Below are 60,948 nucleotides of genomic sequence, written 5' to 3'. Positions count from 1 at the left end.
GAAAAAGGAAATAAAAAGGAAAGAAAGAAAGAACGAACGAACGAACGAACGGAAGAAAGAAAGAAAGAAAGAAAGAAAGAAAGGAAGGAAGAAAGAAAGAAAGAAAGACAAGCAAGAAACAACGAAAAAAAAGAAAGAAATATAGAATGACAAAAAAAAAAGAAACGGAAATAGAAAAGAAAAGAAAGAAGGAAAGACAAGAGAGTCTTGTTGTTCAATCAATTATAACGCTCATAAGGGCCAGGGTTCGAGTTCCAAGCGCGAATGGGAAAAGCGTTCTTTGACAAAATATATTTCAAATGCTATCCATTTCTATATACCTACTTCTAAAATGGTTACCTGAAAATCCCCCAAAATACCCCCAAATGGCAATGGGAACTTCATGGCTATTGAGAGGATTTGTCAAGTTTGGTGAGCAGTATCGTTTGTAAGTTTATTTTCATTTTGGCATTATGCAACAGTCATACCAACGATACCGATCACAAACCCGATCGATAAACTATCATTGGCTACAACGTAATAGGTTTCTGAGAGTCTGGAGTCAGGTTCGCTAGTGTTACTGTAGTTAGTAACTAACCACCTCCTTTATCAATGGTTTACTATCTACATTAGATCACACAGCCACATCACGTGGTCGGATAAAACAATGTGATGTCCAGGGGGGGCGTTTCATCAACATTTTCGTCCGACAAGTTGTCAGATCTGACATCTTTCTCTGATGTTGATTGGCTGAGAGGTACTGTTACTATGGTAACTGTCGGATAAAATGGGACTTGTCGGATAAAACGTCCGACAAGTCCTTTCATGAAACGCCCCCCAGGTCTTTCACACCAACACATCCAGTTCGTAAACATTGTGAAGTCGTTTGCAATCATAAAACAAAGCGCTTTTTGATTGATGATAAATCACACCCCTGGATCGGTGCGGGGTTGACCCGAACGAAAGCAACGTATATACATTTGGAAGAGAATATCTCACACTTCAGTAATCGCCACACAATAACATGGTAATATCAGATCCATTGTTGGTTTTATATGGTTTACTGCGTCTCGGGAAAGGGACTGTGCTCCGTGCGGAAATAATGTGGTCATGGTGCATGGTACTAGGCTCTAGGCTGGGTGCATGTATGGAAGGATGTCTACAGTTATTTATTTTATCAATGTAATCAGAACATGCTCCCTTAATAATCATAAAGATCACTACAGTATTTTCCATCTATTTTAGTTATCATTATCAACGTAAAGAACACATTCAATTTTTGTCTTCTTCATTCCCATAAAATAAAGATATATTCGGAGTAGAAGTTTACTAAATTTAGAGTGCACATCCCCTGACAACAAACTTCGTTTTTACTCCACTTTCAATCAATGGTCCAATCAAATGTGTATTTTGTTTGTCCCCCCCCCCCTTTTTTTGTGCCGACTATCGAACCGCCTTCATGAAGCACATCTTTTACGGTAATCTTTACGTTTAAACAACACAGCATCAACAACGGCATCATAATCTAGAATCGGCATTTTCATAACCATTGTCATCAACTTCATCACAATCATCACAAAGAACATCGTCTCATCATCATTATCACCACCATCATCATCATCACCACCATCATCACCATCATCACCATCATCACCACCATCATCACAAAGAACATCATCTCATCATCGTCAGCATCATCCTCACCATCACCGTCAGCATACTTTTCCATCTCAATATACCAATCCTCTTCAACATCTTTCAACTATCTTAGAAGACGTTTCCTCCCATGCATACTGTCACAATGGTACGCTCAAATTCCAATTTATTGAATACTGATAAACCTTTTTTTATTTATCAGATTTATGAAAATAAATCTGTTTTTACCATGATCCGCATTAAAAGTGTCATACATAATTGCGATAACGATTGAATATCAGACTTCACAAAAAAACACAACTGGGTCTTATAGAGACATTGGCCATATTGCATATGTTGAGGCGGAACTCGAGCAAATTCTCCATTCCCGCTTTTTACATTCTCCTAATCCATTGCCTGCTGAGATTTTGAATCATAATCACCGCATAATTAGGCATAATTGTCTCCTTTTCACTACACTTGGTAATTGGTTCGTTGGATCCTATTAGGGTGGGGTAGATGAGTCCTCACAGAAGGATTCATTGAAGCCATAGTCACATGCAGTTAGAACAAAAAAATATATATCTGATAATGTTGTAAAGGTTGAAAATTGTTTGAAAAAAGATGTTCCTTTTCGTTAACTTCATGTATGTCATGATCCTAAATTGACTATTTATATTATATTATCATCATCTATTATTTCCCATGATCTTCATAAATGCAGCAGTTGCCGTGGTTGCCAAAGGGACTTTACTTGAATTCCCATTTGAAAGAGCCCAAAACTATAAATACTCACTCGTTTGATCAATAATTGATTTTTCATAATTTGAATACTATTCTATGTTCATGTTTTAGTGTAATGTATTTTTATGTAAAGATTGGGTAAATTGAAGACAGAATTGCTTGCCAACATGATTTATTTTGTCTAATACATTCTGAATTAAAAACACAATATAAAAAAAAAAACATCGTGTTATTCACCATACGCACGATACATGCAAAATTCATCAACAACCTCGTTTCAATTACATGAATTATACTTTCCTCAAAAACATCTTTCTAAATTCTAAAAGAAGATTATTTCAACTTTTCCATCCCTTTCTAACAGATCCTAATATATCCCTTGTATTTTTTTTTTACTCTCACTCTCCCTTTCTCCTCTTTGCAAACCGCTTTCAATGGGCGTTCAGATTCATCAAATAATAGTGAGGAAAAACTATAAGCTTTTCCTCCAATGAATGAAAAGCAAACTTCTTGTTCTCAAAGAAGCGCTCCGCAATCCAGGGATTAAAATAGCCTGGTGGAAGTTGGACACGCCACCAGCCATAAGCCTCTAGTTATTCTTTCTTCTCAAAGAATATAACTATCTTGTTCATTTACGGGTCTGAGGGTTCCGTATACAATACAACATCTAATCCCTCATTTTGCAGGGGTCCGAATTACATCTAACGGTATATCGGATTGGGGGCTGGCTCTGATTTCGAAAGATGACTTTACAAAAGGATAGGGCACGAAAAAATAACGGAAAGAGATGATAGTTTTACCGATGGACAATACAGGACAGCTGAAATCTCTGAAGAGAAAAATAAATAGATTTTTTCCAGTCTTGACACCGATTTCAAATGATCCTTAAACTTTCATTCGGAACAGTTGACTGTAGCAAAGGAGAGTGGCTGAAACTTTTGAAAATGATATGATTCATTTAGCAATCGTACATTGAGATAATTCGTTTGAATAGATAAAAGCCGTTTATTTTTTCACATTTTGGGGTAAAGATTCTCGTTATGGATTCTGTCTGAAATTCGTCAGTTTTTTAGGTCTCCTGCCCTTTTTCTTTCAACACTCTCTTCGCTCTCTTCAAAATTCGATAAAAGGGGATTCCTTATCAGCAAAGCACCTCAGGTTTCTTCAAACTTGTGGCTTTTTGAATAAATAAAAATGGAGAAACTGTATTATTCTACCCCGAGCCCGCTGGAGCCGTCACCGTATCGCCCACGAAGCCCGCCCGCTGGACATGGGGAGAGAACGTTGATCCCGTCGCATTCGCTACCAGTTCACACATCTCTGCCGGGATACGAGGGGAACCCAACCCCAGTGCACCTCAGCGCCTACAACACCGGCCCACAACCTATGAAGTAAGTCCCTTCTTCTCTCAAACTCTAGTTTGATAAAAGTCATGACGATTTTCAGCATCCCCTCATTCTGAACTGCGTACAAGTTCTGCAATTTGTGTTCTGAAGTAAGCTGAAATCAATTTTTCCAGAGAATATTGATGAACTTTGAAAACTATTACATAATTACAAAACAAAATAAAGGACATAGGTCCAGGCCTACATAGGTCTACTGAAATATTTGGGCGTCCTTTGATATTTCCTTATAATTGTGACAGAATTCTATTGTACCATTTCAACTGTAATTAAAAAGTTTAAATATTTATCAAAATGAAGATACAGATTTATTTCAAACTGAACATGAAGTATACTTTTTGATGCATACAACTATTTGAATTTTGATTTTAATTGTAACTGTAAGCCTTTGATATCTTGGTTATGTGCATATGGAGATAAGTGCAATGATTGTTATATTTTCTGAAATTCAGATATCTTTTAATTGGTTTTAATGATAGTATCAACATGATCAAAATAAGCTTAACTAAGATCAGTTCAGCCAAGTATGATCATATAGAAATCAACTCATGTTTCCGATAACTTTTGATTCTTATTTCTATGATGCATCATTGAAATAATAAAAAAATCATTAAATTTAATTGCATTTTGAAATGGCAATTCCATACAGAGCTGAAAATATTTTTTGTGTATAAAAAGTCAGAAAGAAAGACAAAAAAGAAAGAACGAAAGAAAACCGAGATCAAATAGATCACGAGTTCAATATTAAAAAATGAAAAACAAAATTATTATTCATAGGCATAAATGAAAACAAAAAATGCTTTGGAGATCATTACAATACCTCATAATTCTATGTATTAAAAATCAATTTAAGTTACAAAAAGACACTTGTAGTGATATTTACATTGCTAACTTACAATTAAATCATTCAACTTACAATAATTCAAATGCATGTTTGCTATACATGAAATAAAAGTGAATATTTCATTAAGAATTTACAAGTATTTGTTATTGTTATATCCCATAATAAACATAACTATTATCTATATCGAGCCTCCCCATCTCGCAAAGTTGAATATTGAATGGTTGAATGGCAACAATTCAACCATATAAAAAGATGATAAGGTGCATTGGTATTTATACTTAATTTAAATATTCATACCAAAATATGGCAGTGGTGCTGGCGATGATGATGGTGATGTTGGTGGTGATGATGATGATGATGAAGATGATGGTGGTGATGGTGATGATAGTGATGATGGTGTCTATGGTGGTGGAGGTGGTTGTGATGGTGATGATGGATTATGATGATGATGATGATGACGACGACGATGAAGATAATAATGTCAGCTACGAGAATGATAATGAAGTAAATACAGATATGAATGACAACTCCCATGATAACAGAACAGTAATAACAAGCAATTACTACTACTCCATTACTGCTCTTGGTACTATTATTTGAAGTGGTATTTGATTCAGTTAGACCTGCGTGGAGGCTGTAACATAAAAATATGCAATTAATACTTTCACTTCATTGTAAATTTTGGTTCAAGTCGGCTGCCATTGACTTACAATTACGCTAATTGAACAATTGGATATCTTTTATACAAATCATAATTATCGACAGGACCCTATTTTATTGATGATTTTTATTGATTATGATTACAATCATGTGAATTTAAACTAATTTTTTTTCGAGGAAAAGATATCACAGTGTTGAATCACAAGAAAAAATAAAAACGATAAAACTATCTTCAATTTCATTCTAAATCATTGATTGGCTGAAAAAAATAAAGAGAAGAAATTTACTTTAAACATTCGAAAGATCAATGGGATTTCATTAATTAAAATGAAATTTGAAACAAAAAATTGTAAGAAGTTTAGAAACCTTGGATACTCTCTTGTCGTTAAACTGTGTTTTTTCACTCTGTAAAGCGACACAGGAAATTATTTCTGTTCTAAATGGGAACATATTTAAACTTTTTGCTAGATTGGTTGAAATATATAGCATTAGCATTATCAATCAGTTTGGCAGAAAGGTTTACTAGTATCACTCAAGTTGTGATTATTTCATATCATTCTTTAAACCGTCGTTAAGTTGTATTCGGTTACTGAACAAGGAGAAAGTCTATCGTTCATTTCGTGTGTCTACTTTTTTCTAAATAATATCTGGATAAAGTTAAAGCATGGGAAAACATATGCATGTATATATACTTAAAGGTCAAGTCCACCCAGAAAATGTTGATTTGAATAAATAAAGGAAAATCAAACTAGCATAACGCTGAAAATTTATGTCAAAATCGGATGTAAAATAAGAAATTTATGACATTTTACAGTTTCGCTTACTTTTCACAAAACAGTGATATGCACAACACAGTGACATGCAAATGAGACAGTCGATGATGTCTTTCACCCACTATTTCTTTTGTTTTCTTATTGTTTGAATCAAACTATTTCATTTTTTACAGATTCGACAATCAGGACCAACTCGACTGAACCATATAGTATAAAACAGTGCTAATTCCACATGTTTAGGGAGGAATTAATCATTGTTTCACATGCCAGTGCGGAGAAAATTATAATATTTCATATTTATATAAAATATTTCATATAAAATACAAAAGAAATAGTGAGTGGATGATGTCATCAGTCTCCTCATTTGCATACCAACCTGGATGTGCATGGAACTGTTTTGTGAAATTAAGCGAAACTTTAAATGTCTTAACTTTCTTCTTTTTTCATTCGATTTTGATGAAATTGCCAGTGTTATGCTTGTTGGATTTTTCTCTTTTTATTCAAATCAACTGTTAGGGTGGACTTGTCCTTTAAGTTAAAGCATGGGGCATGGGAAAGCATAATACTTAAAAGATAGATTTCTAATCTCAAGCCATGCAATTTCAAACTAAATCGCTTCATCTGATCAGGTTCGACACCGGTGGGAAGATTGAAATGGGGTCGTGAAATCAACCCCATGGTTTAAGGTGAATTTGTATTTGCTCTCTGCATTATGTGCTGGTCCAGTTTGCTTGAAATGTATAGGGTTTCTATTTGCAGTGTGTGTTTGAAACGATAGCCCATTACAAAGTAGATGAAGCTGTGTAAAAACAGAAGCCATTGGACAATTAGTATTTATAAGGTTGTTAGTTTTGTAGTAAGGGTGTTAATGAGATGGAGGAAATCGAGAGGACGGAGAGGAGGGGAGGGGGTAAGTTTGAAAGGGATGGAGTGAGACGGAAGTACTTTGCCCTGGATGTATTATTTTTCAAAGGGATCCAATGAAAAATTAGCTTAATTTGCTGAGGTGGCCTATGACTTTATTTATTAATTCATTTTTTTCTTAGATGTTTACTTAACATGTTTAAACATTTCGGTTTTTAAAGGGAGGGGGAGAATACACACAAGTCTATACGAGATGAAGTACAAACATGATAAACGATCGACAGAAAACGTAACGGAATGTGTATTGGCGTAAAGGAAAGACGAATAGAGGAGAGAGTGAATGAATATAAAATAGAGTAAGCCTATATGTGCGTGGGGTGGGTGTGGTGTGTGTGGGTGTGAAATAGAGAGATAGATAGAGACGCCGATAGAAAGGACTAAAGATTCACGCCCAGAAGAACTAAAAAATATAAGTATAATTTGTTACCAGATTATAGATGAAGATTGAGTAAACAAAGATTATACCTATTGTTTGATTGTGCAAAATATAATAATAATGACAACATTGAATAATAAGAGACTTGTTGAAGTAGACAGAGTGTCCTTTGTGAGAGATCCAACAGGTGATTAATAAGCATATTTATAGTTTCTTTAATAGAGATAAATGGGACAGAGATGTCCAGAAAATACACATAGGCGTGACAAGGAACAATTACTGTGGTATTCGTTTTGAACATGATGAATGAGAAGGGTTGAGACTTGAGAAGGGGAGATAGAGGGGGGAAAGGTGAAAAAAAAAGGTGAAGGGGGGTGAAGAAATAACAAAAAGAAAGAGGAGGGGATGTGAGGGGAGGAGGGATGAGGGAGAAAGGGAAATAGAAAGGGGAACTGCGCAACACCCCTCCCCCTCATTTAAAATAATTATTAAAACAATAATTCGTTTCTAACTACCAGTAATCGTGATGATGCAGCCCATAATAATTTTTTGAGAATGAAATCACGTTAATATTTTTTAGTGATTCACACGTTAATTTAGTAGCCTGAAAGTTTCTCGTTCGCATCACTCTATACTTTGTAGTAGTAATTGACTATATATTTTCCACTGCAATGCAATCTTACTTAATATCGGTTTTCATTTCATTTTAATGTCTGATAAATGTACAGATTTTGCTATTCTAACTATTATCTGGGGTCCCTGGCTTGAATATCGGCAACGATATTTTTTGGCCTCACAAACATTTTCAAAAGAGAGGATAGCTCTGAGAACTCAATTTCATGATGATACGTCTACCATTATTCCTTATCCCCATCTTTTTCACAATATATTCAAATGAAAGTAGTGGCAAAAGCTGTTTTTCATGAAATTCCTCACACTTATATATCTATCTATCTTGAGACTTGAAACAAAATATCAAAAAAGGTTTTTCCTGTGACATTCAAGATAATCATAAAAAGTAAAATAAAATATTCTAGTATACAGTATTAAAGCATAATCACGAAAATAATGAGGGTGGCTCTTTATGAAAATTATTTTGTATTTCACCCCTCCCTTTGTCTTTAAAATGTCATTCTGACATCATGGTAATAACCACAGTAAATTATTTTACAATTTAGCAAGATTATAAGGAACTAAAAAATGTTGCTGATCATCAGTATCATGGTCAGCATCATCATCATCGTCGTCGTCTTCAGTCGCTGAAAGATATTTATTTATATTCCTTTCGACAATATTGATTGACACTATTAATAATAATAATAAACGTGATTTATAATGCGCAAAATCCACTCTGCAGAGTGCCCAAGATATAGATATAATTTACAGTTTTCATATTTATCAGACAATAATACAAGCTTTTTGGAATAAAGCGTTATTTTGGCAGGTTATCAAGAGTATGAATGAAAAAGGGCAATATTAATTCTTGGGAACAGATGATCGCAAAATCTAACTGCACGTGAAAGCTTTTACACCAACACAAGAAAATGCATGCTCAAATCTCTTTGCTAAGGTTGTCCAGCGCATGGTGTTACTATGCTGTAGTACAGAACAAAATAATGAAGACAAAATTGTGACCACAATACTCATTGCATACGGCATTATTGTGCTATTATAAAAAGTTCAATAACAAGAACAAATGTAAAAGGAATTATGACCTACTGCCTGACCAGTGGTCAAGCGTTATGTCCAGATTTGACCGTCAAAACCCTGCGGTTTTGGGACACCATTGATTTCTTTGCGATGAGGTATGGTTGGCTTGCCAAATACTAGTGCTTTTCACAGAACTTCATGGTGTTTAATGCACTTGTATTCCATTCTTTATTTCTTTATAAGTCCTTAATTCTTTTTAAATGTATATTGCAATGAAAATGGAATTCATAAATTCTCTGAAATTTGGAATCACTCGAACGGTATTGATTCATATCTCGGGTTCTCGCAGCTTACACAAAAGTTCGAATTTCTCGTAATCGAGTGTCACTATCTTGAGTCATACAATTTATAATGAAATTGAAATGACAAAGATAATGACAATGGCATTATAGACATAGCGATATCACAATGAAACAGATATTGAAAAAAGGGAAAATGAGTCATCTGCTAGGGTAAAGAAGGATTAGAAATATGAAACATATAAACATTAATGACAATTTGGCATAGGTTTATATTTAGATTTTATTGATGCCCGTAAAACGAGAACCTACCACTTGGCACCAGAAATTTAACTGTGACACTTTCGATCAGTGCAATTTTCTTTATTTTTTTTAATGTTATTGCTTGTTTTAATATCGTATCAAAATTAAAACAAAGTATAATAATTGCCTATAAAATTATATCCTCAATTTTAGCAATGTTATTAATGTATATCCTTCCAACAATCTGAATGCCTCATAGTAGACAAGGCCGTACGCAGCAGGGGGGGACAGTTATTCTAAATACATTTTCACTGAACATTTTCACAAAAACTCATAAGAAGTGTGCACAATGTTTTTCAATTTCACTTAAGAATATTATGTTAAAGCGCCCCGTGGCAAGCTCGATCTCTTCGCTTCCGATTTTTTTACACCCCCCTTGCAGGAGAAAATTCTGCGTATTGCCATGATGGAAGAGATAATAGAGATATTAAATGGTTGCTCCATTCCCTCTTTGGACATATCAACAAATGACCGAACAAATTAGGAAAGCATAAAACAAGCTTCAAGCAAAATAAAGGGTAGAGAGAAATAATTCAGGATATCATTTTTACAATCAGCTTTCTACTTTCCAATTACTAAATATGTAAAGTAATTGCTCAAATTGTCATTTTAAATAAAAATAAAAGCATTACCTAGTGAGGGCGCTACATTTGAATTTGAATCATAACTGCCGGAAAAAATCATATTTAAATTGGAGAAATGCATTCAATGATTCCTACGCTTTTTGTAGTATTGAAATGTTCGATGATACTCTAATATCACATTAATGACCCTTACCAAAGCTAATGACAGGCTTTAAGACTAAAATTAAGATAATACAAACCAACATCATCGCGCCCAAATATAATGATTTGAAACTTGTTGAAGATAACTCAGATCATGGCAAAATTGAAGAAATAGCGGGTCACAGATAAATAAAAAAAATGATTTTCATTTTGATTACTTGGTTTATTTTTTTTTAATGAATAAATACAAATATAAATTTGAATAAGGTAATGGGGGCGCAAGGTGACATGAAAGTCAGTTTGAACTTGTTTCTTCTTAAAACGCAACACAAGATCTCTCAAGCCACTCTTTCCATTTCCACACACTTCATTTTCTTTTCATTTCCCCCTTTCCATTCCCTTTCCCTGTTTTTTTTCTTCAAAACTTAAACTTCATTGGATCCCTTCCTGCCGTAGCATCGCCCGCGCGTCGTAAGTATTTTATCCTGTTGCATATAGTGTAACATTCCACTTAGCATGATCCATTTAGGCGTAGATATTACTTTGACGAGGAATTATTGCCCACTTTGTTACAGCAAAAGGAGCATATCTACGTCTTCATATTCTGTCTTTTCACTGGGAATATTTTTGTTCTTTTACAGGCTGGAAATTAAATTTTAAGATATTTTAACAAGCTTATGTCTATATTGAGATAATCATCTGTCTTAAAACCAGAATTGTTTTCTTCCCAGAATGTGATTAGTTAAATTTATTATGAAGTTAAACTTTGCTTGAATACAAATAGAATTTCTCTACTCTACTCTCAAATCTCCACTTTCTCGCCTATCCATTTCTTCTCTTCTTCTATCCACTGTTTCTATAACACTTCACATGGTGTACCGTAAACCACATCAGCGATTGTACATACCACCATGCAAACCTTCAAACAACATCAGATAGAATTTCGTTGAAAAGGTCGGGAAAACTCTAAAATACTTTGTGTTATTATATCTTGTTAATGTATTACATAGTCTTGTATTGTTTTCGAAGATTATATTGAAGATTTATTTTAATTTCAAACAAAACTTACCGTTACTGTTGTCATTGAAACGCCCATTAGCAGCGACGTCTGTGGCCTGGACGATGGGTATGGAATGGGTGGGAATTGTGTGCATTTTACCTAATTTTTCATGCTGCTCAGCCAATTATTGTTATCCCCTCCCCATCTCATATACCCAGTTCGAACATTTTTATTTTCATTGACCAAGACTAAAAAATATATATATATAAAAACATATTAGTCGTCGTAACCGTTCCTGATTACGCCCAGTTTTCATAAACTTGTTATTTCAAAATAATGTCATAAGTTTCTAAAACAAATTTTTACTCATCCAATCATTGGGTGTCATGCCATTATGAGCTGGTGTATTGCAGTTGAAAGCTGAATTAAAAAAAATATATGAAACAATCATCTCTTCTGATTTCCTACGATGATTTTTTTTCTCTAACCTGGACTTGCGCGCCCCCTAACGCGACCTCACTGGCTCATTCCTTTCTCCGATGTCCATGAAGAAATGGTTATATAACATTATCCTCCTACATGCTACATCTTCTTAACAAAACGTTTCATGTATTTCTGGTTGTCATGGATCAAAACAGAACAAGAGATGTTTAGAATCTATTTCTTACAATTGAAATTAAGCTGATTGCGAGTCTTCGTCGTGGATGACTGGTGTCCAAAGAAAAACACCGTTAAAATATTTATTTGGACGAGTAGAAAGAGAAAGGACGGAGATAATTAAATATATAGTTGGTAAGTTAGACAAATAAATAGATAGATAGATAGATAGATAGATAGATAGATAGATAGATAGATAGATAGATAGATAGATAGATAGATAGATAGATAGATAGATAGATAGATAGATAGATAGATAGATATATAGATAGATATATAGATAGATAGATAGATAGATAGATAGATAGATAGATAGATAGATAGATAGATAGATAGATAGATAGATAGATAGATAGATAGATAGATAGATAGATAGATAGATAGATAGATAGATAGATAGATTAGATAGATAGATTAGATAGATAGAAAAATAGATAGACTAGATAGATAGATAGATAGATAGATAGATAGATAGATAGATAGATAGATAGATAGATAGATAGATAGATAGATAGATAAATATATAGATAGATAGATAGATAGATAGATAGATAGATAGATAGATGGATAGATAGATAGATAGATAGATAGATAGATAGATAGATAGATAGATAGATAGATAGATAGCATGGATAGAGAGATGAATGGATAGCTGATCCACAGAGAGATGGTTGAGACAGTAACGAAATTGACAGAAAAGTGGGATAAGAAAAGAAAGAAAGGTATAAGAGAGAAAAAAGTGGTAAAAGGAAGAGGGAGAACTAGAAAGAAAGGCAAGATGTATGGGCGTGGTTGGCGTGAGAAAGTGAACAAAATATATATTATTTACTCTAGACGACTTTACGTGTTGTTTTATGTGTTGTCATATTTCATAAAGAAAAACGTGTCAAAGATTTCAGAAACTCAAATTCTTGACCAAAATGGTACGTAATTCTATTTCTTTTCCCTGAATTATTTTCATTTTTTTTTAAAACCCGTTCGTTAATTCTTTAATTTATAAAAGCAGAATGCACATATTTTTTTTCTTCAAGTTTTCAATAAAAAAAAAAATTGTGCGAAATGGGATTGCTACAGACGTGATTCTTCTATACAATCATTTCGTCACTGAAAGGATTTTCCCGTCAGACTTTTGTTTCTCCTCCTCAATCTGTAATCTTATAAAGTGCGAACTGTCACAGAGTCACTTCTTCGGGACGGTTTCACGAATTGCTTCTCAATGGCACTTAAGGGAGTTAAACAGATAACTCATTAGAAGCTGTACAAAAACAAAAACAGCAAAACACATTAATGAAACTTCCGATTTTATTAGAAGGAGGCTAATAGGAAGCCCTGATTTATTTATTTTCTCTTATAGTCTAAATTCCACCAACATTTTGGCGTAGATTACACGAAGCCAGAGAGTTCACTCGAAGGGTTTCAAAGTCAGGATTTGTTTTTTCAGTTTCATGGGTTCTTGCCGATCAATGCTCACGCCCCAGATTTCATTTGAAGTTTTAAATGTTTAGGTAGAGTTTAGATTAGGCAGATATCTGAGATCTGGAGTAAGAAAATATTTCATGTTTAATACAGGATTAGAGAGGAGTAGGTCGGTGCAGTTAGCTGAGGATACATATCAGGTAGAGCGGGCGCTGACTAAGTTGGCTTAATTTGGGGAAAGTTACGGAAAGCAAAATAAATTTAAAGTAAGGACGGTAAATCGAACGGGGAGGGGAAAGCTTCATTCTTATTAACCGAGTCTCGTCAGAGCGCTTAGAAAGTAACAACAGAAACCCGCCATTGTCTCTGATTATCTTCTTGAAGAAGACAATCAAGACACTAGGGTTTAAAACCAGTCCCTTGAGCTCCGGTACACCCCATCTTCTTTTCGGTGTGGCTACAAAGAAGGGTTTGGAGTCGTGGGGTCTGGTTGGGGCATTGTTTAAGGATTAAGACCAGGACTATAGCTCCTTACCGGGGCTTCACGCCTCGGGCACCATTGCACCCCCAATTCCTCATCAATGCCCCCCTTTCCCCAAATCTCACCCCCTCTATTTCATGCCTTTCTCCTCTCCCGCTCCAATCCGGGATAATTTATCCTTCCTGAACCTCGCCTATTGAATACTCGACATATACTGTATACAATTAACTTAAATGTCGATTCTGTTTCTTCGTCTCGCTAACGCTTCTCTTTTCAGTCTGTCTTTGCCACCATTCACCCGCCTCTATTCTCTATTTCTCTTCTACAAAATAATTTGTTTTTTGCACAAAGGGCAGGGATTTGTTCGTAAGAATTAATATTTTCTCTGCTCCAATGAATGATGATTAGAATCAGTGTTCTCACTCTCTTTCTCTTTGTCTTCAAACATACTGTCGGGTGTGTGTGTGTAATGTTGTAGCCTGGGGCTGTTTTTATGTTTGGTTTGTCGCCGAAAAAATGAAGCGAACTCTTGGTAAACATGTCAAGTCTTTTCTTCATAGTTTGTGTGTTTGTTAAGGATAGACAATATAAGAGAAATCTCTCACCAAAAGTCCTTGTGCCGGCAAAGGACAGGATTGGAACTTTATAAAAATCTTTTCAATTTTCTAAAAGTAGATAGATTAACAAGGGGAAAAATGCTATCACCGGACCCCTTATTAGCGTGAAAATACCAGCAACAAAGGCAGCTGCGCCAGGGATAAGATCGAAATTGGAATTTTTGTCTCTATTCAAAGACAAATATGCCAAACATCATAGATCATTTTCGATGTCTGAATAAAAATTTCGTTCTGTGTTTAGCACGTCTTGCTTGAGTTTATGAATTGAAATAAAGCCTTTCTTTTTATGAAATGTCATTGGGGAGTAATTATGTTATTATAGAAATCCTTTTCGACATTACACGGCGCTATTTCCTCTCATTTTTTCCCCGCATGAAACTTAGATTAATCAATCAATTTCTTCGGCCAATTGAAACATTCCAGGAATGCCAGACTTTTCTGCCCTATTTATTGAAAGAGATGAAATAATACCGATTACAAATTCAGTTAGAATTCAATGTCATCACTTCTCAAGATAAAATAAAAATGGAATCAAGTTGATGAAAGAATAAAGTTCAATCTTCATCTTTCAAAATGAATTCGGAACACGCAGATATATCATCATCACTTTGTGGAATAATCTTCCTCAAGACCCCAAAATTGTATCACTGGTCGAGTCTTTTCACAAATCTTTTCAAACCATTCTAAACCTTATGCGTATTGAGCACTCTACAGAGGAGATTTGGCGCCTTGGAAGTCAAACTTTTAAAGTTACACTCGACTGTATAAATGCATAAATACATTTTCGTGCGTCGTTTGTATTCTCAACCTCTTGTAAATGCTTTCATTGCCACTCCTCGATTTTTGTTAAGTACTTAAATTATTTACTTGACTAATATAGCTTCATCGGAAACTCTGAATTCTGAGAAGCATTTTTGTGAAGTTTAACAAGGAATGATATAAATATGAAAATTTGAAATCCCTAAGACGCTAATATGACAATATTTTTATTTTGCCGATGCTATAATATTTATTAACATCCATTCACCTTAGTGACCTTAAATGCAAGTAACACACGAAATCATTTCTTAAAGAGGCTTAAAGTTTTTCTTAACTGTTTCTCTAAGATTTGTTAAGTTCCATATTATGATGAAATTAGAAAAGTCATACATATATATACAATGTATTTCAAACATTTTTCTCCCCCCCCCAATTCTTTGTAACTTATTTCCAAATTAATTCGTGATTTTGTTTTTTATATTTTTAATTTAGTATGTCTAATCGGATTTTCTGCTTGAAATAATCCAACATTGTATAAATGTGAATTTCCATTTTCCTTATATCACTGACCCCCCAAAAAATTTCACGACAAAGAAAAAAAGGAGGAATGGATAAGAAAGGGAAAAGGTGAAAAATGATACTACCTTCTAAATATCATGTCACTATCTATCACAAAATTTTATTTTTGTGTCAAAAAAGGTCAGAAATTTATCACTCTCTTTGCTCACTCGCAGCTTGCTCATATGCGATGTCTGACCCCCTTTAAAAATTATTTCCTCATTACGCCACTGTCCTTTAACTTTGTAATTGCAGTTCATTCATCAATGACATTCATGTTCCTATTTTCTGGATTAATTCTTTCTACCTGTTACTTTTATCTGATAAAAGGTCAAACAAACCTTTCATTTCTATTGAAGGTGATTATATTGCCCTTCTGTAATAAATTGCATTTCATCACAAGATCTATTCATAATTTTTTTTTCATTAGCATGTATAAGTTAATAAGACGTTCTTATATACAATCACGAAAGCTTAACAACATTTCAGATTTTAAATTACATTAATTTATCGTTCGATATTTCATCTATTTTGTTTTGTAATATAAATAAAGAACATACGATACAAATATAATAACAAACCTCTTGAAGGACATACATACGGAATTATGATGAACGTGTAATTCTAATGCATGCTATAAAATGGAGTAAAAATGACACAGAAATAGACAGTTGCTTCACAAAAAAGCATTATATATTTTTGCAAGCTCAATCGAAAAAAATATATTATGCAATGTAGAAAGAATGAAAATATAAATAAATTTACGAATAACTGACACGAATAATGACTAAATAAATGAATGAACAAAATCAATGAATTGAAAAATAATATACAAATGGTTAAAAAATTAATAAAAAGCATCGATGGATGCATTTATTAGTTAGCTATCTGTTAATCAATTGCTTTATTTATTTAATTACTCATTTAGTTAATTAGTTATCTGTCTATTTGTCTGGTTATCTACATTTTTGTTTTGTATCAGGAAACTTTTCATAAAATAAATGAAAATAAAATGTTCTGAGTTTAAAATTTTCTCTTCTTCGTTCGTTTTTATATTTTACTAGAAATCTTCAGCTGTATCCTGATAGTGATTTTACGAGAGGAACTCAGATGGGACACATGACCACGATTCATTCACCTGTCGTGTTGCCAAGGAAACCACTTAGTGATTATCCTCTTAGTGGGGTATCCAACATCCACCATCACCATCATCACCACCAATCACCTCAACCCGTTGATAACCAGAGCCACCACACAACTGTTCTTCCATATTCAGGTATATATTTCAAGTTTATTCAGGTATCTTTTCTTTAATAGGTTAAATTTAATGTGTTCCATCGTGAAATCTTAAGGCCTGGTCACACCGCCCGAGCGTTGTTGGAGCGGTCGGGGAGCGGAGAGAAAAAATCATCACCGCTCGCTACCGTTCACCACCGTTTAACCAAAGTTGGCATCCGTTAAGGCAACGCCGAATACGCTCGGCCACCGCTGATGGTCCCTCCTACCGCTCCGAAAGTTTTGAGCTGCTCAAAATATTGCGAGCGGTGAGGAGCGGGCAATTTTCCGCTCCAGCAAAGTTGACTACCGCTCTAACAACGCCCAGTCACTGCTAGACGAAAGTTCGTGAACGCTTGGGTCCGCTAGGCAAACGCAGAAATATTGAACGCTGGACAACCGCTACTTCGCCAGCGTTGCCCGGCCGGTGATTAAACGGTTCGCAAACTTTGGTGGTGCGGTTGTAAGCGTTTTCCGAGCGGACACGGGATTGCTGGAACGGTGCTGGGCGTTAAAGTAGCGATCCATTGCGGTGATGAACCTTGGTTTAGCGTTGGTATGGAGGTGTCGGAGCGGTACCAGAATTTGGTTATAAATACGGGGAGAAATGAATAAGGAGCTCATTTGTAATCGAAATGTGCTGATAATTCATGTTTTTTGCATTAACATGAGAAACGTTTTGATTTCCGTTTAAATTCTATCATCATCATTTTACCCGGTGTCTAAGCTTTAAGTCGATACCAAATCTAGCTGCCCGTTTTTGCCTGTTTTTATGTTAGAGCCGATTTTACTTGAGACATCACCCCAAAAACCTGTTAAAAAACGGTCATTTTTATACCGTGCAGTCATCGCAGCGCACCGTGTGGGGTGTACATTGCCGTTCATTTTTGCAATTTTGCACGGCGGGGACGATTCCCCTTCCATTCCATGAAATTCCGGGCATAATGTAAACAAAATGAAGGTTGATAACGCATATAAGGGCTACCCAGCCCTCTTCCAGAGATAAAAGTTATTTGTAGAATAATTTCAGCCAAAAACCCTCATCATAGTAAAACATTCGTTGTGTTATATACTCTGCGTTTTAACAAGTCTACATAGCTTGATAAAGCACGGTTAATATTTTTCAGATTTTAAAGTACTTTTTTAATCTAATGATCATTTTGATACCATAAAATTATTTTCAGGATCTCGTACACACTTGTTAGGCATGTGAGAAGCATAAACCAACATTTACTCTGATCAATCTTAAAGTAACACATAACACAAAGTTTGGCGTAATTTTTCTTTTCACATATAGGTTTTAAGCAGTCAATCAAAATATGGTATCAAAGTGACGTCATATGGGCTTTAAATTATGTTCAGTCGATTCTACGCCCAAAATTACCCTTAATCTACGTGTTAAAGTAAAAATATAACACGGAAAATAATTTTGGCGCACTTTCAACTCATTCTGGCCCACTGTGCGTCGTCTTCAGTCTTCGTCTTCTTTGTTTCTTTAGTTTAGTAAGCAGTTAAAATTGACTATTTTTGCACCTGATAAACAGTGATTACCTGTTAGCATTCTTTTAAACTCAGGTTTGTTTTATAGACCTGGGGTATGATGTAATATAATTTTGTTTAATGGTCACATAGTTAGAAGGCATAAAAAGCTTGACCCCATTATTCTTTTTCAATGTTAAACATTTTTAATTTACGATTTGAATTTCATTGAAGAAATATATACTTTAATCAACTATTTATTGCAGGGAACCCATACTAACAAGCTTTGCTTTCCACTGGGTTCCGTTTTTAATTTCTGTATATTATATTTTTTGCTTTTCCTTACATTGAATATACATTTTTGATGAATTTTGGAATGAAAAAGAATAAATGCAACCAATCAATCAACATTTTGATTTAATCGTTCTGGTAAATAGATAGTATATTTTTTCTAAAAGTAATTTTTTTATTTTACAATTTTCTTTTTCTATTTCCTTTTTCTTTTTCTTCTGTTTATTTTCTGTTTTTTGTTTGCTATTTTGCTTCTACCCTTTCATTTATCTTTTTTCTCTTCTTTTCTTTCATTTGTATTTCTTTCAATTTTTTATTACTTTTTTTATATATTTTTTTGTCTTCTTCCGTTTCACTGCTTTTCCTCTTGTTTTTTTCTTTCCTTGTATTTCTATATCTTCTCTCTCTTTCTCTCTCATTTTTTGGGGGGTGCTGTTGTTTCAATATACGGCTAATATTGTAAAATTTAATCTTTACAGTAAGAGAAGAAAAAACGAGAGATCACAATGAGCTTGGGTTGTAGGTTTCATGATAACGCACTTTCCCTAAGATGATTTATTTTTACTCGGATAGCGAGGGGTCATGTAGATGCATTTTCGAATCCGAGCAAAAAAAGTAAGAAATGGGTAAGGAAGTAAGGAAGTAAGCAAGAAATCGTTGATATCAAGCTGGAAAATAGTTACCCAACTACATCTGATAACGGATTTGTCCTTACATAACTGTGACGATTTTATATAATTCGAATTTGTTTTCTTCACCAACAGAGTATGAGAGATTCTAAAACAATAAATATTTCAAACCCACGTTTAACAGGTTGGGGAAAAACTTCTTCGATACTCATGGCAATGTCGGAAATTTGAATAGTCATCAGTATTTACTTTCATTGTTTTTATTGTTATTTGAGATCAACCGCAACTGCTGCTGCTTCTTCAGTTCAGTAGCTCTTGGGCCATTTTCCCGCTTGCCATCATCAATAGAAGGGATTAAAAATACTGAATAAACAAACAAATTTTAACCCCCGTGTCATCATTTTATGCGCTCAATTATATTGCCTAGATATATCTTTGAATTGTTAATTGTCCGGATAATTACGATGCGCTATCGGCCGTTTTCTATTATGAAACCGTCGGTAATTGACGAATGCGATATTCACAGAAAAGCAAAATAATTTAACAACCGCCCTCCAAGGATGCGTATAATATATACATATTCAAACTTGTATTTGGCTCAGCCGTTTTACGACCAATATTTTATTCTCAAAGTTACCTTGAGAAGACCATGTAAAATAGAAATAAATTCTGAAAAATTATTTTTCTCTTATACATTTATCTGTTGTCATTATCAATCATCATAAAATCATATCTTTATTTGTATCGATATATATTTTTTAAGTTTTTAGTATGAGTAAGGATTTTATCACAGATGTTATTTTGTCAGTAAATTTAAATTTGTTATTCATTAGCTGGATCGACCCCCATTGGTCATACTTTGTCAATTTGAATATAGCATTGATAGCACCTACCCACATGTTAATTGATCCATTGAGACATAGATCACGTGACTCAATCGACAACCCTTTTTTAAAAACATGTGCACACCTATAGTTACCAAGAATGCGTATAGCATTTCCTTTTTTTTAATGCAGAAAAAGAGCATTGTCGATTAAATGCCTTGCTCATGTGCATAGGTCCCGCGGCCGGGTATCGAACCCCGGACTTTCCATGTACAATCAGGCCTTAGACCAATCGACCACGGCACCTCCATGATATCGACAACGGATTCTCAATTTTCTGGGACCTATCTCACAAACCATAACGCTTGATCATATACAGTTAAATTAAGATTGAATCATTATGTGCGATTAGTTGTACAAATTAACTATATAATGAATCATTCAAGTTTGTGTTTAAGGGTCTTGAATTGTTTCAATGAAATGAAAATGAAGAAAATGAAAATCCATAATTTTTCGAAATACGATCCACAAATACATCAATCTGATATAGAAAATTCCTTTTCCAGCCAATGTGCAGAGCCTGATCGACGATACTCTATCCCTTAAATGTTGTCGCAGCAACTCATTACTCTCATCTTTTTATGTCTTTTGGACTGACGCGGCCCGACCTTCGGTTGTGAGACGGATGCTCTACCAACTGAGCCAATATATTGGTGTTGACATTTTCTGCACAAAAATCTAATTTTTCTCATTTCATTTAAATCATGTGTAAAGCGTTGGTAAACATGTAAAACAGTATTAGAAGTGGCCATTATAACTTTTTTCCAACGGCTTTTTTTTGGGTGAGATTTCGAAAAGGGATTGTTTAGATTATCTAGTGCTCGTATACCAGTAAGCTACCAACAAAGATTACATCCTGAACTTTTCAGCCATCCATGCTTTAAACATTCGCTGAAAACTGCTACTTTTCATCAAGAAATTAAATAGTAATTCGACCAATGATCTGCAAGTGTTTTATAACAGAGCCATACAAAATAAATATTAATGTGTATCCCCAATGTGAATCATCGTCATTAGTACCATCATCATTTCTCAAATATTTCGCTTTTCCTTTCAAAACAGATTTACTGAGGGAAGGCTATGGTGTGCAGAGCTCTGATCAACAAAGTTACGGAGGCTCATGGCAAAAATCTCCAACACTGGTAAGTGTCACAAAATTATCATGACCCCATTTAAAAAATAAATCATTTTCCTCCCCAGCATTTCACTCTCCGGATTTTGTCTTCGGGGGTGGATGATGACGTATTCCACCTCGGTCGGAATTTAAGTGATGCGCGTGGAACATGATTCATATTGCAGCAAATGTTAAAAAAATTTAAATTCTCTATTTGTTTTGCCCGTTATCCCTTCTGGTTATCGATAATATTTTACGTGAAGACCTATATCCACGCACTCGAGATATTGATATCAATTTGGTATCTGGATCAAATTTGTGTAATTTATAGATATATTATTTTGTTTTTACTCTCTCTTATTGCAGAATGGTACATCCGGGATCCTTCCATGTTCCGATGTCCTCCCACACCACCAGCCAAACTTCCTCAACTCTTCCTCAGCAGCTGCCGCCCGTTCTCAGTCCGCCCACAGCCCCGGTCACCACCCCTCCCATCACTCCGCCCACCCCAATCCGCACCAAGCCTCGCCATTCGTGTCCTCAGCCTCCTCTCCTACGTCGGTGGGCGGGGCTATCTACGACGACTACGCCACCAAGCTGCGCTCTTCGGCCGATGAGGGGCGTTTCTCCCTGCCGTACACGCCCACTCCACCTGCTTGGCGCAGTAACCATCATGCGTCACAGCCAAGCGTCCCTCCTCCACCGCCGCCACCACCTCTGTACTTCTGCGGGAGGATGGTTCAAGTGAGATCAAACAAAAATAAGAGCGAACACAAGAAAAGTAAGTACCCTGTGGTGCTTTATTTGAAATCATAATTGCAAAAATTATTTCAGTGAGACAAGGGAGCTCTAAAAAGTATGATGGAAGGCATAGAGGACAGTAGATTAAGATCATCTGCGCATGTTCAATCCAAAAATTCCTCAGGATTGAGCATGTGCAACTAAATTTATGTCCTATCTACCGTCACCTTTGCCTCTCATGGTGTTTCTGAAAGTTCCTTATGAGATTTCCAATAAGTAGAGCACATGCGCGTAGTGAGTCGACAACTTAGATAGTAACGGCTCAATGATACCCATTACAATGATTGCATATTACATCACTGCATTATGTCATCTTTTTGCATTGTACGCAATACGGTATTTTAAAGATTATCAGGTTTTCCCCTCCCTCGAAAGTTTATCACATCAGTACAGGTTACATGACACTTGCTTCGGCGGCAATGTCTCCACTGTAAATTACACACACTAATGGAATGACCAAATTCAACCCTGGATTTAACACTAAACCAAACCATAAACCTAATATAAAACCCCATGGCAACACCAATCCTAACTCTATATCTTAGACGAAATTATGCCCGCAGCAATTGTCGCCGGAGCAAGTGTCGTGTCGCCGATAAACAAGACATAGCCTACAACGTATCTTAAACCATTGTCGTTTCTAGGTAGCAACCAGTGCAACATCTGCGGCAAGTCCTACGCACGACCAAGCACATTGAAGACGCATATGAGAACACATTCGGGAGAGAAACCCTATCATTGCCCGACATGCCAGAAGTCATTTTCCCAAACAGCGAACTTGACGGCCCACATGAGGACACATTCGGGTGAAAAACCATTCAGATGCCTCATATGCAATCGACAATTCTCTCAGGTAAGATACCATAATGTAACCCTCTTTTGAGAGAATTCTTTACATGCTGACAAGACTAACGGATCGGGGGGATATAAACTTACAGAGCTGTTACCGAAACACTTTAACCATGGGTAGTGTGGACATATCCTTGGTTCATGTGTTCTAAAGTTCGGAAATTATAGCCGTTCTTCGTCGAGACTTGTCGGAATGTTTCACTATGGCGCAAAGCACTGAAAAGGGGGAACAAAGTTAGTTGTCACCTTTTTACTTATCCGGGAAGGATAGTCAGATACTAAGTATGAATTTCGAGTATTTGCCGGGAGTGGATGAAAGCTTGATTTTCAAATTTGCATGGAGGGACATCACATTACGCGGTGCTTTGAAGATAATACTTGGGAATTTCAACCTCAACAGATATCTTTAAAAGACATGAAAGAAGGCAAGCAAATGACAAGGGAATCTGTTATGATCTTTTCATTACAAGTGTGATACAAACGATAATACATATCTGTATATTTTCAACACATTGTAGAAAGCTTAAAGTGGATTTTAAACAATAAAATGGATTTATATTTTTCTCCTTCAGAGTTCATCAGTTACTACACACATGCGAACACATTCTGGAGAGCGCCCCTACCGATGTGCTTATTGCAGGAAAGCCTTCGCCGACAGTTCAACCCTGACGAAACACCTTCGAATCCACAGCGGGGAAAAGCCGTACCAGTGTAAGATATGTCTCCTTAGGTTCTCACAGAGTGGCAATCTAACCAGACACATGAAGGTCCACAAAAATGAATAGAAGTGTGTTCCGAACACAGTGAGGGAAAGGCCGCACCAATGTAAGATATGTTTCCTCTGGTCTTCACAGTGAGGCCTTTCAACTAGAGAAATGAAGGTCCATAAAAATGAGTAGAAGTGTGTTGCCTGAAGGAAAAGACTTGATTGACTGCTGACATGGGTAGTGTATGACACTCGCATGCTACTGTCACACCGACGACAGTACAGACTCCAAACCGACCGAAGGTACGTCATTGGACATAGCGTAAAAGCTTTGATCGGTCTAGAGTCGGTTCCACCGGTGCAAATGTGGCATTACCTGGTGTTCTGCAGAGGGTACAAATGGGCATTGAGAATGAAACACCAGGAAAGCACTATCGAGTGGTGTTCAAATTACACTCTGAAGTTTGAACATAACACCAAAATAATGTTGGAAAACAACCAAGATGTGGATAATGAACCAACACCACAATTTGAACACTGGTGTGTAACGTTGAAGTAATCTACTGTGAACAGCGGTAGCTCAGTCAAACACTTCCGGTCGGGAGAAAGTCAAGGAAACGAGATGTACCATTCTTCATTGGATATCATAGCCAAAGCGGAGAAAGAATATTTCTCCAGACGTATATTTTTCTATATTATCTGTCTAAGAAATTTATTCATTTTGAAGGGTTCTTGGACTACCCTTCTTGAAGGACAAGTCCCCTGGAGATTGGCAAACTGTCTTTAAAGGAGTTGCTGTTTGGATAAGGTGATTCTCTTCGGAGACTTGACTTCCGGGAAGTTTTAATCCAGGAGAGTGTGCGTAGGAGAGTGTCCATGTGGGGCTTGGAATCGTATCCGGAGGAATTGTCCTCTGGGGTAGCTATTCTCCATCGATCATTAATCCCCTCTCTTCGCCACATATCCTCAGAAAGATCTGCCCCTGTTCATCTTGTGCTCAATTGTCGTTAATATTTTTTAAATTCTAATTATTGATATTATAACTTTTGTGATATTATGAGTTTAGATATATATATATATGTGTTTCTTTATAGAATTCTGCGATGTTGTTAAAAACCAAAGAACTTAGAGAAGCCAGGGGTGTTTCCTTGTAGAAACTCCAAACAGTTTTTGTCAAAGAAGCTTAATTTAGAGCAACATGTGAATGCAGGTTTGCCATTACATGAGTCCACAGACCCCTTAAAGTATAGTGATATAATAACACGATAATCAAATCATTTCTATAATCATCAATAAAACATACGTGCCTTCTATAAAATCTTCCACATAGTAATATAAATAGATTGAAATATTTTTTAAAATAGGTTGCGATTATGATAATAACGTAGTCTTGGCAGTTCAGTAATATTTCTCACCTTTTTATTCAACACTAATATTAAAAGGAATATGTCTTCTATATTTTTTTTTCGTCATGTTTTCTTGGACATGTTAGAATTATTTCTTGAATAATTTCGGGACATTAATTTTGGTCATACCAGATTTAAATGAAAATAGATAGGCCAATCGTTAAGAAGAAATATCATCCTATTGTGATCATTCTGATTGGCTTATAGATGCGGTGAGAGAGTATTCCCGGGTAAACATGGAAAGGATATGCCCTTATCTACCATTAGACTTTTTAAAATTTTAACTAATACCGCGAATGCTGAACTCCTTGATATTTTATCCAATATATACGATGATATCAGTAGCTTTTTACATAATCTTAAATATTATCCTAAGATTTTATAATACATGCCCGTACATACGTGATCCGATTCAAATCTTGAAGAAATATAAGAGCAATCTTCAAGAGCATAATTATCAACCAATTAGTAGCACTGAGGTCTCGTTTGCAATAGTCAGTTCATCCCTTTTCTGTATTTTTGTGAAAATTTTTTAAAAATCATAAGCCTATGGTAAAGTGAGAACCTTATAAACTGTTATCATTTATCTTTTTTTCTTCTTTTTTGATACCAAGTCACTTACTTCATTTTATGTGCGATTCAATTTTAACCACCAGTTCGGAGATTCACTATTAACCATCCTCTTATTGTAAAATGTATAATAGATTTGGGGAGGATATGGAGGTATAGATGCCAGAGCTTCTTTGCCAAACTGACCCAAGAGGGTTATTTGTGACAATCATTTTTTATACAACCTTGTGAAAATATATAATCATGATAATCAGATATGTGTGTGTAACCATGGTAACAGTGTGCTCGTATTATATATTCTATCATGTCGATATCAGTGTATCTATCTTTTTACGTATCTTTCCACGTAATGAAATGGACAATCTATATACGAAAATATCTGTGTGTGTGATTTGTAAAGAATGTTATGTTATATTCATGTAATAACTAGATAGAATTATATTTTTGCGACAAATATGAATCATCTGGAACAGTCTACGCAACTGAACATGTTCAATAACAATTAAAAGGTGATGTTAAAAAGTAAAGCATCATTATATTTTGTGTGATGATAAGAGTCTTTCATTTTAAAAACCGTGTAATTTGTAAACTTTTAAACTGAACAATCCATCTGGTCCAAAATGATATAAGGCTTGTGCCATCACATATCGGGTTATCGCGTCCGGTCGGGCAATCACGCCCAATCAAGAACCCCCCAAAATTCCCGAAAATTTATAATTAGTATTGAAACTAAGTTTAGGGGCTTGCCTTCTCTACAAGCTTTTGCTTTTCTTGGCAAGTCCCTCCGTTCATTTCTTGTTTCTTTTCATTGATAATATTACTGCAACAAATTGTAGTTTTGTTTAATTTATATTCAACATTTGTTACGAAATTTCATTGATTTGTCTGTATTATCGATTATATTGAATATGTATTGTTACTTTGATTATATTTTGAAAAAATTGTTGAACGGAAATAAAATCTAATCTAATCTAATCTAAATCCGGTAAAATTTACTCGACGCTATGTGAAAAATTATCATTCAAAATTATGAATGTTCGAGTCCAATTTACCCGATGTTCTGTAAAAATTGTAAGCCAAATGGTCGGGTAAACTGGACCCGACGTTTCGGGGGCCCTTATCTTGAATGGTTGGGTGACGCGATTACCCGACCAGGGGCCCGTTGCAGAAAGAGTTGCGTTAAAACGCAAGCCAAAAATCAATCGCAAGTCCCAAATGCGCGCTGTTGATTGGTTGAAAATCAAGTTGCGCATGATTTTTAGAGTTGCGATTGATTGCAACTCTTTCTGCAACAGGCCCTGGATGCAATTAACCGATGTGATGGGACAAGCCATGATATCAGATTTACATGATTCCAACATAGAGTGAAAATACAACGGAAGATAGTGATACTCACTTGCATGATAAAGAACACATTTGAGGTAAATAGATATTCACTCGCAAAGGTACAGTAGCAATCAATGAAGAACTCGGTAAGTAGTTCGACAAAATTCAGAGTGAAAATTATCTTTTATCTGTAAGAGAATAGGTATTTACCACGTCAAAAGGTATATGAAATAATAAACATGTACTACGCAAACAGAAATTATGTTTTAATTGTGTATGAAACAACGAGTCTATTCATGACGTCACAGAAGCGCATATTTGCTTTTATTTTATCATTTTGTTTGATCATCTTGCAGTAGACCTTCACTGCTTATGATTTGAATATATTATGATGATTCTGAAACAACTCTTTCGTTCCCAGGGCCGTGAGTTCGGTCCCCTTTCTACAAATTTGATTTGACTGTTGATATATCTAATCATCGATGAATACGAAACTATGTATGTAAAAAGTGTACTAACGACATTATGCAAATAAATTGTATATTCTCACTACTATATATTTAGTTACTTGTGGTGTTGCTTTTTACAGGCCTGTACAGAATCCATGATTAGTCTGCAGGCACAGACCCTGATTGGAACTTTGATCAACAAGTGTGCCTCCACGCAAAGACTAGCACATACACAACTTGAGCGAGAGAGCCTTCAGTACACAAGGCATGAGTAGGCTGCACATTCAGACCCATAACTCGAGTGAAGGGTTTGCCCAGCAGACTAATCCATGATATGCAAATAGGTAGATAAGCTAGGATACATTTCATATTTCTCCACTTGCACTATAATCTTGCTCTATACAGGTGATTTTTATCATCTTTTCACAGACAACAGAGAGAAAGGGAGGGAGTGAGACAGAGCATGGGGGTTTTGATCGAAATCTCAAAGATTTGAATTCTAAATCTCTTTAAATTTTATAGTACATCTTAAAGGACATACGAACCAGCAGCCTTTATAATCCCACCTCAAATTCTCAACTACTCACATCATTCTGGCCAGGTTCAGTACCCATAATGCAACATTCATAGCAGTTCAGTCTTATAATTATAGGCCAACTTGATTTGGAACACACTAATCCACTATTCAATACATTCATACTACAATAATTATGTTACCAAGTAAACAGTTACGTTTCCTCTCTCTCTCACACAAATATAATTATATTCTGATTTATTCTCCGTTTTTACGAAGTTATATCAAATGGTGTATTTTAAGACTAGCCATTTAAAACGCACAGTCAATGAGGGACAAAATACAGTGTTGATCGGTTTGCTTCCCCTTTGATTATTTTAATTTAATTTCATGTCATCTCGTTCATTTTCACTTCAAGATAAAAATAGATTAATACATCGATTTGGGCTGGAGCTGGTACGAGTGTACTTACACTTATTGGTAGGTTACATCGGAAAGCACTCCGCCTCCTGAGAATTGAAGACCCTTCCAAGGTTGGGCTTTATCCACTCGAGCCCCGGAGACTATGCTGCATCTCTCTGTACCTTCTACTGTCACTTCTTCCTGAAACCATCTCTTGAGTTGTCTGGAAATCTTCCCCCCGTTCGTTTGACGCACTCTACTGCAGCTGCCCACCCCTACAGAGTCACTGTCCCAAAATCAAACACTTCTCTTCATCAATCATATATACCAAGGACGGCTCGGCTGTGGAATTCACTTCCCGCCAATACATTCCCTTTAGCTCCCAACATGGACATATTAAAAAGTAGTGTTAATATACATTTCATTAGCTTGATGTAAAACCTTGTACTTTTAATTTAATTATGGTTTATTACGTGGCAGTCATGTGCCACTTTCATCATTTTATGATGGCAACATCAGGCCTAAAGAACAATTTAAAAAGAAATAAACAGGTCATATATCTTTAGAGGAAGGATCTTGAAAATAACAATTTTGGAATGCTAGACATTATCTTCACAAACATACAAAACAAAGACTGAATTAAAGATACATTAAAATGTAAATAGAACTGTAATGTACAATATATATAAATACTAAAAACGCCAGGAAGCATATTTCTTTGTAGCTTGAAGACAAACCTCAGTTTCCAGATATTTTAAGTCATCGACATGTACGGTAATATCTTTGTGATTATGAACAAATGTTTACTAAAACATAGATATGAAGAGTGAGTTATTGATCGTGTAGATCGTTACTGTGCTGTGAAGCGCTACAGAGTGACACAATAGTTTATATGATATATCAGGGAATTGGATAACAGTTTTAGTTTTTAATTACAACGGCTTGGTATATTTACAGCAAATCTGGATTTATTATTTATCTAAACTATCTACACACTCTAAAAAAGGTTTACCCAATATTGGAGAAAATGGGAACACGCATGTTGGTTGGGTAAAAAGATACCAAATATTTCGTAAATTGTACGCAATGTTGCGTTGAAATTTACCATTAAAACATGCATTTAGCCCAATATGGGGTCAAACAAAAATATCCAGCAAACATGCATGTTCCCTTTCTACCCAATATTAGGTACAATTTTACTGAGTGTTTTTAGAGGGCAAGATGTTAACTTGGAAATGAAACGATGCAAACAAGGACAATTCTTATAAATCATATACGTCCCACCTGCTGTATATGGGACTGGAATTATTTGTTTCGTTATTCTAGTCCCTGCAAATATTGAAAATGCTCTTAAATTATCATTGCTTGAACAGTGCTTGAAGTGAGGTCTAAATGGAGGAAACTATGGGTTGGGCGTATAGAAGTTTGAGTTTTTTTTATGGAACTTCCCAGAACTCATTGCTGTGTTCTTCACACTGCGACTGGCTGAATTCCGTGCCGATATTTTCGGTATTTTAGCCGGTTTCACCAATTTGGTAAGTCGCATGACGACACGTAGTTTGCATTCGTTGACATGTTAATGGCAATGATAAGGACCTTTAACCGTTAATGCATTTCGGTGAATCCCCCCCCCCAAAAAAAAAAAGGGACTAGGAATTCTCTGCAACTTCCTTTTTTGCAAAAGTTCAATTATGATATTTAAAAATGTTGACTAAAAGGAACATTTATAGTCCATTTGGTATCAACCATCAGTATTTGGTCTCATGTTTCCGACAAACTAGAGCATCAGCGTCTTTAATGACGTAGAACCCATACGTCCGTGGAGGAAGAACTATCGGATATCCTATCGGCAGAGGGCGTGGGTTGATATCTGGAAAATGGGTTGAATTCTTCATTTCCAACTTGTAGCCGTTGAGAAGTATATTACTAAGTAAAAATAAAACAGTCAGATAAGAAAAGATTTATATACATATATCAAAATAAAAGAGATAACATGCCTAAACTTATTTCAATGCGTAATTTGATTGGTATTTGGCACATTTTGTTTTAAAAAAACACCATGGAATATGAAATTGTAGAAATAAATGAAATGATGCGAAACTAATTTTATTTATTGAACATGTGCACATAACCTTTACAGAGAGAGGCTGAGTAAAAAGATCGCTTTCGTCACCCAGTACAGAGAGGGGTTGAGTAAAGCAACAGATCACTTTCGTCACCCAGTACAGAGGGAGGTTGAGTAAAGTAAAAGATCAATTTCGTCACCCAGTACAGAGAGAGGTTGAGTAAAGTAACAGATCAATTTCGTCACCCAGTACAATGAGGTGTTGAGTAAAGTAAAAGATCGCTTTCGTCACCCAGTACAGAGAGGGGTTGAGTAAAGCAACATATCACTTTCGTCACCCAGTACAGAGGGAGGTTGAGTAAAGTAAAAGATCGCTTTCGTCACCCAGTACAGAGAGAGGTTGAGTAAAGTAACAGATCACTTTCGTCACCCATTACAATGAGGTGTGAGTAAAGTAACATATCGCTTTCGTCACTCAGTAAAGAGAGAGGTTGAGTAAAGTAAAAGATCGCTTTCGTCACCCAGTACAGAGGGAGGTTGAGTAAAGTAAAAGATCGCTTTCGTCACCCAGTACAGAGAGGGGTTGAGTAAAGCAACAGATCACTTTCGTCACCCAGTACAGAGGGAGGTTGAGTAAAGTGATAGATCGCTTTCGTCACCCAGTACAGAGAGAGGTTGAGTAAAGTAACAGATCACTTTCGTCACCCAGTACAATGAGGTGTTGAGTAAAGTAACATATCGCTTTCGTCACTCAGTAAAGAGAGAGGCTGAGTTAAGCAACAGATCACTTTCGTCACCCAATACAGAGAGAGGTTGAGTAAAGTGATAGATCGCTTTCGTCACCCAGTACAGAGAGAGATCGAGTAAAGAAACAGATCGCTTTCGCCACCCAGTACAGAGAGAGGTTTAGTAAAGTAACAGATCACTTTCGTCCCCGAGTACAAGTAGAGGTTGAGTACAGTAACGGATCACATTCGTCACAAAGTACACAGAGGTGCTAAGTAAAGTAAAATATTGCTTTTGTCACCCAATAAAAAGAGAGGCTGAGTAAAGTAACCAACTTGCTTTCGTCATCCAGTTCAACGAAATGTTGAGTAAAGCAAGAGATCGTTTGCATTACCCAGTACATTGAGGGTTGAGTAAAGTAATAGATCGCTTTCGTCACCCAGTTCAGTGAGGGTTGAGTAAAGTAGGAGATCACTTTCGTCACCCAGTACTGAGAGGGGCAGAGTAAAGTAACAGATTAACTTCGTCACCCAGTCATTTTAACGAATATGAAGTAAAGTTAAACTTCAGTGACATAACATACTTTCCCAGAGCATATACCTTCATACCATATAAATGATCTCTTGCTGATAAAATGACCCGTTACGTTGTCTCCCACGAGAGACTAAAGAGTTACACACGAGAGAATAGTAAGTGACACACATAAATATGTATCAAGACACACGATACAATTATTTACGTCAATTGATTCAATTATGTGTGTTAATTCAGGGAACTTCTTCAAGACTATTCTCACCTTTAACAAATCGTGATAACTAAGGAAATATTTCCTTTTACATAGATTATAATAAAATAAGACAATTATCTACCTGCTGGTAAGGTTTCCTTCTGGTGCAGTCAATAGATACTCGTCTATATTCTTATTCATCAAATTCTCAGTTAAGAATAAAGATGCATCAGTATCGTTGTGCAGGTTAATTGCTATGATCGTAACAGCACCGACAGGATACAACAGACTGTATTATAGAAATCGGTGAGATAAAAAAAAAGAATCGAAGTACAAAAATATTGTAACAATTTCAAGTGTGGTTAGTTGATTAACGAAGATGAGTATAGGTAACAGATGTTTTTGTCGTTTTAAGTGTATAATAATAATGAATTTTTAGCTGAGGAAAAATTATTTAACATTTAGTTTGTAGAAATACTCTGGAGCCATAAATATTGTGAATAATAACATGTAATCAATGTTAATTTAACAAAGACACGCATTTCGATTTCCCAATGAGCTGTAAACGTGGTGGACCACTAATGAAAAGTTGCCAGCGATTGTAAGTGGTCCAGGGGTAGTAAGTGGTGAACACTAGAAAATTCATATATATTTCAAAATGAATGTAAAAAATCTTTATTCCTATGTAAAAATAAGAAGATTCTTTATTCAAACAAAAATATAGAGTTTAAGTAGAAAAAGGGTATCATTAATAATCAATTTATATTTGGGTTTCATGAATAATTGCGAGGAGAGTGAATCAGAGAGAATGATAAAAGAATACTTACGAAACTTTGGTACAATGAGCAAAAACGTGGACATAAGAGGCACTTTTCACTGTCTGTGTAACTTTTTCGTCTTCGGTGTACGATACAGATAAAACATGAGTACCAGTAAGCCGCTTATGCAGAAAACATATCCAATACAGCTTTTGAAAGGAAAAAAACCACACAATCCATTTTAATTCAAATCAAGACTGAACAAAGTAATCAAAATCAAACGCCTGTAAAAGGATTCTTCAGAAATAAATCAACTGTTATTTTCCAGATCAATGTATGATTCCAATTCAAATTCACTTTATTCACATCTATTAAAAGGGTACAATAAAACAGACAATACATAAGCAATAAAAAAGAACAATCAATACATTAAAACAATCTATATAATGGCAAAAGAAAAGGGTAAAACCAACATGCAGTGCATGTAGAGGATTGGCAAAGGCCAAAGACCTATCGAGACCAATCCCCTTAGTTGTGCGCATTGGTTAAAAACAAATCAATAAAACAAAATAACCGTGATCAAACAACAAACAAAGAGCAAAAACATTAACAAACAAAAGAAAAAAAAAACAGAGGCTCCATTTTATTTATAAATTAATAGAAAACTTGCAAGATATGATTTACATTTATGTTTAAAAATCAATAGTTAGGACCAAGTTTTATTGTTTGATGGCAAATCATTCCAGATGACAGGTCCTTCATATCTAAAAACAGTTTTAGAAAATTATATACAGTTGAGGCCAAAAGTTTACATACACTCATGGAATTCAGTGAAAATTGTTCGCTTGCCAAACATCGTAAAATGTACTATATCTGCAAAAATATAAATACTACCATAGTGACGAATTTGGTATCAAATGAAAGAGCATATCAAGTTCTTTCACATGATTTGGGATGCCGTTTGGATTAAAGTATATTTCAGGTGGAATTTTCTTTGAAGAAAAAAAAAAGTAATATTCTTGCCAAATGTATTCTATTGTTTGTTATTATATTTTCAAACATCGTTTCATAAAAAATATATAAATGTCATATCTATGATTTATATTACATTTTCTATCATGATATGTCACCACTGAACAAAAAAGTGTAATCTGAAATGTTTGTGTTGAGAAGTAACTAACACAAATATGAAATGTTTTTTGTCAAGTTTTTATTTTTAATTTGTCTAAAATATGAAGATTTTGGGGTAAAAATGACAACTAAATATTTTTCAGCTTCTGATGACAAATCAATATGATCAAGGGGCATGACATACTCATTTGTTTGATATCAAATTCGTCATGATAGCAAAAATATTTTATAAGATACAGTAAATTTTATGTTTGGCAAGTGTCAACTTTTCTTTGAATTTCCTGGGTGTATTTAAACTTCTGGCCTCAACTGTATATATCTTGGGAGATGAGTCATTAATGTTTCTTCTTGAATACATATTTACATTACTAAATGTACAAATGTGCAAGATTGCAACATCAGCGTGCATAGAGTTAAAAGTGAAAACAAAATCATTAAAATATCCGGTAAAGCCCCTTTGGAATAAGAAAACATAAAACAAGGAACAAGACAGCAATGTAAATCATATATATTTAAAATTGTTAGCTTCCAAATCAGTAGGTCCGTATGGGCAAGATATGTTGAATTAGTGATTATTCTTATTGCATGTTGTTGTATTAAAAACATATTTATTTGTAATAAATAAGATGCTGTGCTTCCCCATGTTACATTGCAATAGGTTAGGTAAGGCAAAATTATTGTATTACATACATTAGTGAGAATATAACATGACAATGTGAATTTAAGTTTACTCATGACATTAAGTTAATTCAAAGACAATGTTGAAGATTAAGATAACACAATGTGTCATAAACACGGATAAACATGGTGCAACTCATAAAAGTTCAATGTGATCAGCATACTAAAAAATCACAATTCAATATTATTCGCATGTAATTATAGGCCTATTAAGTTGTGTGAAAGTTAGTGTTCAGTTCAGATTAAAAGAGCCAGGAGATCACTTCAAGGGTCGGTAATAATTAGAGTAGATTACTTTAAAATTGTGTGCACCTTTCATTATTTTGCCTAAGAATCTCTACGTTTTGGGGGAGATGACGCCGTTTAGGCCGATTTATTCCTACTGTAAACGAAAATTCATGTAAACTTTAAAACATCCGTTTAGGAACGCCATGAAATTAAATTTTCCTCCGAATCATGATTTGAAAGACGTTTACGTTTACGACCGGGAATGGAGAACATTGAGCAAACCCTTTGTTTCCCATTACATCAACGTTTTGTAATCACGTTTTTAATCATGATTCGCGTTTTCGTTTATATTTTAAAGCCGACATTGATTTGCAATCAAATATTCAGTTTCTAATGACACATCCTTCGTTACAAACTTTCCTTAAGAAAGACATAAAAGTATGTGAAGTATCTTGACAAAAATGTTCTTTTTTACATAATGGATGTGAGAATGTGAATGTTTCGGGTATACCATTTCTGGAGTTTCGTTGCAGTATTGGACAAATTTTTGAATGCTTACCGGTGTCGGTGTATAATCATCAACATCGAGCAATGAATAAGGTCCATTGGTCAGGTCCCAGTATATGAATACAGATATCCCCATCTCGGCCGCAACTCCCAAGTTGTGAAGTATACTGAAAGAGATGGGCAAATTATTCACTTGTATTATTATACAGTGATGACATTGCGCTAGAGAAGGCCGGTGACCACCTTGACAAAATCGGCCCTTTCGACAGCGCGTTCAGTTGTTCCTTTATTTAGATTGAGAGACTGATACGGTTTTCACACTGGCCTCAAACACAGCTACAGTCCCGGGACTGTCCTGAGACTGTATTGGTGTTACCCTTATTGTGAATGATCGGACCCGCAATAAACTTACCCGGTATAACCTCGCCTCGCTGTAACCTCGCAACAAACTCTTGCTCCAGCAGCGACACAGTTCCGCGACTGTCCCGGTTTGCCCTCAGGCACATCGTTACAACACCGGGATAAACCGATCGGGTTTATTCCAATATTTTTTTTCCCCAATGGGGTGTATAAAGTAAACTAGAATATGAGCTACCCATGGATTCAAGCCAATTATATTATTTGTGTGAATAATAATTTTGATAAAATCATTATACTTTGAACTTCAATAATGCAATTCTGACTGGAAGCCAAAATAAATAAATAAATAAATAGATAACAAAATAAATAAATAAAGTTTATTTCTGCTCTCGCTTGCTACGTTTACTCGTAATATAAGATTTCAGAATGGTTTCGGACTGTATGAGAATGGGCGAGAGCTAGGAATATTCTCACTATATTCTCCCTTGGGAATAGCTGCGCATACTCAATGTCTGCCATGTAAAGAAACTTTTTTTTCATGTGATCACCGATTGACCAATCATCATGATCAATGATTTAGAATACTCTCATGAAAATGTGCATTTGTCGATCTAGCTCTTTTAACCTATCGGGGTCTATCTCCTGTGATGCAAGTTTCGATGTGTTCTTCCTTTTGCAATTTCTTATGTTTTTTTAAGATATTAAATAAACCACATATGTCAGCAAATAAAGGGAGAATTACATGGCTTTTATAACCTGCAAAAAGGAAGATTCAAATTTCACATAATTTGCTAAGAGTTAACGCACCCCCTCCCCGAAAAAATATATAAATTTGGATCGCGTTCAAAAGTTTAATTTTCATCGTGTGTATGACCGATACAGAAGGGCCTTACGTACGAAGGGGAAATAATCAGCCATTTACTGGTTACAATCCTCAAAGTAAAGGCTGGAGTCGATAAATAGGGAGGGGCGATAAAAAACTGCTTACATAAATCCAGCTACATATCGATTTGATACTCCTCTCAGGCCACCGGCAGCCACGGAGGAGGTCTCGCCTAACCATCTCGCGCCTGTCGGTTTGACATCTTTCATGAGTTTTCGGAATTCCTTGAGCTCGCATCTCATCAAATTGACCGTGTCTGGGTTGGTGAAATTGTCGACGGATAATGTTTCTGATTTTCTGTTTAGGTTGTAGAAGTGAACTGTAGTTGCATTGATGGCATCTCCAGCATCCTTTAAGAACCTGTATCAACAGATCAAAAGTAATCAAGATTTACAAATTCGAAAGAGAAGATGTTCTTTATTGTGCATACCCCCCCCCCCTCCCGCCCAATCCCGGGTATGTGCATCGTTATGGAAAGAGATATGGCAAGCCTCTTGTCCCATAATAATAATAATAATAATTAGACTTATATCGCACCAAATCCACTCTGTAGAGTGCTCAAGGCGCTTTTTAGGAAATTATAACAGAAATCAAGAAGAATTGAAGAGAAATGTTTTAAGGTATTGTTTGAAAGTTTCAGAGGTCAAGCACTGTTTGATGTTTTCAGGGAGGCTATTCCATAATTCCTTAAACATATAAACTGACATAACGGAATAAACAGCTTGCAATAAACGGGACCGAACTTTCTTTCCCGATATCATCTCTTATTTCTGATCATATACTCTCAGAGCTGGTTACTCCCAGTAGAGCCATCATATCTGTTATCTAGTTTGCATTATGTCGAGGAAAACGCTCTGAATCACTGAATGTGCAGCCTTGAGTCCTTGACTTAGAAAAGTGCAAAGAATTACCCCTATTATATTTTTTAAAAATGAAATAAGTTGTTTTTGTGCTATAGTCTTGTGTGAAGCCCCACTTGTTTCAAGCAGGGACACACTGATATCCAAATGCCATATCAAATTCGATTTTTAACTTGAAAGTAACATTTTTTTAATCAATCAAGATGGGTGCTTATACACTAAAAAAATAAAGTGCTAATTTAGCACCTGCAGTGTTTGTATAATGACTGCACTACAAGTGCTGATTTTCTAGTTCAAATTTGAACTAGAATATCAACACTCGTAGTGCAGTCACTATACAAACACTGCAGGTGCTAAATTAGCACTTCATTTTTTACAGTGTATAATTACCATATGATTATACAAGGTGTGTCTTAACACCTCTTCTAAGAACATAACAAAATAAAAAGAAACCAAGCTAAGAAAATTCATTAGATTTATGGTTGAGGAGATTTACCTTCAATAGCCTATTCAATATGTAACAGTAACAAATTTACCTTTATTACGAAGTGTAATTGGATGGCCAATTCATTAATCAAAATATCATCAGACATTACAGTTGCTTCAGAGAGAGAGAAAAATAATTTTCAAATTCCCGTTTTAAGGAAATCTGATTATAACTTTCTATAGGTGTACCTCTCCTGGAAAGGAAATGATCTTTAAGATTGGAGTCGGTGATCATTTTCTTTTACCATTTTTCGGGCAGGCCTGTAAAAGATTTAAATGATAAACTACACTTTCAGCTATAATGACCCCCCCCCCCCGGAATCACCATGGCAAAATAGGCATAATGGGGATCAGCAGGTAATTATAACGGACTCTAGATCGTAATTCCAACTATATATTATATATATATTATATTAGGGGCCCGTAAAGCCCACAGCACACTATGCGATCCGATGCGACGCGATATATTTATAAATCACATTTTGCATTAAATGTGAAAGTTTCAAGAAGTAAAATGATTTCATTTGAAGTTCAGCATAATGTTAGGAATAACAAAATTATGATTTTGCTTTGCGGCAAGCCCTGTGGTCGGAGTGAAGTCCAAATCGACTTCAAGTCGCAGCCGATGATGACGTCATTACGATTTGGATTTGAATTTGCTTTTATTCCTCCAAGGAGGCTCGAACTACACTGAATTTTTATTTCAGTAGTCCTACCACTATTCTGAACTCTGATCGCCAATATAAATTGGTTGGAATGTTCATAACAAATGTTACTAGTGTTTAAATTTCTTTGAAATTCGGATCGCAACAAATCGCATAGTGTGCGTCGGGCTTTACACAAAGCTTAGCGATCATCGTAGAACGTTTCTTTTTGTGATTGATAGCAATGAATACAATGCATTATCAATCGTAAAAAGCAAGCGTACGATTAATCGCTAACCTTTGTGTTATGGGACCCAGATGTAAACTAAATACTAATCAAGCTTAATGTAAGAAGAGGGGAAAAAACCTTCTCAAATAGTCTGTATTGTTTTGAAAGTCTTCTGATGTGACTGTCTTTGTATTGCCGCAATGTGCGATGGGAAGGTGGTCCATATCCGGTCCCACTAACTCGTTGCTAAACCGGTACCGGTCCTTTGATAAGATATTCCTTAGCGTGTTGAAGTCCTTGGCTAACTGTCGAGCTGGTATCCTGAGGTGGTAGTTTTTCTTGAACAGGGCCGGTTCTGGTCAAACATAAATTCCAATAGTAGTGACGTTATGAACTCGATTCTAGCAGAATTTCAAACAAAACGCTCCAATTTATTACAATGGACAATTTACAATAAAACAGTGAACTATCAAAAATATTTGTATTTATTTGTCATAAATTTCGAGAAAATGACAGTTCAGTTGGACTTCAAAGACTTTCTCTCGAAAATGAACAAAATATATTGCTTATCGTGACCACTCGAGCAAAAAATAAACCATAATACGCATGCGTCTATTTCATGGTTTCAAATCGAGAGCAGATTTTTTGTTTAAATCTCTCTTTCTCTTCAGTAAACACACCTCACACAGCACATACACACCCTCGCGCGCTCACCCCTTTACGCACACACACTCACCCTCGCGCACTCACAGCCACACACCATCATACGTACCCTTCACACTCACACACACACCCTCAAACACCCTCACACACACGCTCACCCACATGCACGCACTTTCACATCCCTCAACATTCTAATGCTGGACAATAATAGCCAAGTGTAAAACCAAGTACACACGTGTACACAGACGGAGATGGAGATTATGGCAGATACTCAGCTGCTTACATCACACGTCCATGCATGCCGCTGAAAATCAAAGTCCCCAAAATGTGCATGTTATCAGTAATACAAATATAACATCCTCCCACTATCACGAACACAACTTACATCAGCACCAGCACTACCACAAATAACATCAACCAAAAACTACAGGTCCGACCAACACAGCATCACGTACACCTCCACCATCATTGACGCATGAAACGCCACCAAACACTGCACTCCGGCTGCACTCATTATCACCACAACTAATATCAACACATATAATCCATCACAGTACCCTGAACACTACCACCACATCTAACTCCACCACACAAAACACCACATCATCATCACAACTCTACAAAGCACCATCCACATTTTCAATTTCATCGTTCCAATTAAGACCACCATCATTACCAACAGCAACAACGACATCACCACCGCTGCCACTGCTGCCGCCACTGCCACCTTCACACCACACCAAACACCACCATGACCATTATCATTATATTCCTTTATGGTTTTTATCACAGCCATCTTACAACATCCATCTATCTTACCGTTTCCCAATTCCCAGATGACACGATATCCAAGGTTCGCATTGAAGTCTAGGAGTTCCTTAGCGTTAGTCGGGTCCCATGCACCGCCTTTCCTCAAAGCCACGTTCAAAGTAAATGCAAGATCCGCCCCACTTTTTAAGCAAAATTCATTAAGACTCTTCCAATGTTCACCTGCAAATGGATAATTATGTGTTATTACTTGTACACCCTTAGATTACCTAGTGAAGATTACATTGGGTGTTTTTTTTAATTAGTCTGTAGGTCTAGACGACAGGTTCTAATACTTGTATCCTACCATTCAACAATTTTAATGATGAAGGGTGTTAAGGCTGACACCGGTTGGTGTCTATTAAGGACCACATCCCAATGTGTTCAATTTACCCCCTCAGGATTGAACATAACACCAGAGTGTAAACGTTACAGCGTGTTACAATAACACCCATAGGTGTTGAACTGACACTAACAGTTTAACAGTTGAGTAAAGTGTCCGGTGTGGTCCTTCGTGTACACCGGTTGACATCGCAGAGTTTTGCAGTGTGACGGTATTTTTTTCTCGAAAAATCCCTTCTGCGAAAGGCCTACCAAATTCAAATTCGCGCTTCTTCTGGAGGTGAAACGACATTTGCTACGGGCTTAAAGGGATGCTCCAGGCTGAAGATATTTATACTTCAATAAATAGAGGAAAATGTCGCAGAGCAAAATGCTGAAAATTTCATTAAAATCGGATAACAAATAACAAAGTTATTGAATGTTAAAGATTTGCATTATTCCGGTGAAACAGTTCTAGGCATGTCTTTATGAATATTCATTAGGTGGGCTGATGATGTCAATCCCACTTGTTCTTTTGTATTGTATCATATGAAATTCGGTGTATTCGATTTTTTTCCCAAAAACTAAAACAATTGGATTAACAACTGATTAAGTGCATCAGTTATTTATTGCTGCAACTTATTTCATCATAATGGAGACACATCATTTACACTTGTATGAAAAGATGACAAAAAATTGTGATTTCATGTAAAAATAAGAAAAAGGAATGTGGGATGTTACATCGTCGGCCAACCTAATGAATATTCATGACGACGTGCATATAACTGTTTTCACAAAATACTGCTAAACTTTAAAATTCAATAACTTCGTAATTTGTTATCCGATTTTGATGAAATTTTCAGCATTTTGCTCTGTGAATTTTACTCTTTTTATCTAGATATAAATATTCTCAGCCCGGAGCATCCCTTCAATTTCATCTAAGGTATAGGGTTAGGTTTAGGATAGGGTATAGTGTTAAACCCAGGGTAAAGACTGGTCATTCGAATAATGTGTGGAATTTGCGGCGGAGCAATTGTCACGGAACCCTTCTGGAGAGCCGGATATGTGGATAATAAAAGTGGATTTTAAGTGGCCGGACAATTGTCAGGGAGCGAAAGAAGTACAAAAATGTGTCTCCAAAACAAATTTAAATGGGAAGATAAATTCATGGGCTGCGATCACGGGAGCTTACCTGTCAGAAAATGATTTATATTTATCCAGGGATGAGGAATGGAATTGGAAGAACCATTCAGAGCAAATATTACCTCGTCTCCCGCCCTTCCTCCGACACGTAAAATAGAAGGAGCAAGGCCACGTAACAATGTTTGGAGGATGACCGAGCTGTTACGATGAAAATGAATAAAAAAAGTCAAGCTTTTTTTTTCAAAATGTAAAAGGGGTTAAAGTCTGATTTTGAAGTAAAATCAGTACCATTTTGTCGTATAAAGTTACCCGTGGTTTCGCAATGCGAACGTGAGCCCTATTTACCGACATTGATGAGAATGTACTGATTTGATATACATCAAAGGGTTCGTGATTAACAACGAGAGATTTTTCATGGAAATCCACAAAGAGGGGCCTTAAAGAAGTACTATAGGCTTGTAAATGTGTGATTTAAATCGACCAAGTAAAATCAGACAAACAAAATACTGAAAATTTCATTAAACTCGGACAAGGAATAACAAAGTTATGGTAGTTTAAAGCTTTGCATTATTTCGGTGAAACAGTTCTGTGCATGTCTTTATGAATATATTATGAGCAAGATGATGATGTCATATCCCCACTTATCTGTTTGTATTTTGTCATACGATATTATATTCTTCAGATTTTGTCCACCAAGAGTGAACAAAATGGACTGACAATTGATGTAATGCATACGATATTCATCAGTTCATTGCTGATATGTATTGTCTTACAAGGAAGTCATATCATGCACACATGTAAGAAAATATGAAATGATTATAGCTTCATGTAGTAACATAAGGAAAGGGGGAAGTGGGAATATGTCATCATCCCACCTGATGAATATTCATGACGATGTACATATAAATGCTTTCACGAACTTCATTTATTTTATTTATTTTGTTTCCAGGCAAAAGACAACAAGAATATAAACAAGAGGAAGAAATTACCACCGACTAGTGCCTGAGGATGACTAAAAGAAAAACTAGTTTCTGTTTTGAAGCTCTCCTCACTAGTCGGGGTTTACAATATACAAAAATAAAATCGGTATAAAATGGCAATATATTTCGTTACATATATCCTAGACTTTCATCTCCGGCAATTAAAAATATTCCAATTATTAATTGTGAGGTCAATTCTTTCATATGTCCTAACATAATATGATTTACACTTACTTTGGATCGTATCCCCGAGATGCATTCATGCTTCTCACAGCCACTGCTTTCGCGCTGAGACCAACAGAAAGAAATCGACGATCAACAACGTGTATCGCTTCATTAGAATCGATAGATACAAGAAAGTATGACGTCGACTTTGAATGGATTGGTAAACTGTTTAATTTAGGCAATAGAAAAGGGAGAAGAATTTACAAGAAATATTGTGTCGTTATTTCATTTCTAATTGATTTATTTGTTTGTTTTTATTATATTTCAACCTGTAAAAACAATGTAAAACATGGTATATATTTGTGTTTATACAAAAAATGAAATTCAAGCTCACCCTTTTGGTAAATAGCAGCTGACCAATATAGGCTCACCGAAAATTCATATGAAAAAAAAAAGAATAATGCTTATATTGGAAAAGAGAGGGAAGGTACAGTAGTCAACCAACACTTGTCTGTAGAGAGCTTGTAGAGGAAAGTGCACGGATGCCATGAGCGAAATAATTCAAACTAATAGCCATTATTGTCATATACATAAAACAATATAAATGGATTAGATATAGGAAATAAAGATTTAGGTATAGCATGGTGAACGTTTTTTTGCTGAGCACATCGATGTATTGTTATAATGATATGGCAGATGCGAATGGGGTGAATTCTAGCTTCTTATTAAATGTTATACAAGGGCACATGCAGCAATGATGGACGTTTTTCTTAGAGACCTGTTTTGTCGTGTTTATAGTAAACAAATTACAATACTGCAGTTTCCATACATCATTTGTTGCTATGTCATACAAGCCTCCTGCAAGCTTTCAGCGGGATTCCAAGAACAGTATTTGTTTAAATAAGAATGCCCATAATTTGTATAAATCAGTAAGTAAACTTGTCTATCAATATACCGGCATTGGTCCTTCAGCATCACATTCCTGCGAGGTAACAATGATAATAATAATGATAATAATAATAATGATAATGATAATAATATTATTATCATTATTATTATTAATAATATAAATTATTATTAATAATGATAATAATAATAATAATAATGATAATAGCAAAACTATGATAGGTATTGTCAAGAGATATTCTATTCCACAAGAGGAAATTAAGGACAAGAGAGTCCCTTCTGCCTCACCTGTGCTCATGGCCCTGGGAAAAGGGGGTGCACCCCCAAGATTTACCTGCGGGAGGTGCTGCGTATGTTATTGGCCATATGCACACCACTAGAAATCAGGTAGATATGCTAAAAAGTACAAATTTAACTAAAAATCAGCTTCGCTTTGTAATAAAAACTTTCTTTTGCTTGTCAAATTTTCCAGACTGAAATCATCCTTAATTTGGACGGAACCCCCCCCCCCCATTTTTTTTTGGGGGGGGGGTATGTCGTAGGCTAGCTATGTACCAATTCGGTTCGGGTACTGTTTTTAAGGTAATAGACCAGTTCGTAGTTACTTCATGGACAATTTTGGTAAAAATAACTTTCATTTAGTTCATTATGATAGGCAGATTTAAAAGCAAGATATTACGTAAGCATGCATTAAATAGCAGGATGAAGAAATTGAATAGACCAGGTGACTAGAATAGCACACCAGTGAACATTCTATGAAGGTGTTTGTTGCATTTCTACTTTGAATGCATATTATAGCATGTTGTACAATGCACTTTGCAAACTATGAAATACTAGTCGTTCGTGGACGCCGCATTTGTTGTGGATGTAAATGAAACACAAAAAACAAAAGAATATATGAATAATCAAGACATCAAAGTTGGTGCTTATCTCATTAGATTTTAAACCACCATGTCGCTCGAGTACCAATGACCTTCCTCTGATCATGCGCAGAGTGGAACTTCGAACTGGCTTATTTGACCTAAAAACATATACCACATACCAATGTACCTGGCTCATCACACAATCCATTGGACGTGTTTGGGTTCTTCATTGAAACCACCCCAAGTAAAGCCACCATTTCTAGTAGTACAGTAATCTCACACAAAAAAATGATGTTAAATCAACATTTGAAAGGTTGGAGTATAAAGTGAATAGTGATAACCCTCTTCTAAATGTTGCATTTACCACTTTTAAATGGTTTGACCAAATATGTATAATGTTGGATTCAGTTTTGTGCAAAGTTGGATATAACCTTTTGGAATGATTGTCACTCCTCCAACTTTTCAAATGTTGATTTAACATTTCATTTTTGGCTACCGTTTTCTCAAGTCGAATTCATTTAGACATATCCTTGACAATGCTAAAAACAAAAAACAAACATGTATTACAAATTTACATTTAACCTTTACTACAAGTTCATTATGTAATATGCATGACAATAGCCACTATTATTACAAGTATGGTAGTTTTGAAGTACGGTCAATCACACACGACTCTAGTCGTCGTGAAGTTAGCTATTTTCGTTGCAAATTTTGCAATTTCAGTTCTAAAGTTAGCGATTTTCGTTGCAACGCTTGCAATTGTTTGTCGCGAAGTTCGCGATTTTTGTTGCAAAGTTTGCAGCGAAAGTCACGAATTTCACGACTGAAGTCGTGTGTCATAATGTGTGATCGACCGTAATTCAGAGCCCACGTATGTTCATCACCCATAGGCTATGTATCAACCCAGTGGAGTTCGCCATTAAAGGCCTTTGCACAGTTTCAACGTTGGTGTCGTGATACTTTTCAATAAAGAAAATGTGTGTCGTACCATGACAACATGTATTGTTGCTGGAATTTCCAGGGATTTAAAGTGGATATGGTGTGATCAAACTATGAAAATTTATAATCCATTATATCAATGGTCATATCATGACTTTAGTTAAGAATATCGTGCGCAAATAAAGGCAGATCAGCATAATTTCATATCATTGTCTAATACGTAATAGATCGAGTGTGGGAGACGGGGGTAAAAAATTTCAACATTTTATTATCTTTATTGTACTAAGTTCTCAATTTTTTTAATACTTTCTTTCTATAATATGTTATTTTGTTGTTATTTTATTGTATATTTGTGTTGAGTTTGACAACTCTCCAGTTTTTTTTAATGTGTAAGCTAAATAAATAGTCAGTGGATCTTGGGGCTATATTGCAATTGAAATCACGCACGTCAAGTGGCGTAATTCATCTGATCGGGGGGGGGGGGATGTGAGAGCAATAATTATGTTGAGTTAAAAAAAAATGGTCCCCCCCAGAGCTGTTAGTAGACGGGGATATACAAAACGTGTGTGAAGGGATGGGGGTCAAAGCAATATATTGAGCTGAATATTCAACAATAATATTCAAGGGTAACTCACCCCCCCCCTTCAAGAGCTATCAGTAGACAGGGGCGGATCCAGCCTTTGCCAATATGGGGGGGGGGGGGGAGCCGAATGTTTTTAGCCACATTTTCCCGATCGGCCACTCGAAGTTGATTTTTGTTTGTATCTTTGAAGGGGTAGTCTTTTATTATAATAGTCTAAGCTTTATTCTTATAAATCAACATAAATATATAATAATCTCATAAGCCTTATTTTGATTAGTGCGAGTGCAAAGTATTTTGTCCTAAAATCTAAATATTCTGGGCAATGTTTGTGATCCTAAGACAGATGTGTATCTACCGCAACTACCTTACATTTTTCAACAATCAAATAATGCGAGCGAAAAGCGTGGGCTGAAAATTTTGACATTTCTAGACGAAGTACGGAAATTCTAAGCACTTTTTGTAATCGTGATAAAAATAAATAAATGACTAAACAATTGATGCGAGCGCGAAGCGCGTGCGGAAAAAAAAATCGAGATTTACACCCAAAAATGGGACACTCTGATCATTTTGTGTAAATCATGAAAATGATAATTGGAAATCTTATAATGCGAGCACAAAATGTTTGATATTTGGATGATTTAAATAGTGAACAAGCTGCGTATCTGAATAAACATGCGCGACCTAGAATCTGGGCATTCTAAATACCTTTTACATCATGAAAATCAATAAAGCGAGCGCAAAAAGCGCGAGCTTAAAGTATTTGATATTCCGATCTGAAAAAGGGACAATTTAATCTCTGTATTTCAAGCACTTTGTAGGACAATTGTGAGGTGGATTTGGATCACAGTTTTAAAAAAGCCGATATGTTTCAATATTATTCCTTTGAGTTTTGACCTAGGACCGGGACATCCTAAGAACATTATGTCATCAAATGAAAATGATGACTGTCTTTTTCTCTTCCTAAGCACGAAATAGAACTTGTCGATATTCCATTCTGAAAACAAGGACATAGTGATTACTAAATTAATATCTTATTTATTAGTCTAATAAGCCTAATGAGAGCGCGTAATCTGTTAATATTATGGCTTGAAAAATGGACATTTAAAGCACTTTTGTAATTATGATGCACGATTTAATATATTTTCAACAATCAATGCGAGCACAAATCGTAAGCCGAATTTTTTTATAATCTGTCATGAAATGGGGATTTTAAGTAGTTTGTTATAAAATCAATATTGAGATATACATAACTCACCCGGTGTATTGGAAAAGAGAGGGAAAGGAGCACCCCCTTCTCCCGATCCGCTTGAGACAACATTATACCTTCAACTTTCTTCTTCGTTCTCTTTTTTATATATTTCTTGTACATACCATCTCAAGATCTTATTTATTTTTAATAGTAGTTCATATTCATATTTATAGTGTAAACAGATTTTACCTTTTATAATTACAATTCTATACGTGTTGAGGACCCCACTGAAAATAAGCTTTCGAACTATCCTGTTAAAGATTACTGACTTTTATTTTAATTTAATTTAATTTAATCTATTTATTCATTTATTTATTTATTCTTACTCATTATTATTTTTGGGGAGGGGTCCTTTCACACCCATAATCATCAAACAATAATCGTTCCGAATCCTCCTTCATTTAGGTTATGTAAATGAAATACTAAAATATTAAATTAAGAGGAAAGGAATTAAGACAAAGTAATTTTACAGCTACAACTATGATTCATTTGCGAAAAAGGGTATTTCTTTTTTATTTTAAGACCGCTCGGGGGACATTCATAATGTAGTTTTTAGTCAAAAAATAAATTGTGTCAGGAACTCGTTGGCTGCAGTAAATAAATATTGTTTTTAAAAATGGATAACCATGAGAAACAAAATAATCATATCCATCTTTAGTCGAAGTGCCAGGAATGAGCTCTTTGGCAAGCTCTTTGGTGTAAAAACCGCTTGCGAACCAATTCTGCACATTGAAAAATAAACGCTGACTAAGCAAAAGAAAATTATAAACTGATTGAAATTGCCGTAGCATACGATGACATGTTCAAATAAAATTGGAATCATGCAGTATTTTGTTTGTTATACACAAAGAAAACTCAGACCATGACACCCGTCATGATTTTTGTATCCAATATGATTCTATAACATATATTTACATCAGGACAATTTATCTAATATAGACACACATAATATAAATTGTAATGGATATGCGCTATGCTAAACAGTCAATGTGAGTATATGCAATCTTGACCTAAATTTGCCTTTTGGTAATTCAGGAAAGAACTAATAATTCTAGAAAATGAAATCATTTATGTGTTAGGTATATTCCGAACATTTTCCAAAATCGTTAAACCATTAATTTAACAGATTAAGTGTCAAAATTAAGTATTAAAGTGCGAAGTGGTCATTACAAGGGGAAAAGGTACGTGGAAAATACCACCTTACACCAGTATGGGACTAGATATCCGTCCCCGCAGACACGGCGATCAGCCCGTGTGCGCACACTAAAATTTATCATTCTGCGGCTCGCGTGCTAGGAATGAACTTGATTTTTCTCTCAATTACGAAACTCATCGTGGAAAAGGTTATCCAACATGCAATGATATACTCGTAAAATTTGTCGTCATGTATCATTTACACACAGATAATTGAATATAACCCTTCTTTTGGAGAACTATTAGTAAGTTGTTCGAATCTAACGATTTTCTTTTAAAAATATAACAACAATTTACCTGATTTCAAATGCCTGCCATTTCTTAAATAAAACTAGAATCAATAAGCCACCACCGTTATCAGTTGTGAAAAATTCTAGGAAACGTACTAAGATGCTTTTGCAAATGATTAAAAATTAAGGGGATATGAAAATAAGGATTTTGCAATGCTATATCAAATTTCTGTTATATTTTCATCAATTTTGGGATTGCATCGAAATGACTGATAATTCAAAGTCTTACCCACACTTGCTTGTAAATTCGGTATATGTTGGTACACTGATAGTCAATATAAATGATAAACATTCATAGCCTCACTAAAATTGAACAAATCCATTGTTTTTAGAATTTTAATGTCGCAGGCATTTTGGAGAGTGAGCAAAGTGATGCTAACAAACGTCGCTAACAATATTGCTAGGCGAAAAGGCCTTTCAATGGCGCGCTCCACTGAGTTGAGGCCGTGAACATACGTGAGCCACCATATCAAATTAATCCAAGAGCAAGGCCACAAAGTTCATGTACTAGGATGATCACTAGCCTCGATGTCCGTCTCATATTGGCCTTGGATTTGTTTTACCGCCCTTTTCTTTTCTTTTTTTCCATTTGTGCGCTGCAATATTAGAATATATACAGCAATAAAGATTAGTGAGTGACTTTGCCAGAAACAGTACAAGATCTGCGTGTTTCTGGTTTGATACACACACTTACCCTTCCCCCTTTCCAACGATGGTTGCTCCTTCCTTTTTGGACCTGATGATAGGATCATGGTGGACATCGTCATTGGTAATCGCTTTTTCTGGGACGTAAGCAGACTTCACGAAACCGCACAAGATTCCCACCGTGAGGTAGAAGATAACACGGACCTTCGCCATCGGTGTCACCTACTGTCCGAACAACAAGGGATTCAAAGGAGAGTTTATCTAACGAATTGCCCACTTCAGTGATCTTGTGCACTCATCTACTTCTTCTGTCAAAGTCTGCGATGGTCATCATGGTGAAGGTGGTTAATCCGTTATAAAATCTCTGCGTGCATAGAAAAAGGACTTAAAATTTTAAGAAGCCGCTTAAGTCTTGACAATCTATAATCGTAACCATATACTGTATTATGTAGGTTTATCATCGAAACAACAGAGCAAATAAAAAATGTGTATTTTTATATTTTGTATAATCTAACATTATACTGTCAAGATTATGTTTTATATACTTTCATTCAGATTATGAATAATTATGTTTCAGGGTTAAAAAAATGATTCGTTGTTTATTTTTTGCCAGTCTTGTATATTTCTACGGTGGTAGAATCAAGTAAAATGATTGATGAACTGATTATCCATTATGTCATTTGAATTAATTCATTTATATATGAGGAAGCTATGATATTTTTTTTTCAAAAAGGAATAAAAAAAGAAGCAAGTTTGATTTACAGGCCTAGGGGATCGAGGGTTGGGTTCGTGCATGGGGATGGTGGACTCACGTACTCCACCTGGTTTTTTTATCTTGCTTTTCTCTCATATCATTTCAGATTCTTATGAATTTTAATCTGTATTAGAGGCAAGTTACATGTTCTTCATTATCATTATATATACTTTCTTTTCTCGATGATCGTTTGTACCAGTGTATAATAATGTGATAATACTTGTTTCAGTTATTGTCTAATTTGCGTATGAGACTTATATTGTTATGGTATATTTGATTTGAAAGAAGACAGTAAATACATGTCCTAAACAGTATATATATGATAAAAAAACATAGGGTGTGGGAGTTTTCTTAGCTCTATTGTAGTCTCATATAGTACCAAAGTGTGACGTCAGTTGCCATGGTGTCTAGGCGGGCTGGTTCTAAACAGAGTCGCACCGGACGATCGTCTGTACACATTTCGGCTCGTCTGAAAAATAGGCTGCAAGCAAACATTCCGATAGCAGCCATTTTCTAGTATGAGAAACACACGCTTTCCGCATGTTCCGGGTTCATTTGTTTAGAACCATGCCGCCGTGACACCATGGCAACTGACGTCATCGCTTCGGAACTCTATTCTATGGAGTTACAAGGGGCTTTGCTTTCACCATGTTCACGTAAAAGTGAATAGGACCAAGATTTTCGGTCTACATGGTCTAACGGTCTTGAAGTCCGCACAAGGGTTAGACTCACTAATCTGTATAGGCCTACTATACAGCTCAGTGGTTAAATTACATGTAAATCAAATATAAAAAATGAACACTGCAATTTACATTACATTTGTGTTAAAACTAAGTAACACCAGTCGATCTCAGACATGTCATAGGAACGCACCAAGTAGTTTACACCAATGGTAAATTCACGATGTTATTTCAACAAGTGTTGGTGTTCTGGGGTGTCGATCCAAGCTTTAGAGAAGGGTGCAAAATTACTTCTTTTAAATGTAAAAAAAAATCGTCAAGTTATGATCCAGAATTAGCGCACAGAAAATGGATGTATAATATAATTAGCATGTTATATGCCAAGTTCAATGCTTTTCAAAGCTTAAAAAAACATTTGCATTGCATACTATGAATTTTTTGTTCTAGTTGTGAAATTTTTGGTAGGGAGGGGACAAATCAATATGTTTGCCCCTGATATTTTCATTGGGGGTGATTGCCCTGATTTCAAGATGATAAATTTTCTTTACGTCATATTTAGCCCATCCCCCAAAAGCAGAAATGGTTTAAGTTTAAATCAATCAGCCGAAGAATGTCTCTTCTAGATACTGAAAGTTTCTAATTCACTTAATCTGATTTTGACCGGATTTTGATCTCATTTTGGGGTGACCAGGGTGATAGATACGTGCGTTCGGCCGTTCATCTTTCTTTCTGTTTAAATCCCGGAATTACAGACAAATTTAACCCATACAAAATCCGATTTGATAAGAGGTTTTTAAGTTTCGCAATCTTTACAAATCATTTTCTGAAATCTAATCTACTCAATGAGTTTCGTGTTGATAACAGAATCTTATATGCTTTTCACATTGCATTTCCTTAACCCCATACTATCCTTAACCCCATACTATCTTTTTTTTTTCGATTCACACTGTCTTTCTTAACCCCATACTATTTGCTTAGCCGGGGTTAACGCCTTAACCCCGGGCAATCACACAGCTCATTAATATTGATGATTTTACCATACAGAGCGCGATTAACGTGCAATTTCGACTTCTGTGATTGGCTAATGCTTAGCCCCACTTTTCCTTAGCCCGGTTTCGATTCACACTGCATCTCTTAGCACCGCAATTGTGGTGCTAGCACCGCAATATGCCGGCTAACCCTGCTTTTTTGCAGATAGTACCGTACAATTTACCGTGCTAGCCCACTTTGCTAAAACGTAGGGTGAAAACGAAGTGGGCTAAGACCCCCCTTAGCCCCACCAATTTATGACAAAAAGTGCAGTGTGAAAAGCATTCTAGTTTATTTTCTACCAATCTCTTGCACAGAGTATCTTGACTTTCATTTTTTGTGCATCTTTGGTAACCTTTCAAAGCAAAATCAGAAAAAAAAATCGAAAGACCCTTTCATACTGACAGCCGAAGTGGAGTTAATCCGGAGTCCAGAAAGAGTTTCTCCACTTTGGAGGGCAGTATGAACATTCTATGATTATTTCGATCCAGATTCAAAGCGGAGTACTCAACCCACTTCAACATGTTCAAGAAGAGGGTTTCAAACGGAGTTAGTCCGCACAGGAAGTGCGGATCGCCTATCTCATTATTTCCGCATGGGGGAGATTCCGTGCGCCAAAATTATGGTCGTTCGCGTTGCCATGAATAAATCAGCGCCTTCAAATTGCCGGTATCCTTATATTGGCCTTAGGCTTAGATCTATACACAACAAAAAAAGTAATTCCCCCATAAATCAAATTGCTGTAACTTTTGGACGGAATAATTTTGAAATATGATATTTCGTAGGTGGTTTTCTATAGTCATTAAGCAACTCCTGGTGAAAAATGAGATATATCAGTTGGGTCATGCATGAGTAATCAAAGATTGAATTAAAAAATAACAATTTTTGAAAGTCACAACAGTCGTTTTTCAAATTGTGTAAATACAAAGTTGGGCAAAGATTGTTTTATGTGAATTTTATGGTGTTAATGCTGTTTTACTATACATCATTTAGCCAATACACACACAATTTTGATAACGTATGTTTATGGTTGAGTGAGCACAATTTTTTGTGACGTATCATCATAGGGGTTTATGGTATATCCTCTACAACTTGTTAAAACATGTTAAAATTTGAAAATGTTGGTGGCTCCCCCAATTAATCGGCCCCCATTTTAAAATGCTGGATCCACCACTGATTTATCCATAAATTCAACTGATCCTGAGAAATTGTTAGGAAAAGAATACATTTATGCAGTATAAAGAGTGTTCTTCCCAAGTTCTCGAATGTGCTCGCTCAACCATGAAAATGTAAGAAGTTCGGAAAGTATGTGGTGATAAAAATATTGGATGATAAAAACAACAGCAATTAAGTCAGCCTTGAAAAAAAGTTCCACCATATTGAATAAGGGGTTACTTATTTTTAAACATATACACCCATAGTGTACACAGTGTCTATGAGAGAGGAAGTCAAAATTTAACAAAAGTAAAATACAGGGTTTGTTTCATGGGCGGTTTTTGTTACTTCTGTCAACATTTTTCATGAAACTTCGCACATGGCTTCAGAGTAACACTATCCAAAAGGTGCGCACACCAAAATAATCATTCGATACGGCACAGAGTGGGGCCGGCCAAGGCCTTGAGTCATTTGCATAATTTTCGAATATTACACTCACAATTCACACAAGCACAAGAAACTAAGGTGTGCCATTGGTTGTGGTTTTAATTTCATACATATTACATAATACATTATGTGAATAGGCTTAATAATCTTGACGATTACAACATGAATAACTTGGTTTGAATAATTTGAATACATAATATTACGATTCTTAAATCTGTAGATCTCCATCCTAAGTTCAATGTTATAACTTCATAAAATGGGTATACCACTTAAAAAGAGGACGGCTTCAGCATAACTACTTGGAAGGACCCGGGTATATTTTATCCGATAATTCAATCACAATTTACTAAGGCGTCCGCCCCGCGTCCGCACATATATATCCCTACCCGGGGTGCATAATGACGCAAACAATAATATTCTCTCTCTGCATAGGGTGCCCACCTCTACAGACGAGGAAACATTCAAAGGGCACAAACACTGCCCGAACAAAATCCCTCTCCACATGATAGGGTGTCAACCTATATGGACGAGGAAACAAGGGCACAACATGAAATAAATGGGGCATAATTAAGACGCAATGGCCAATACATCCGATCTCAAATAATTGAAAACAATACACCTTCCTGCTGAGGTATGGTGAAGCCGGCCAAAGTTACGTAAGATAGGCACAGGGGCTCAAAAATTGTACAATTTACCGCCACACGGGCAATGCCCGCCGCCACTGTGCTTATCGCTTTGTCGCTCACATATTATTGTCTGCGAATCCCGTGAAGCTCGTTTTTTCCCATGCCAGATGAAATGGGCTTCAGTATGTTTTTACCATATACACACAGAATGAAAGAAAGGAATAAACCTTTCGTGTATTCGTGTAATGAAGACGAATACCCGGTTGAGACGCAGTAAGACCAGCCTAAGGATCTACCAACTAACATCTTAGCTGCATACAAACAACATTCTCTATGTGTGCGAGAGAAAATTCGCATAACTGAATAAACAGATCCAACAAAATATCATGATGAAAGTGGGAAGAATTCATAGTTTCTTCACTAGCATTGAGAGAAAGAAAAAAAAAAAAATAAATAAATATATTTAATCTATATGTATAATAAGTGATAAAAATATATAACAATCAAAGAACGACACATGTAGCATTAAGAAAAGCAACTAACCAGAATAACTACACCTAAACGTTGACTATAAATAACGTCCATAAGGACATTACGTACATGTACGTAGGCTAATTGGCTTAACCATGCAGGCGTATCGTATGCTTAATTACGCCAATTTCAACTCTTTAAACTTTACATTGCAAAACATAAGGAATTAGAAGTACCGGTTTTGTTTTGTTTTGTTTTTGTTTTTTCATTTTCATTCTACGGTTTGTAAACAAAACTATAGCTCAATATTCAACCCTTGGCATCGATATTAGAAACAAAACTAATCAATAATAAACGTAAATATTACGAATGATAAAAATAATAAAAGCCAAGAGCCTACCGGATGTCCCGGAAACGATACGCTTAGCTTTCCAACCCAATTTGGGGGAAAGGCTAGCAATTAATATTCAGCTTAACTGCCACTGTGTCGTTCCGACGTGTCCAATAATAATCCGGACCTTTCGTTGGAGAACGCGAACGATAATTTACGACGTAAGTTGATTTTGGAAAAGACTTTTGGGCCCGTCGTCGTGGTCGTAAAACTCTGACCTTTCCTGAGGTGTGCGAAAGGTGGCAAATATCCGTCTAAGAGGGCGTCAGTAGCTGAAAGATCTACCCAAACCATGGATTTAGTTCTCTCAGTTATACGTCGTTGCATAGAAGCATAACAAAGTGTAGTTGTTGAACCTTCTGATCTGCAGCATGATATCGAACCACCATTTCCAATCGATGAGGGCCTTTTGCCATTTAAGGGACAGCCCCTTATATCGATAGTATCGCCAAGGTATATGTTAGAGCTTAGGAAGGGCCGATGATCCGTCACATACGCCGTGGGTGTTTCTTAATATCAATCTTCTTGCATTGCTGCACCTCGTTCGCCCTCCGGTCATTGGAATAGGCTGTTTTCGCCATCGACAAACCGCCCCATTACTGGCAAGGCAGCTGGCAAACCTTCAACTCGTGGACCATTCCGCTGAACCGGGCAACCCCCTCAGCCTGCATAATGTGCTCTTCTCCGCTTGCCGGGTATGTTTCATTGAATCCCGGTGAATCAGACCGTAGAGGCTGCAAAAATAAAAAGAAGCTTTTGGCAGAATCTTGCATCCATTACAGGAACCCGTAAATCCTAATCACCACAGACATATCGCAATGCATAAAATTTGAGCAATGAGTATCTGCCTCCGATTAAAAAAGAGTTAATGTACGAGTTATGTTTTCCCAATAGCCTGAAATAGTAATCCTGTAAATATTCATACTAGCCTATTCGGAATATGAAATCATCCAGAAGAAGTAATTATCAAAATATTCCCGTATTAGCAAAACAAACGTGTCCGTAGGGACCTCTTGAGCTACGTACTGTCAACTCACCAAAATGAATGAAAACAATTTACAGCCATTTCACTACTTTCCACTTTTAAATAGAGGACGCTATTATTAAGCTAATTTTCACCGATGCGTAAGAAAAACATTAGAATTTGGGGAATGATACCATAAGCAAACCCTGAAAATATGATACCAAATTGAATGAAAAAGAGGAAGTATGGCAAGTTTGCATTTTGCAACTTTTCATAAGAGGGAGCTATTCATTAAGGTGATGGTCCTGATGCGAAAAACCCGTTTGGATTGTGAGGGATGATACCCTAGGCAAACCCTAAAAAAAATATGAGACCAAAATAATTAAAAACAAGTTATGGCCATTTTACTAATTTCAACTTTTCAATAGAGGGCACTCTTTCTAAAGATAATGGTCACTGATGCGTAACAAACCGGTGAATTATGAAGGATGTAGTCATAATTAGTAAGCTCTGAAAATATGAGACCAAAATGGATGAAAACGAGGAAGTTATGGCAAGTTCACATTTGCCCTTTTTCAATAGAGGGTGCTATTTAGTAAGGCATTAGTCACTGATGCGTAAAAACCGTTCGATTTATGATGGATGATACCATAGGCAAACTCTGCAAATATGAGACCGAAATAATTGAAAACAAGGAAGTTATGGCCACTTTTTTTTTTTTTTTTTTTTTTTTTAACTCTTAAATCAAGGGTGCTAGATCTTAACTTAATGATCACTGATGCGTGCTAGAATGTTGAGGGATGGCATGATTAGTAAACCCTGAAAATATAAGACGAAAATGCAAACAAACTTAAGGAAGTTATTGCCATTTTACAAATTTGATATTTAGCATCTTTATAAATATGAAGTTTTTGAACGTATGCTATATTCGATTTGAATTTGGGTGAAGACGGCATTCTTGCAAGTCATATATATATATATATATTTTTTTTTTTTTTGAAAGAGGAACTCGACAGCAGTTATTAGTAGTCTGAAGTATGCAGGATAAGGGAGTGACGATAGTCTGCTATGCAGACTCTGAATGGCTCGTGAGGTGGGATCTGCTGGTTTGCGAAGCAAACCAGCCCGAAAGGGCGAGCGAAGCGAGCCACTTCTGCAGCCTCAGTAGACATAGTCTGCTATGCAGACTCGTTGAATCAGCTGAGGTACACACACTGCAGATGTGGGTCTATATTTGTAGACTAGAGTGAGGACGGGATGAGGAATGGTATGCAATTGGACTTGAAATTTACAAAATGTCGCCTGGATGGTTAATGCATGGGTGATTTTGGAAAATGGAATACGAGGTCCACGAGGTTTGGGGGTGCTGGACAACATGCCTACCAAATTTGGAGAGATTTGGAAGAGGGACGTGGCCTGGCAGGGTAAACAAACTATGTGTTAAATCATGGACCTAAGAAGAGATGGACGATTAACGCGAGCAATTATTTGGTCCAATGATAGACACCGTCGCCTGGTTATGCGCATCTTAATGAGAACATACAGGTGTTGTAACAATAGCAATTATCGTGACTACCAAGACGTATCTGATCACCCAAAGACGGAACAGTTTCCCGGTCTTGATTTTTGTTGGCTGATACCCTGTTTCAGCATCTGCCTTTCAGTCAACATGCTTCATATTTGGAGCAGCAAACTTGAAAAGCAGACGATCTTTATGATATAAAATATGATATTATTCGATCCGCTAACTACCGCTCACACATAAAGACTTCAATAACATTGACAGATACACGATCTATAAATGTTATGTACCACGTATATCTGGAATATTATGGAGAAACTTGGGAAAATTAAATTTTAAATGGTAAACAATCAATCACAATATTGCCTCTATATTACAATATGAAGACATTTCCCCAAATAAAACACATGGAACTAAGATTACCAAATGTAAAAAGAACTGCACATCGATTTTCCATGATTTAAGTGATTTGTTGTCTATTGCGCATATAATTTGTGAAATATAAATGTCCAGTCACGAACTGCTTCCGTCCCTTCTCACGGTGACGATCATTGAACCAAAGAAGACTAGTATGAAGAGAATGTTATTCAGAGGACAATTACAGTCACCTGTTAGTGAATTCATTAAGTAAGCGATGGATGTCCATCTCTTCATAGGTCCATGGTTAAATGAATGGGATTCTTGGCGGAAGAAGAAAAGGATTACGGAATATAAATTCGGAACAAGAACAAGGCATTACCGCCCATGGAAGTTAATGCAATTATTTTGCTTTTTAATTAATCACCCATCTTTTTTTTTCTTTTATTTATACATATATACATTTTATTAATTTCATTTATTATTATTCATTTATTTATTTATTTTTTTTTTTTTTGGGGGGGGGGGTGTTTTGCTACTTCTATACATTTTCAGACAACGGACTGAGGCGCCGCTCTGGGCGGCGGTATATCGGCGGTCAACCGAAAATATATAAAAATACATGTAGGTCCAACTCAATACCATACTCACAGGATGCTTGCATATCCTAGCCTTGGTCTCTCGTGGATCTACCAAGGAACCATGGTCTACTGCATTCGAGGGTCCGTTTCAGATCAACTCCGTCAGTCAAGCTCATTAAAGATTAAAAACCCTCTAGTCATGAACATCACTTGGACAAAAGAAGTTACATTTTCAGGTATAATTGCCAACTGATTGCAATTATATGAACTCCACGCACAAACTGCAGTCAAGTTCTGCGGCCCCGACTTTTTCCGCGAATACCGACTCGCCTGCACCTTCATTCCTTTATAACCACATGCAGCATGCCAAATATTTTTAATAGTATCTGGCCAGTATATGTTTGTAGTAAGGTAGGAATCTTTTGTCTATAATCTGCGAGGCAAAACTAATGAAGAAGAAGAATGAACATATCTCATCCTTGCGGCATCAACTGTAGCTTTAAACTAGGATGCTCTCCACCTCGATATCCTTGCTTAGTCAGTCACCAGTTCGTATAAATCCACCAAGTACATCATAAATCCGAGAAATTTGGATTTCTCCTTGGTTTCCACTAAACAGCTCAAATCGGGCTCCCCAACGAGTATTGCTGAAACCATGCAGATCCTTTGCGAAATTTCAACTTGAGACCCAGAATTAGCAGGTCAAACCGATGTAACATGCAAAAGATTTGAAATTCAATTTGATTTGAATCGAAGCAGGGGCCGCCGCGATACGATGAATCCTATTGCTGTTGATTTTAGCTCCAATATCGAGTCCGAGATGGAATTAAAATTGGGATGATTCACACATAACAAGTGTTCTCAACGAAACCACAACTCAAAATGATTATATTCCCTCAGTAACTCATGCTGAATGCAAGTAAAGGCTTCTTTCCCACGCCTCTGATGCGCGGTAACTTCCCGAGGAATTCTGTTTTGTAAACATCGCGGCAGTACAAACAGGCGGCCGCTTTATATGGAGCGCCGCTACTCGCGGCAGCTTTGTGAGCGGTTTCGTTTGATCTAGGTGACCGCAAGTACTTATCACAGCCGCAAAAAGAACTGCCGCTCCGCGCAACTACCGCGCGACAAAATGTGCAAATTGCGACTGTAAATCATTTGAGCGATTAAACACCGCTAAAATTTATTGTGTGCTCACTTAAGCATTAGACATCGGGATTTTCATAAAAATCAAATCAAATGAACTATGCAAGGAGGTTTGTGACAGATATCCATAGTTAGCAATTGCATTTTTTCCAATAACGTAAAAAAGAGCTAATCACATTCCACATGTTCATTCAAGCGTGAATGTTTAATTAAACGCCTTTGAATCATTAAAAGCATGATAATTGGTCATGAACATAACGAAAAAAGTTGAGAAAAGATACTTTCAATTACCAAAATGAAACAATACTTGCCTATGATCATGATGATATTTGACAATCGTATTTTTGTGTTCATTGAACCGTGAAACGATGAGTATTGTTGAAGATACTCTTCCCCAAAATGACTGTCATCATATTTGATCATTTTTATCGATAGAAATGTGCAAAAAATCAAATTAGAGCAAATTTTGACTTGTCTTTATTCAACCGTGAATTTTAGCCAAAAAACTGTATCGTCCCTTAGAAAGTACTTTTTATAAGACTTATGACTATTTTTCATGATGAGAATGTCGAATTCTTTCCAATAATGTGGAATCAAAATCATGATATTTGGCTTGTGACTTTTGAAAAGTGACAATTTTGCCTTCTAGCGGTGCTCACTGAATCATGATATAGAATACGTCCATAACATTTACTCAGAGGGGAGCTTATAAAATTACCTACACGCTCATGTAAAAATATATGAAAAACTTCCATTGGTTCGGAAATTATGGATGTTTGTTTTAGGGGGACTTACTTTTTTGTTGCTTATATATCTACATCCAATTCTTAAACTTATCAAATTGCCATTAATGACAGGAAAAATAGGCTATATGGCCAGCCTGTATTATGCCTGCGGCTGACTTCAATGCCATGGTTAAAATTCGTACCGTAATTGGAATAAAACTTAACTGAAATTCACCTCCGGAGTAGAATTTGAATTCGTGATTGTGATTAGCGTTCGTGATTCTAATCATGTTCTAGTTTGGTTTCACACGTGCTAAATATTCGCCATTAGCCTTGATTTTTCACTGGAATAATCATTAAAATTACGATTTTTTACCGTGTGAAAGGGCGGTTAGTCTTTGCATCGGACCATTTTGCATATTCCATCTTGCTTTTATCGTGTCTTCATCAATAAGATTGCGCACTCAGTATCATGTGCACGTTGGCACTTTATATGGGCATCGTCAAGGAGTTAGAGCACCCTTTGGCATAACTTAAAAATTAAACTTTTTGTGAAACAGCCCCAAACATTG

At 36.0% G+C, this 60,948-nt stretch overlaps 2 protein-coding genes across 3 annotated transcripts; one reads left to right on the top strand and one right to left on the bottom strand.

Annotated features, from left to right (window-relative positions):
* The first annotated feature begins 2,891 nt into the window (after positions 1-2,891).
* Positions 2,892-27,688, top strand: LOC135156169 (protein glass-like). The gene is made up of 6 exons (XM_064107775.1): positions 2,892-3,749; positions 16,868-17,079; positions 21,424-21,503; positions 21,842-22,256; positions 22,921-23,129; positions 23,698-27,688. The coding sequence occupies exons 1-6, from the start codon at positions 3,553-3,555 to the stop codon at positions 23,908-23,910; spliced, it is 1,326 nt and encodes a 441-aa protein (XP_063963845.1). The 5' UTR covers positions 2,892-3,552; the 3' UTR covers positions 23,911-27,688.
* A 760-nt stretch (positions 27,689-28,448) lies between these two features.
* Positions 28,449-50,811, bottom strand: LOC135156104 (heparanase-like). 2 transcript variants are annotated; one of them, XM_064107294.1, is made up of 11 exons: positions 50,662-50,811; positions 49,578-49,846; positions 42,929-43,084; positions 41,764-41,912; positions 40,263-40,433; positions 38,919-39,135; positions 36,667-36,921; positions 35,371-35,485; positions 32,844-32,983; positions 32,159-32,305; positions 28,449-30,424 (listed from the first exon to the last, which is right to left on the bottom strand). In XM_064107294.1, exons 2-11 carry the CDS (start codon positions 49,739-49,741, stop codon positions 30,247-30,249), a joined length of 1,692 nt encoding a protein of 563 aa, XP_063963364.1. In that variant the 5' UTR covers positions 49,742-49,846; positions 50,662-50,811; the 3' UTR covers positions 28,449-30,246. The 2 variants fall into 2 exon arrangements, with proteins under 2 accessions (XP_063963364.1, XP_063963363.1); XM_064107293.1 differs by having other exon boundaries at positions 49,578-49,892; positions 50,662-50,802.
* Between the last annotated feature and the right edge of the window lie 10,137 nt (positions 50,812-60,948).

The sequence above is a fragment of the Lytechinus pictus genome, chromosome 12 (assembly GCF_037042905.1).
Source record: "Lytechinus pictus isolate F3 Inbred chromosome 12, Lp3.0, whole genome shotgun sequence".
In the NCBI taxonomy this organism is placed as follows: domain Eukaryota; kingdom Metazoa; phylum Echinodermata; class Echinoidea; order Temnopleuroida; family Toxopneustidae; genus Lytechinus; species Lytechinus pictus.
This window is presented reverse-complemented; position numbering and strand designations above follow the sequence as displayed.

Bases quoted from the DNA above. Each gene is read 5' to 3' on its own strand.
- LOC135156104 (XM_064107294.1), bottom strand. From the start codon at position 49,741: ATGGCGAAGGTCCGTGTTATCTTCTACCTCACGGTGGGAATCTTGTGC. The intron at 35,486-36,666 runs GTAAGCAGTTTT...CATCTCTTTCAG, and splicing joins CGATATGTAGCTGGATTTAT to TATACTTCACAACTTGGGAG. The intron at 32,984-35,370 runs GTAAGCATTCAA...TCCTTTCAAAAG, and splicing joins ATGATTATACACCGACACCG to CTGTATTGGATATGTTTTCT.
- LOC135156169 (XM_064107775.1), top strand. From the start codon at position 3,553: ATGGAGAAACTGTATTATTCTACCCCGAGCCCGCTGGAGCCGTCACCG. The intron at 21,504-21,841 runs GTAAGTGTCACA...CTCTTATTGCAG, and splicing joins GGCAAAAATCTCCAACACTG to AATGGTACATCCGGGATCCT. The intron at 23,130-23,697 runs GTAAGATACCAT...TTTCTCCTTCAG, and splicing joins GCAATCGACAATTCTCTCAG to AGTTCATCAGTTACTACACA.